This window comes from Lepidochelys kempii, chromosome 11 (genome assembly GCF_965140285.1).
Source record: "Lepidochelys kempii isolate rLepKem1 chromosome 11, rLepKem1.hap1, whole genome shotgun sequence".
NCBI classification, from domain to species: Eukaryota; Metazoa; Chordata; order Testudines; family Cheloniidae; genus Lepidochelys; species Lepidochelys kempii.
The window spans coordinates 72,447,959-72,519,856 of NC_136390.1; the positions used below are offsets into that span (position 1 = coordinate 72,447,959).

Sequence of the window (71,898 nt, forward strand, 5' to 3'; positions counted from 1 at the left end):
TCAGGAACCACCAGCTCCAGAGGGGTTACTTGTAGGATGAGTTATCTGTTACCCAGGGAGAAACTCCAATCCAAGGTGCAGATTCTTACACGCATTGGAAGGTGTAGGGAGAGAAAGGCAATGTCTCTGAAGCTGCAGCTGCATGCGATGGCTTTGCAGCCTACTCTCCCAGAACCTTCGAGCCGCCCATCTCAGTTCTGCATCATTCAAAGAGCAGAAGAACACCTGTAGGCCACCAAATCCTCCCCTCAGCTCCTGAGGATTTCCTGAGAGGAATTAATGTTGCTCCAAACAGAGCTGCCAAGTGATGTTCAGCTTCTTGCCCCACTACAGAAAATGATCAGCCATTTTGGTCCACCATGTTAGATTTTCTAATTTTAAACTATCATTAATTTTTATTTATTTAAAACCTTAAACTTAGAACTAATTACCGTTTTATGCTAGTCAAAGTGTCCTGATACTATCACCACCTTAATTATGTCAATTGGGAGAAGTAAAATTTTATGGTGTTTTTAAACGCCTCTGAGGTTTTTCTGTAAGCCTCTGTTAAGATGCTGCAAGGTGTCTCAGAACATTCAAAGCAAAATCTCTCATTACAGTATGTGGCTCCTGCCCAGTCCACAGAACCTGCCGTGCTTCCCCATGAGGGGACAGCATTAAAAAGGCAACTCTGCAAGGTGATACTACTGCCTCTAGTTCCTTGGCTACATACATTGTATCCCACTCTGACAAGCAGTACACAGAGAGGGTCAGAGCCTCCTGTGACACGTGCCAATTTCCTGAAATATTGAGGACAAACCTTATTTCATTACCTTTCAGTATTTTAGGAACCCATTGTATTAAAAATGCAGATGTTTAGTATCATTGGGAGATTGTAGCCAACGTCTGTAAGAGAAAGCCAGGATTAGTGCAATATCTGGGCAGTATTGTGAACTTGAAAAGACTCTGTGGAACAATGTGGCAGACAAGGATGATCTTTTGGGACCGTATATGTGAAACAGAATTCCTAGGAAGTATAGGGAGGAGGGGATTCAAACTTCAAGCTTTGCCTTGAGGGGGGAACATTTTGTCTGCTGGCCTGAGTTGACCCATTCCTTGGCAGAAAGGCCTGCTCTTGTTTTCACAGACGTTGTCATTTACGCAGTGTCTGCACCCTGCCGTCCTGGTCAGGCAGTTTAACCCCCACCTAGGGACTAAGCCTTTCAAACTTCGTCCTGAGGAGGAACATTTTGTCTGCTGATCCCCTGTTAGAAGAGGACAGTTTAAAGACCCAAACTGGAGTCACCAGGGACCAATGGACAAAGAAAGGACTTTGGAATCAGTAGGCTGATGTCCAATAAGCAGACAGCCTCGGGTTCACACAGGGCCCCAGTCCTTAGGGAAGGGTTGCAAGGACTGACACCAACCAGACCCCTTGTAGAGATGGGGGGTGGGGTGAGGACTCAGATATGCGGCAAACATATCTGGAAAGCTTATTACCAGGCATGTAAGTTCTTTTATTATTTTTAATATGTTCTCTCTAATGCTTTCCCATTCAAAATGAACTAGGCTTGCTTAGGAAGAGCTGCTCGGTAACTTAGAACTGTGCAGAGTTACACTGTTCCTAGTCTCTGCAGAGAAAGCAAGCAGGCCCGTTTCGGCTGGGAACACCACAGTGAAGGCACGGAACTGTTCAGCCTAGCAGTACCCCAGTCAGGAGGGACCAAGACGAGGGTCTCACCCAAGAAAGGCAATGACTAGGAAGCCAGAAACTGAAAGTAGATGCCCTGGCTGGACCTCTAAGGGGAAATCCAGGGGCAGCTGCTCTGAACTGTGACACCCACTACAGCTGCCACAGAAGGAAACTGGTTGGTTGAGCTCAAATGTAGAACCACTTAGGATTGATTCTGAGACTTAAGTTCCTACAGTGAGCGATTATGTTTCTAGATCCATCCTGAAATTGGAGCAGGATATTTTCAAGTTTAGTTTGACAGTCAAGAGACATTTTATAGACGTCATCACACCAGAGAAAGCCTCCTGATTAATTCATATTTATTTCTAATGATCTAGCTGCCAAACTGCTTTTTCTCAGCACTGCTCCCAGCCACCTGAGAGAGTTTCGCATCTTCTCTCTTCTGGCTGGGATCCCTTGACTGCAGCAGCGCCCCCTAGCTTTCCTCGTTCCTTACATCCTTCACTTCTTTGGGTGGAGCTGTGTTCGCCATTGGTTTGCTGTACCTGAGTCCTCTCTCTATGTGCCCTGGCCCCAGCAGCTACTTACCCAGGCTACACTCCTATTGCTGTCCGTGGAGGGTATCCTGGGCTGTCAGAGCTGCAGGTTTTGGCCCAGGGTCAATGCAGGCACTACAGCTGCCGCACACCTATGCGGTGACTCTTGAATCCCATCAACAAATTGCTGGACCATATTCTGCAGGGTGGCCTCACTAGCTGAGAATCTGGGAGCAGGGAAACACTGTGTTGAGGCCATTTTCCTTCTCTAACGCAAACTCTGTAAATGGCTCCCAGAGACATTCCAATGACACCCCAGTGCAGCCCTGGGGTTCTCTTACAGGCGTTTTCCTACCCTTTCATTGTCACCGCGGGCAACAGTCTGGCAGTGGGATTGGAGAGGGGGTGTCTGCAGGCAGAGCCTTGCATGGTTTCCTGAATGGGAGCCTGACTGGGCTTGTGCTGTTAGTGGTGAAAGGCCAGGATTCAATCGCCACCCGTGCCCATGGTGTCTCTGCGTGGCCACGGGTTCCCTTACCCATCACTGCAGGCTGTTTAGGAGGTGGAGAAAAAATTGACCACAGAGGAGACAGGGGTTCTGGGCCTGAGCAGCACTGGGCTGGAGGAGCCGGATGGGAGACTCCGGTACCAGATGTTGCACATGGTGAGCCTAGAGCAGGAGAGGACAGAGCTGGGTGCAGAGACCAGAGGCAGCTTCTCAATCAGCTCCGGTGAGACCCAAAGGAGGGAAAGGAGCAGATGAGATTCAGGCCCCACTGACACCTCTGGGCACTTCCCATAGAGGCTGCCAGCACCCTAACAAACAGCAGGATCCTCAGGCAGCACAGCTGGACCCCATCCTTCCTCTCAAACTTGTCCCACCCTCCAGCCTCTCCCAGCTGCCCCCTACCTCTCTACCCCCAGCCTCAAATCCTTCACTTTCTCCCTATCGCTTAGGCCCAGAATTTCCCTTTTTCTGCTGCCCAGTCCTAAGCCCCATGAATCCTATCTTCTGCTTCCCCCTAGAGCCCCACCAATCTGACGCCCAGCCCAGGGGAGGGTGCTCCTTGTCCAAGGTCTCCCACCCTCCCCCAGGTGCCCAGAACCATAGCTCACTCACTACAGTCTTCTCTGCCAAAGCCACTATGGAGAGGTTGTCCTGCCTACTCTTCTGTATAGTGAAGTATATGGTTGGGGTAGCACAGAGAAACTGGATCTGCTCAGCCATGTCCTGAACCCAGAGAGCTGACAGGGGCACAGAGAAAGCCTGTCAGCCAGGGATACCCCATGTCATCCAAATCAACTCCAGGGCTCACACCCACCATGTGGTAGAACAGAAAATGTCTGTCCCCCCACCATTTAGTATAAAGAACACCTCCTCCATCACAGGTAGGGTCAGGAACTGGAATGAGCCTGTGGTGAGAGGAGACCCCCAGATTGTGTAGGACAAACACCCCCCTTCTAGAGATCCCACATCCTAGGGAAGAAGTATCCCCATTAGGGACTATGGATCATCTGAGACAAGCTCCCTCCACTCCGCCACAGGGAGCTGGGATAGGATAAGGGGCAGGACAGGCTCAGTTCTCACTCAGCCAACCATGGGAGAGGCTGAGAAAAGCCCCCTCTTTCCTGAAACCAGCAACTCCTCCAGCATAGGCAGGGTCAGGAGCTGGGACAGAGCCTGTGATGGGAGGGGACCCCAGTCTGAGTGAGACAAAATGCCCCTTTCTGTGTGGTCCAAAATCCAAGAGGATAAGTGTCCTCATTAGGGGCTGTGGATCATCCCAGACAAGCTGCCCCACAGGGAGCTGGGGTGAGACAAGGAGGAGGATGGATGCTTTTCTTGCTCTGCTGGGCGATATTTGTACCTTGTCTCCACCCTGGAAATGCTCCATGATGACGTCTTCTCCTTCCATGGCTATGTCCTTCTCCTCCTGCTGCTGCTGCCACTGCTACTCCTCTTTATCTTCCTCCATTGTCAGGTCCTCCTCTGGTTCCAGGTCCTCCTCTGGGGCCAGAGCTTCATCCTCTTCCTCTTCTGTGGCCAGGTCCTCCACATCCTCTCTGTCCAAGTGCTCCACAACCTCCTCCTCAGCCAGGTCCTTCTCCTTCTCCCCCATGATGAAGTCCTCCTACTCCTTTATGGCCAAGTCCTTATGGTCTTCCTCCTCCTCCATGGTGAGGTCTGCCTTCTCCATTTCAAGGTCAACCTCTTACTCCTCCATGGCCAGGTCCTCCACCTCCTCTGTGTTCTTCTCCTTGGCCCTCCTCCTCCTCTGTGGTTAGGTCCCCTCCTCTTCCACAAACAGGTCCTCCTCCATGGCCAGGTCTTCCTTCTTTTCCATTTCCAGGACTTTCTCCTGCTTCTCTGTAACCAGGACATCCTCTTCCTGCTCCTCCTCATTCTCTGTGGCCAGGTATTCCTCCTCCTCTTCCTCAATTGTGGCAAAGTCATCCTTCGACTGGTCAGTGGGGGGCACTGCATCAGGGACACAAGGGTAGAGGGTGACTCCTGCTGTTGATCGGGGGAGGAAAAAGAAGGACAAGTGTGGCATGAACAAAAGATTTAATGGTTCCCCCTCCCCTGGCAAAGTCCACCCCAGACTGCTCCTTCCACAGGGCCCCTCAGCCTCAGGGCCCCATGGCAAAGAGAGCCCCATATTAACCCTTCCCATAGACCCCTCATCTCCAGTGCCCCATGGAACAGAGAGCCCTACACTAACCCTCACCGACATACCTTAGCTGGTCCCAAGGTCCCCATGGCAGAGAGGGCCCTTCACTGTCCTTTCCTCCCAGGGAGGTGCCTATCCATTTGCAAGGAGCTCCCCCCATACCCTGCTGCAGGGGGTGGCTGTGCAACTCCAGCTGATGTCATTGGGCTTGTGTTGTTCAGGCCAGACCCCTTGCCTGTGATCCTCTCAGTAACACTGACAGAGTGATGGAGCAGTTGATGTTAACAGCCCCTTACTCCTCTCCATGCCCAGGGGGGGTCTCCTCACATGCAGCAAAGAAGCACTTAGCCTTCCTGCCCTAGGAAGATTCCAGGGAATAGCAACAGTCCCCTCTGACATTGGCTGAGCAGCAATCTCCCATCTCATGCTCTGGGGAGATGGGGAGGTCTCCAGGGAGTGGGCAGAGTGATGCCTCCTGCTAGACCACAGGGCTGGGCTCCTGGGGGCTGTCCTTCCAGCAGAAGTAGCCCCAGAGACATGTTGCCAGCTCCCATCCTGAGCTGGGTTCCACCTGCCAGCCAGAACTTGGGCCACCTCCATCTCGACCTGGGTATCATCTCTCTCCTTGGCACCTGCTCTGGGAGCTGGTCTCCTCCTGATGAGGAAGGTCGGGCATATCCACCTCCTAGGCTGCCTGAGAGCATGGACAGAGGGACCTCATTGTGCCTGGGGATGTGGCAACTGCCTCCAGGGCTACCTGCAGAGCCTCCCTCCTGAGAATTCTCCTCAGCACATCCATCCTGGAATGCAGCAGGCAGCAGCTGTGAGTCTAGGGCAACGTAGCCTCTCACCAATGAACCTGTCTCCCTCCAGCTATAAAATGGGAATCTGATACTTACCTGCTATTATATAAGGCTGTGAGATTTACAGAGGGAAAACTGCTCTTCATTCCACACCTAAAGATGTGTTCTTATTGGCTTTGGAAGCTGCCCAGCAGGAAATCAGTAGGGATTCTGTATACCATCAGCAGCGTTTTCTTATCTGCCCCCTAATTAGTCCCCTCAAGACTTTTAAGCAGGTTAATCCTTCCTGTATATTTATCTTTAATATAGTTTATATGATCTTTCCAAAGTTGTTTAGTCTCAAATATTACCTCTAAGGATGGAACTTTAGATATATTTCTTCTCCTTCCAGATACAGTTTACATTCCTTTGGAACTTTCCTTATTGTAAAGCAATGAAGAACTTGAAACCCCATGCATTTCCCCACTCAGAGGTCTCTCGTAATGCTTTATTGATTCTCTTAACCTACTGTGAACACCCCTGTATTCACACCCTACACACTATTGTAATGATCTTTATACAAGGCATGCCTTGTAAGGTATTTGAAAACTCATAATTTGCTGGTCAGTATTGTCCTGGTAAAATATGTGTGTGGCAATATTGTATGTAAAGTTATAAGATTTCTCTGTATGATGTTCAAAACACATAAGAACGGCCAGACTGGGTCAGACCAAAAGTCCATCCAGTCCAGTATCCCGTCTTTCAACAGTGCCAGGTGCCCCAGAGGGAATGAACAGAACAGTGATCCACTCCCTGTTGTCCATTCCCAGCTTCTGGCAAACAGAGGCTAGGGACACCATCCCTGCCCATCCTAGCTAATAGCTGTTGATGGACCTATCCTCCATGAATTTATCTAGCTCTTTTTTGAACCCTGCTATAGTCTTGGCCTTCACAATATCCTCTAGCAAAGAGTTCCATAGGCTGACTGTGTGTTGTGTGAAAAAAAATTTTTGTTTGTTTGTTTTAAACCTGAAGCCTATTAATTTCATTTGGTGGTCCCTACTTCTTGTGTTATGAGAAGGAATAAACAACACTTCCTTATTTACTTTCTCCACACAAGTCATGATTTTATAGACCTCTATCATATCCTCCCTTAGTCGTCTCTTTTCCAACCTGAAAAGTCCCAGTCTTATTAATCTCTCCTCATATGGCAGTCGTTCCATACCCTTAATCATTTTTGTTGCCCTTTTCTGAACCTTTTCCAAGTTCAGAATCTCTTTTTTTGAGATGGGTTGACCACATCTGCATGCAGTATTCAAGATGTGGGCATTCAATGGATTTATATAGAGGCAATATGATATTTTCTGGCTTATCTATCCCTTTCTTAATGATTACCAACATTATGTTCGCTTTTTTGACTGCTGCTGCACATTGAGTGAATGTTTTCAGAGAACTATCCACAATGACTCCAAGATCTCTCTCTTGAATGGTAACAGCTAATTTAGACCTCATCATTTTATATAGAGAGTTGGGATTATGTTTTCCAGTGTGCATTACTTTGCATTTATCAACATTGAATTTCATCTGCCCTTTTGTTGCCCAGTCACCCAGTTTTGAGAGAGCCTCTTGTAGGTCTTCACAGTCTGCCTGGGACTTAACTATCTTGAGTAGTTTTGTATCATCTGCAAATTTTGCCCCCTCACTGTTTATCCCTTTTTCCTGTACAGACCCCTGGGGGACACCATTATTTACCTCTCTCCATTCTGAGAACTGACCATTTATTCCTACCCTTTGTTTCCTATCCCTAAGAGAACCTTCCCTCTTATCCCATAACTGCTTACTTTGCTTAAGAGCCTTTGTGAGGGACCTTGTCAAAGGCTTTCTGACTAAGTTCTTCATGTCAGGACCCCCTTCCCAAAGTCCAACAGCTGTTTCTTTGTCTTAGGTGAGATGCTAGAGCCTGACAGAGAGGCAGGGGTGTCTCTTGGGGGTGTTTGCCCCTTCTTTTTATAGTTTTAGTCCCCCTTGTGAAAAATATTTCCAGCTGGGAAGTAGGAGACAAAGTCTGTGTGGAAGGATGTTCCCTACTGTTTCTTTTTAACCTGTTCAAGCTTCCTTCTTCGCCCCCACCCCCCACCCCCTTCCTACTTGATGACTCGGTTTACTGCTTAAATGCAAGTTCAGGCAAACACATTCCTTTGCTCAGAACAGGTCTGTTTGACCAGTTTGGTGATGCATGTCACCAAATGAAATTAATAGGCAGCAGGTTTAAAACAAACAAAAGGAAGTTGGTTTGTTTTTCTCCACAAAATGCACAGTCAACCTGTGGAACTCTTTGCCAGAAGATGCTGTGAAGGCCAAGACTATAACAGGGTTCAAAAGAGAACAGGTGCAGCTGATCAGGTTAATTAGCATAATCTAACTGCCTGGTCCTTGTATGGGGTGGACAAGCCATCATAGACCCCTGCTTCTTAGGAATCATAACTAGTGAGGCCCAGGAACTTAGTCCCCATTTCCAATATTGTATTGCCTTACAAATTTGCTCCTGCATTTTCCCCCCAAGGTCTGCCAGGGGTGGGCTGGGGCCCTATTTTGCCAAAGTTACAGTTTTATGAGTCAAACCTCACTTGCTGAAAAATGCCTGCTGGTGAGACTGCAACACACTTGTAAATCTGCCTTTTTAGCTGGGGTTAACTCTTTACTTGGCTCAGTGCTCTCTAGTGTTACTGGAAGATTTGTGTCCAGTTATACTATACCAATGATGTTGCCTAAGAACACTGCTTTAATTTAAAACCTACTTTATAATAATCTAAACCAGTAACCAAGGTTGTGGCCTGCTCTAAAGGAATTGCCAGGGAAGCAAGCTGGCCTTGAAAAGACACGGATACAGTTATCCGATCAAGAATAGACAAGCAAGCAGTAAATCTTCAAAAACAAAAATAATATTTATTTAGAAGTGAGGAGTTACAATAAAAGAATAAAAATACATAGAAGTAGGAACAAATACAATTAAAGTTACAGGAATGAAGCGGCACAAAAAATAGAAGATGCAGACACCATACCATATAACAATATAATCATTCACTTAATATTCTATAAGATATAACAATTAAACATTCAGTACTAAACACTTAAAGCTAAACATCCAGTAAGCGCTGGCTGGGCGGTTACTAGATGGGTAGAGGGAGATCTCACTCAGACCACAGACACCCAGCTTTATTTCCTATCAACACCCACATGCTTTTGGATGGTAAATCAAAGAAGATTAAACTTACAAAGGCTTTCTAAAACCACTCTCAGACCATCTTTGGTCCGTCCACTGTCAAAATTTGTGACCGTTGTCCAATAAGCGCTGGCCTTACAGTTACTGAACGGGTAGAGAGAGTCTCACTCAAACCACAGGCATCCAGCTTTGTTTACATTTGAAACCCATACGCCTCAGGATGTTGGAGATTTTGAATTACAGAAGCTTCTTTAAATTCCCTCTGAATTGTCACAAATGGTCCTTCTGCTCTGTTAAGTCTTTTTGAGAGTGGTGTCTGGGGAGCATTGTTCAGAGGTTAGCTGTTGGGTTGCCCACTGCCAGCTCCTCAGGTAAGAGACAGAAGCCCATTGGTCACTGCTGTCATGCTGCTGCGAAGGCCTCCTGCTGTCTGGGTGCCAGGAACAGCCATTGCCAAGTCAATCCTGGAGCCTTGGGGTGGGCTGCTGCTGCTCTAGCTTTTAAGCACCTCTTCAGTGCAGCTTCTCAGGTGGCTTCTCTTGCACAGGTGTCTTCTTGTAGGTGTCTGGCAGCTTTCCACTCTCTTGCTGGTCCCTATCCCCACAGAGATTTAGCATGCTGGCTGCTGGTCTTATATACTGTTTGGTCACTCAAGTTTAGCCAATCAGCTTTCTGCCCCTCCCCTAGATGCTATCTTTAGAAAGTATTTTTAGCCTGCTAGCTCCACCCTCCTGATGCTATCTTTAAAAGGTATTTTTAGCACAGAGGGGCTCCTATTTTTAGATGCTATCTTTATCCTATGGTTTTTGCTCAGCTGATGGAATTTACCATTGCATCATAAAAAGTAAACTTATTACATCATATGCAATTGACTCCTATGAGCCCTAGAGATGGAATCTCCCATTCTATTACATCACCCTATAACTGCTATTACTGGATTTTCTAATTTAAACTATTCTTAATTTGTATTTAATTAAAGCCTTGTTTTTAAAATTAATTACTGATGTAAGCATGTTAAAGGGTTCTGACACTATCACCACTCATTTTATGTTCAATTAAGAGAATTACAACTTCGTGATTTTAAACCCCTCCCAAGCTTTTTCAGCAGATTTTCCCATTCAGAGCTTGATAAGGCAACTGAGACAAAATTCTCGTCACAGCTTCTCTGCTGTGATTGGCTTTCAGCATGTTCACATGCAAAGTCTGTGGAGTAACCTTGCCACAGGGCCTCTGCATACTTTAAGTAATATCATAACTCTTTCCACTGCCTCCTCTGGCCCCTCCCATGAGTTCTGCATCTTGCGCCTTTCTCAGGGAGTGACTTCAGCAAATGACTAGACACAAGCATTATGGTTATACTAAGTTTCCTGGGCAGCTTGAGTTTTCAGGAGGTTCAGCTGGCCCATTTCCATCATAGACTAAATCTTTCCAAAAATTTAGTACATCTTCAGCCACTGGTTTCCCTTTAGGGACTTCTGGGAGTGTGACACTTAAGCTGATGAGATCCAGGGGACCTTTCTGCCATACAGGAGATCAATTGTGGCCTCTCAGGATAACTCCCTTTAAGCAAACAGATAGGGTAGCATTACATCCCAGGCACTTTGGTTGCATGCATTCCCAACATAGGTGTAAGGTGAGGCTCTAAAACCTGACAGACATTGGGAACAGAATTCTCTGGAGCCTCATGATGTCTAGGTTTGGAGGCATGTGGCTCCTGCCTAGTTAACAGAACTCCTGAGGTGCTTTCCTATCAGAGGCAGCATTAAAAAACAACTCTGCGAGGTGACTCTCACGTCTGTAAATCCTTGGCCTCACAGATTGTATTCCTCTCTGGAAGCCAGTACACTGAGGGGGAAGAGCCTACTGTGGCAGAGGGCAATTTCCTGCAATATCAGGGAGAAAGTTTATTGCAGTCACTTTAAATATTTGAGGAGCCATCTGCATTAAAAATGCCGATTTTATATCCTATTGTGGGATTGTATGCAGCATTAGGAAGAAGATGAAATGCAGTATATGAGAAGTATTGTGGCCCTCAAGACTTTGTGGAACAACGTGGCCATTTAAGGGTTATGTAAGGAAATGGAGAACTGGGTGGGTGGTTCCCATGGCGGATGAGACTTACAAGTTAACAGGTGTAGAGCAAGTCTATAAACTCTGCTCCCCCCACCTTGGTATCTATACAAAAGCCCATGTGATGTGACCAGTTTGGAAATGGGCCAATCAATATGCAGATAGTCAGCCTGGGACAAGGGAGATGGTACAAAGCTGACCACAAATCAGGACCCCTCTCCCCCTCACTGGGAGAAGAGGGACCTCCTTGAAAGGAACACTGGGCTGAACACAGAGGTGGGTAGGAGGTAACAGCTGGGAGCCGGAAGGCTGAAAGCAGGTGCCCTTGCTGGACCACTGAGAGGAAATCCAGGTGCCGTTGCCCTGACCTGTGACATACAGGTGGGAATGGGAGGACCAGGTCTCAAGTTGCTGGTTTTGGGGTAAGAAAAGGCATGTGAGACCTCAGCTGCAGAGGGTCTAAAGAGAAAAATTATACAGGAAGGTTGATAAACACCTCTGCATGGATTTTTTAAGTACATACACTGGCTGCTAGCAGAAAGTTTGCTATTTGAACAGGTGAAATGTGACAATATAAACGGTAATGTAAGAACCACCATTGACAGAATAAACCTGTCCAGGCAATAAGTCAAAGTGTTTCCCTAAGGTGCCAGTCAGCACCTGAGATATACCCACTTTTTTAGGGGTCTGTGGATGGGAGGTGGCATCGCCCACCTAGTGGTTAGGGCCCAAGGCAGCAATCATCCCCAGTGGTTCATCTCTGGTGACAGCCTCACCTAGTGAGCACAGCTATTGAGCAGCAGCCCCATGTGATGGGTACCACTCCCAGGCAGTGCGCAGCAATCCAGGCCCTCCCACTCCACCAGGTTCTGACTCAGGTTCCTGGGAGCTGGTCTTGCCCACCCAGTGGTGCCTTGCATCAGCCTCAAGTCAGATTCCCTGGGTCACTTCCTACCTCCCTCTGCATCCTAGGCAGCTGCCAGCCATCCCTGGAGAGTGCTGCCTTCTGGGCTGCCAGAAGGCAGCTTCTTGGGCTGATCCCAATTTACAAGTACTGTGGTTCTCCCTGTTCTTGGGCTTGCTATGGATTCTGCACATGTCCTTCACTAACACTCCCAGAACACATCCTTCTCCCTGGCCTACCAGCCCCTGAAACCTCTGTCTGCCTTTTAAATCCCATCTTCAACCTGAGCATGCTCAGCATAGGCAGAGGGGCGAGGCTTCCTTAACCCAGAGTTGCTCCTTAACCCCCTGCTGTCCAGTGAGTGGTTTATACACTCTCTCAGAGGGGGAGATGGGGCAGACGGCAATTTCCTGCAATATTCTGGACAAATCTCATTGAATTAATTTAAACTTAATTGCATTGTTTCAGTATTTTAGGAGCCCAATGTATTAAAAATGTAAATGTTTAGGTACTATTGTGGGATTGTATTCAACCGGTGTAGGAAGAAGCCAGGATTATTCCACTATCTGGGAAACACTGTGAATTTGAAAAGACTCTGTGGAACAATGTGGTAGACACGCCTAATCTTTTGGGACAGTATGTGGGAAGTGGAAGTACTTGGGAGGACAGGATTCCCACTCATGCACCTGCAGACTCAGCCTTTCAAGCTTCGCCTTGGCTGCTGATCCTCTGTTACAAGAGGACAGTTCAAAGATCCAAACTGGAATCACCAGGGACCAACTGACAAAGAAAGGATTTTGGAATCAATAGCCTGAGTTTAAGCTGACTTTGGGCCATCGTTCTGATCCACTAAACAGAGAGCACCTCCAGTCCACACAGGGCCCAAATCTGTAGGGAAGGAATGACACCGCCCAGAGCCCTTTGGGAAACTTATTACCAGGCATGTAGGTTCTTTTATTATTTTTAATATGTTCTCCCTAATGCTTTCCTGTTCAGAATAAACTAGGCTTGCTCAGGAAGAGCTGTGTGGTAACCTAGAACTGTGGGCAGTTACACTGTCTCAGAAGAGAAAGCAAGCAGGCCAGATTAGGTAGGCTGTGTTTTGCTGGGACTAACAGTGAAGGCAGGGACCTTTCAGCCTGAAAAAAACCTGGTTAGGAGGGAAAGAGAGAGAGAGACGCAGGTCTCCGCCCAAGAAAGGCAATGACTAGGGAGCCAGAAACAGAGCAGATGCCACTTCCCTGAACTGTGACGCCTGCTACTGCTGCCATGGAAAGAAACTGTATGGTTGAGTTCAGATGTAGAACCATGTGCTTGGGGATTGATTCTGACACTTAAATTCCTACAGTGAGTGATTACCTTCCCAGACCCATCCTGAAATTAGAGTAGGATATTTTCAAGTTTAGTTTGACAATCAAGCAACATGTTTTATAAACATCACCACACTGGAGAAAGCCTCCTGATTAATTTCATACTTATTTCTAATGATCTAGCTGCCAAATTTATTTTTCTCAGCACTGTTCCCAGCCACCTGAGAGAGTTTCCCATCTTCTCTCTTCTGGCTGCAATCCCTCGACTGCAGCCGCTCCCCACATGTCCAGCTTTCCTCTTTCACTTACATCCATCACTTCTTTGGATGGAGCTGCATTTGCCATTGGGCAAATGCAAGGGAGCAGTCGGGTGGGGGAAAGCCTACAATGGCATGTAGCCAACCTGTGACTGGTAGCAGCAATTATGTCACTGAGACATTAAATGTGGAGGGCTCTGAGTTACTACAGAGAATTCTTTCCCAGGTGTCTGGCTGGGACATGCTCAAGGTCTAACTGATCTTCATATTCAAGGTCAGGAAGGAATTTTCCCCTGGGTCAGACTGTCAGCCCCACATTTCCTCTCTGGTGTATGCCACAATTTAGGGGGGCCCCAGCCCATCTACAGTGGTGTGACCTCCCTTCCATGCCCCTTCTTGTGTGAGCCAGGTTCTGGAAGGGACCTTGACTTGCTGAGAGCATCTGAGCCCCACTCCCTAGCCTGTGTGTTTACCAGGGTCTGGGAAAGCCCTGACCCTCTGGGTGGGGAGCTTAGAACAGGCATGCTTAAAGCACGTACTAAGAATACACTCTGTGATGAGCTGAAAACCAGTATGTTGACAAATCAGAAACTCTTCAGAGGAGAACATCCATTGATATGAATGGAACTGTTCACTTATCTCAAAGCTATTGGTTTGGGCTGTATACAGCTCCCTTGGGTATGCTCTTTCAGCTGAGAACACCTCACGGAGATGAATGGGCCACTTTACACCTCTCTGCTGATGATGGAGGTGTAAACCTTTCCTCTGCTCCACTCTCCCTCTAATTTCATACAATATTATAAGTGCCAGTTCTGCTCTAAGGTTCAGAAGCCTTTCCTGTTGAAAGGACGAGCACTCTTAGTGATCTAAAATTTAAGTGCTTATATGGATTGTCTTAACATTTGCTATGCTCTAGGGAACGTAGGATAGGGTAAAACCTGGTCTAGAAAATTAGGTTGGCATAACTATCCACACCTCCTGAGCAGCATAGTTAAGCCAACCTAAATCCCCATGTAGACATTGACTTAGCTACTACCTCTCGGTAAAATGGATTAACTATGCCCTATCTTCGTCGGCATAGGTGGTGTCTACACTGAAGCGCTACAGTGGCACTGCTGTAGTGTTTTACATGTAGACATACCCTTAGTAATCCAACTGTGCGGTCATTTGAGCAAATGGTTCCCGAGATACAACTCTCAGAAAAAAAGGCATTTCATTAAATTCAGATTCTAGCAACCCTGAAGTTTGAAACCCACCCTGGGCAGAAATCTGAGAATTAAGTGTAAACATTTGGTGAAAATCTTAATTTGGGCAAATTTTCTTTTAAAGAAATGTAATCTGAGAAGGCACTGAAACTATTTTTAAAAAAGTAAACAAATTACACATGCAAATGCTCACTGGGAGGAGAAGTGATTGGCATGCAAGAGTAGGAAGAGGGGCTTGGATCTGCAGCCTGGGCTGGGAGTATTACGGGGATGGGGAATGGGTAGCGGGGGCCGGAGGATGGGGGAGCTCAGTTAAATGGTAGGGGTAGGGTTTAGGGGAAGTGGGAGGGAAGAAGACAGGAGGGATTATAGAATGTGAGGGGCAGTACTCGAAGCTGGGGGTTTGGGTTGGAGCAGTCAGCGCGGGTTGTGTGTGTGTGTGCACGCACATGTGCACTCTAGGATCTGGGGGAGCCCTACCCCTCTGCATGAATGAATAAGCATTATTAATAGAAGTGACTCAAGGCAAAAACTTGGGTTGTTAGCTAAACATTTTTGTTTTAACTGGTTTTAGCAAGAGTGGTAGGGGAATTTTTGGATGTTTTGTAATACTGGCAACTGCAGAATTTGCATTAACACAAATGGCAATTAGAATAATATTTGTTATTAATAGCCAATTAAAAAGTAAATGTTTGGGGGTACAGAAGACTAAGTATGGTAGCAGAATAGATATGGTAAAAAAATGGATTTAATGTTAATCATAACTTACTATAAATTGGATAACTCCCAACTGAGGATCAGAGGTAGCTGTATTAGTCTGTATCCACAAAAATAACGAGGAATCCAGTGGCACCTTAAAGACTAACAGATTTATTTGGGCATAAGCTTTCGTTGGTAAAAATCCCATTTCTTCAGATGCATGGAGTGAAATTACAGATGCAGGCATTAATATACTGACACATGAAGAGAAGGGATTTACCTTACAAGTGGAGAACCAGTGCTAATAGGGCCAATTCAATCAGGGTGGATGTGGTCTACTCCCAGTAATTGATGAGGTGGTGTCAATACCAATAGAGGGAAAATTGCTTTTGTAGTGAGCCAGCCACCCAGTCCCTATTCAAGCCCAAATTAATGGTGTTACATTTGCAAATGAATTGTAGCTCTGCAGTTTCTCTTTGATGTCTGTTTTTGAAGTTTTTTTCTTGAAGTATGGCTACTTTTAAATCTGTTATAGAACATTCAGGGAGACTGAAGTGTTCTCCTACTGGCTTTTGTATGTTACCATTCCTGACGTCTGATTGGTCATTTATTCTTTTATGTACAGACTGTCCGATTTGGCCAATGTACATACTCTCTTCGTATTGACACCTCCTTCTCAATTACTGGGAGTGGACCACATCCAGCCTGATTGAACTGGCCCTGTCAACACTGGTTCTCCACTTGTAAGGTAACTCCCTTCTCTTCATGTATCAGTATATTTATGCTTGTATCTGTAATTTTCACTCCATGCATCTGAAGAAGTGGGGTTTTTACCCATGAAAGCTTATGCCCAAATAAATCTGTTAGTCTTTAAGGTGCCACCAGACTCCTTGTTTTTCCCAAATGAGGGAAAGTTCTATGCACCACCATACACAACTTCAAAGAAGGACCCATCATCATTCTGGCATCAAGGGACTAATCACCCTTTGATATTATTTCATCTTAGGAACAAGAGTATAAATGTAGAGTTAAGTGGCTATACTCTGATTGTTTTATGCATGCTTGCTTTAGTGCTATTATATTAAAATTTTGAATTTCACCACTGATTGTATCACTTCAGGTTCTTAGACTGAATTAAATAAAGTATCTGGAACCAAATTATGGACCGAACCTCAGGCTTATCTTATCTTTTTAAATTTTGCATTTAAACATATTAATAGGAATAGTTAAATCAAAGATTACAAGGGGTCTGAGCCCCTCTCCCTGTGTGTTCTGGGATCTGGGGGACACTGCTACTCTCAGATTAACTGAGCCACTAGCCCTGCCCCTCCATGTTAGCTGGAATCTGGGTTGGAGGAAATGAAGATAACACAAATGTAAACATCAGAAATCCAGAAAATGAAGTTACGATACACATCGCCTGTGGGGGGGGTTGGAACGTGTGGAGGGGGAAGTGCCTTGTTCGGAGGGGGAGGTTGACTGGACTGGGGCATGGAGTCCCAGCTGGGAGAGGGAGGGGGCATAGCTTAGCATACAACTTGGGCTACATGAACAAAGCCATGTGTGGTCTTCCAGTTAACTCCTGCCTGTTATCTGTGTACACAGCATCATAATGAAGGAGACATCAAGGAGTTCTTACATATTAATGGGTTTTACAGTACAGAATAATAGCTTAATCAGCCAGGAATGGGAGAGGAGCTGGAATTGTTGATGTGGGGAGGGGGATTAGAAAGGGGCTACAAGTCCTGGGAAATGGTGTGGCAGAGGCTGGAGAAGAAGAGAAACACCAGTCTTCTCTCACACGCTTAAAGTTACTGTAACCACCATGTAATTCTGTCATGGTTTTGGGACAAAGACCATGGATGAGATGTCTCTCACTGGCTGTTAGCAACTAAACATTGCAAACACTTCAAAGCACAACCATTATCCCCATCCACTAGACCAAAATATTTAGGAGGGGAGAGGAGCTCTGAGGAATTACATAGCAAGCAGGTGACCTAGTGGAAAGGCCACTGGACAGGGACTATTTCTAGCTCTGCCACGGGTCTGCTGGGTGATGTTGGACAAGTCACTTCACTTATCTTTGTGCCTCTGTTTCCCATATATAAAATGGGGATAATGATGTTATGTTCTTTGAACGCTACTAATGAAAAGCACTATATAAAAGCTAGCTATTTGGATTATTACCTAATCACAGTAGCACATCAATTGCAAACCTAGGTAAAATCTACAACTGCTTAAATGACTTAATTAACTACCAACAAATGTTTCTATTTTGTTTTAAAAAACTAGGAAATTAAAAGGCAAAATGCTTCATAATGCAGAGTTAGGGTTGTCTGGTGATAGTTGTGCCCTTCCAGAACACTGAGTTCAGCAAAACTCAAACTTCAGAAAACCAGGAACGGCCAAGTTCAGATACACCCATGCAAATGTAATTCTGCGCTCTTTGAGTAATGTTCAAAATGCCCATAACGTGCACACACTCCCACTAAGGTGCAACTGACCCGAGGTAAGTGACTGATCCTTTGGTAGTGGGAGTAACCCAAATACTGCCATGATCCTTAGTGTAAGGCACCATCTATCACAAAGGAAAGCCCACCTGGGTGGCAAGACAGATCACGGTACCAAACGGGAGGGCCTAATGACTCCAAGTTAAGGCTGTTATAGCGCTGAGGAGCTTACACATGATAATTTCAACAATCAATGTACATATAAAACTCCAATTTATGGTTGGTGCCCTGGCTCATCACAATCTGCCCTGAGGTTGGTACTCATGTTCTTGAGCCATTGCAGGAGAGCTCGATATTTCTAGGGGTATCTCTAGATGGTGAGCTAAGAGAGATTGCACCCTTGCACGAGCTAGACTACTCATAAGGCGTAGAGCTGGCCAGACACTATGAATAAGAATGAAGAATAACATCTCACTAATTTAGTGCAATGCTTTAAACAGAATTCTAATTAAAAGCTATTCCCGAAGAATTCATGTTCTTTATTAACAGATGTATCCAAAAGAAATGTAGGAAAGGAAAACAGTAACTGACCCTTTGCATACTTCACCTGTGATATTCTATAGCATTCATAAATACAAAACACTGGAGCAGGTTCACAATCTTGGATCATTTGCATTTTTACATGTTGTGCTGCATTGCACTTATTTTAATGGAGAATGTACAAAGGTCCTCAGTGCTCTATTTTGACTCTCTATGTACTGCTTCCTCCACTGCTCTTTCCAGAAGTTCCAGTCTTCTGAAGCCTGCTAGTGCTTGGCTGCCGGGGCATTCTTTGGACCGATCCTTCCCGGCTGCAACGTTCTGCCAGGCCTTGGGTCCCGCTGACGGCAGAATTGGTTTTATTTCTCCCTGGATGGACAGATAAATATGTTAACTTTAAAGTTCTAATCTGACATCATAACTGCACCCAAGCTGCTAGCGTTCCTCGAGAATTCATGTTATAGGTAGGGTTTTATTAGATGAAATTTTACCAGCATCCAATATAGACACAAAACTCATGAACTGTAATTTAACAGATGTCAAGTAGCATAAAACAAACTGCAGTAGTAGAACTAATCATATTCATCACAATTTGTTCCTTAGCTAAATCAAATAGCATAAATCACTTTGTTTTTTAACAGGTTTCAGAGTAGCAGCCGTGTTAGTCTGTATTTGCAAAAAGAAAAGGAGTACTTGTGGCACCTTAGAGACTAACAAATTTATTTGAGCATAAGAAGTGAGCTGTAGCTCACGAAAGCTTATACTCAAATAAATTGGTTAGTCTCTAAGGTGCCACAAGTACTTCTTTTTTCTTTTTGTTTTTTAAATGTGTGAACACATTATGTGATTACTTTCATTTAGCATAAGAACACCAGAATCAGAAATTGCAACTAAGGAAAAATTTAAAGAGCATCTAACATGTCATGGCTAGGACAAGTGAACCAATGTTCCAGAGTCTATGCTCCTCACAAGCCACAGTGACAGGGTCCAACCCTGCAGAGCCACTCCTGTTTGTCACTTTGTCAGACTAACAGACCTCTCAACTCTCCTGGGTATTCTTGTCATGCTCTGGAGTTTTCTGGAAAGCATTTGAATTCTACACAGAAGCTGCCACTCACAGATTGCCTTGCTGGGTTCACAAGGGAGATAGAATACTCCTCCTGAGCCATCTTGCTCTTATCCTACCACTGCTAGCTGCGTCTATGATTCAACACAGCCGCAGGACAAAGCACTGGGTAGCACTATGCAAGCTGGAGGGGGAGAGGGCAGGAAGTGTGGTGCACACAGCTAGCAAGAGACCTGGAGGGGACCCCTTCCACGTTCAGCAGGAGAAAGGGGACAAACTGAGACTTGCTTCAGGCAGGGCAGGTGAGGGGAGAAAGAGACCAAGTGAGGTGTGTGAAGAGCAGGGCCTGACACACCTCCCTGAATTGGGAGAGAGCTGTCTTAGAGGAGGCACATCATGTAGGGTGAAGAAAAAGGGTAAGGAAAAAATTACACAAGTGAAAGGTCAAAAAAAAAAAAAGGGAGAACAATCTACCTTAGAAAAGGATGAGAAGGACGGGGCTAACAAACAAACAAACAGGCTCCAATGCTTTAAAGAGTTTTAGAAATACACACACCATAAAGAGATCAAAGCAAAAGGAAGGCATTTGATCACTAATTTAAATAATTTTTCTGCACAAATTAGTTACATTAATTACCTGATTAGGATGTTGAGATATTTTGTAAGACAACTGACTGATGGCTATACAATAATTAGTAGCATCCCACTTATGTTGTTTAGAATCCATCATCTCTGCAATTTCCTTGGCCAATAGAAGAGTGAGCTGTAGAAACTTTATTCCATTATTAGAACATAAGAATGACCCTACTGGGTCAGATCAAAGGTCCATCTCACCCAGTATCCTGTCTTCCGACAGTGGCCAGTGCCAGGTGCCCCAGAGGGAATGAACAGAACAGGTCATCATCAAGCGATCCATCCCCTGTCGCTCATTCCTACCTTCTGCATTACTTACCCAAGAGTCATTCCTATGTAGTGCCATTCCTGCCCCCTGAAAGCCACTACTGCCAACAGCACAAATTTACAGCTTAGTGCACTAGAGAAACACTCAAATGGCTTCCAAAGAATAAAAATGTAAGTGGTTCATTTGCATCTGTAAATAGTTTGACAAACTCAAGCAATAAACAGCAAATGAATTCATTTGCCTCAGACATGTCAGTTGCTCTTTAAGAAAAATCTACTACTGTAGATTTCTCATCTGTCAGCCCAAAGCCAGCCAGACAGCTTTCCAATTCTCCTTTGCTGAAGCTCAGAATCACTCAAGCAACTTTACTAATGCAAGTGCTGTCAATGAAAGCGCACAAATTGCAGAAAGGAGAAATTTAACTGTACGTCATCAAAGACGGCAACAAAATCATCCCCAAAGATTATCTGATTTTTTTAGCAAGCAAGCAGGTGCATGTTTGCGCATGTAAATACCTTCCTCTCTTGAATGCACATGTCCAGTTACAGTGCAAATCCTCCATTTGTGTGGGCACAAAGTAACGTATGTCTTTCTCACAAAAAGGGGCTCTGGGCCCACAGGATAGGCACTCAAATGCCCAACTATCTGGCTACTGGACATCTGGCCCTTTATCCTCTAAATGATCCGAGGAATGGAAAACCTGTCTTATGAAAGGAGACTCAAGGAGCTTGGCTTGTTTAGCCTAACTAAAAGAAGGTTGAGGGGAGATATGATAGCTCTCTATAAATATATCAGAGGGATAAATACCGGAGAGGGAGAGGAATTATTTAAGCTCAGTACCAATGTGGACACAAGAACAAATGGATATAATCTGGCCATCATGAAGTTTAGACTTGAAATTAGACGAAGGTTTCTAACCATCAGAGGAGTGAAGTTTTGGAATAGCCTTCCAAGGGAAGCAGTGGGGGCAAAAGACCTATCTGGCTTTAAGATTAAACTCGATAAGTTTATGGAGGAGATGGTACAATGGGATAACATGATTTTGGTAATAAACTGATCTTTAACTATTCATGGTAAATAGGCCCAATGGCCTGTGATGGGATGTTAGATTGGGTGGGATCTGAGTTACTATAGAAAATTCTTTCCTGGGTATCTGGCTGGTGAATCTTGCCCATATGCTCAGGGTTTAGCTGATCGCCATATTTGGGGTCGGGAAGAAATTTTCCTCCAGGGCAGACTGGAAGAGGCCCTGGAGGTTTTTCGCCTTCCTCTGTAGCATGGGGCATGAGTCACTTGCTGGAGGATTCTCTGCTCCTTGAAGTCTTTAAACCACAATTTGAGGACTTCAATAGCTCAGATATAGGTGAGAGGTTTTTCGCAGGAGTGGGTGGGTGAGATTCTGTGGCCTGCGTTGTAGCAGGAGGTCGGACTAGATGGTCATAATGGTCCCTTCTGACCTTAGTATCTATGAATCCTCTAAACTATATTAAACTCCTCAGAAAAAAAGAATGAACACTCTAAAGACCATTTTATGTATATATAAATAAAGGTATGATGTCAGTCCTCCCATTTTGATCAATGGCAAAGCTCCCATTGATTTCAATAGGGTAGGGTCAGACCATGTGTTTGGAAGCAACACCACAAGGCCCAACAATCAGAGTGGGTATGCTGTGTGCACTTCTGCCTCAACACTTTGTATTAAACAATACTGAACATTAGGGAAATCAACACATATTAGTGCAACCCATGAAAGGACTGGATTTCAAGAGACTTTCCCATACAGTAAAGAAAATGATACTGATGCTAACAAAAGGCTCCCCCACTTAATTGAATTGACACATGATGTCCTGTTATTTTGAGGTGCATACTTGGTTGTTTTTCAGAGAGACCCAGTGTTCTGTAAAGATGCAACATGATACAAATACAAGTGATACTCCACGTGATAGATCAGGCTTCATTTGACCTCAAAAGACCAGAGACGATGACAGCAGTAGGAGCAGTCAAGTATGTGTCCTACAAATGGGCTGAGGTACGTTCATAAGACCAGGTGCCTACAACTACATGCAAGGATACATACACCAGCTTGTGATGTTCATTCTTCCCTTCAAACAACACTGAGATGGGTTTAAAACCTAGGTGGTTCAATAGATAGATGTATTCAGGAGGCAGGAAAGGCTGCATGGTGGCACTACGGAGTGCACAGTCTGCTGCAGTGGCATAGAAGCAGGGTCACAAAGGTGAATCAGACCTCAGGGAATGCTTCCTGTAGTCCTCAGGTGTTTTTAGAAGTAGCCACCTACAGCACTGTTCTCTTTGCCTGCTCTCTGCCCAGACTGATGTTGCTGCCCCCTTCGTTCCTCAGAAGCAGAAAGGACCGTGGAGGTTCCCCATCCCCAATGGAGCAGTGTTTTCTTCCCACAGGGAGAGACCCAAGGCTCAGACCCTGCCTTTAAGCCCCCAACTGCTCTTACTATTTCTGTTTGTAACACAGTGAGGGCAGTGCTTCAAACCAGGCTCCAGTCAGGAAGTGGACATGAGAACTGGGAGAAACTAGTCAATTTGAAAACCAGACTTAAAAGCTCACAGCTGCTGCCCAGTCCTGAGCCCCTGCAAGGATCAAGGGGGTGTACACACACACACCCCTATTTTTAATTTTTTTTTCCTCTCTTTTGTTTTGTGAGACCCAGACAAATAACCGGGGAAAGCAACAGACTGGCCTTAGTGGGAGAACAGTAACACTGACTCTACGCACAGGCCCGGCAGAGATGCAGAAGCCATTTTTTTATTCCCTTCTTTCAGTTATAATATTTGTTCTTCCTGGTAACAATAAGATGTAGTGGGTGATTTCACAGGGATGGTGTACCCTTTATGCAATCTACATGTTAACGTAAAAAGGTTGCTCCAGTTAGCAGCTCCTTATAATTCATGCACAGAAAGGAAATTAGTACAAACCTTGCTTGAATCATTGGCAGGTTTTGAAAAATCAAATGTGTCTTAAGCAGAGAGTTTAATTCCTGTGGCCTGGCTGAAAAGCACCGAGGGCTGAGTTCCCCTCCTGTCCCTGGCCCCACAAGCAGACTACTAAGGCTCTGCTGTTCTGCTCCCCTGACTTTCTCTTCCAGTAGATGCTTTACAGCCCACTCCACGCACAGCTGTGGCAAAACTCATCCTAGGCTCCTTAACTGGGAACACATGCCTCTAGCCCTGACCCTTGTGCAGTGCAACCCCTGGTGGAGTACTTGTGCCTATGTAGAGAAGCCCTGAAAGGGAAGTGGCTGGGTAACAGAGAGGGAGGGAGTGGGAAGGATCCAGCTCTCCTTTACCTCCTTTCCTTAACTCAATGACTCATAAGAGGTCAGAGAGCACTCCAACAAACCACCCTGTCAGCTGACACAGGGTGTTCTGACATGAGTGTTTTTAACAGTAGCATGAAAAGAACCATAGAATCATAGGACTGTAAGGGACCTCAACGGATCCCCTAGTCCAGTCCCCTACACTCAAGGTAGAACTAAGTATTACCTTGATCATCACTGACAGGTGTTTGTCTAACCTGCTCTTAAAAACCTCCAGCGACAGAGATTACACAACCTCCCCAGGTAATTTGGTCCAGTGCTTAACAGCCCTTACCATTAGGAACTTTTTCCTAATGTCCAACCTAAATCTCCTGTGGTGTATTTTAAGCCCATTTCTTCTTGTCTTGCCCTCAGTGGATAAGCAGAACAATTTATTACCCTTCTCTTCATGTACCTTTTATGTACTTGAAGGCTGTTATGTGACCCCAGTCTTCTCTTCTCCAGACTAAACAAACCCAATTTTTTCAATCTTTCATCATAGGTCATGTTTTTTAGACCTTTAATCATTTTTAATGCTCTCCTCTGGACTTTCTCCAATTTGTCCAAATCTGTAACAAAGTGGGGTGCCCAGAATTGGACATAGAACTCTGGCAGAGACACCTTAACAGTGCAGAGTAGAGCAGAATTATTTCTGGTCTTGCTTTCAACACTTCTACTAATACATCCCAGAATTATGTTTCCTTTTTTTGCAACAGCACTATATTGACGACTCATATTTAGTTTGTGATCCATTATAACCCCCAGATCCTTTTTGCCATACTCCTTCCAGTCATTTCCCATTTTGTATTTGTGCAACTGATTATTCCTTCTGAAACGCAGTACTTTGCATTTGTTCTTATTGAAGTTCATCCTGTTTAATTCAGACCATTTCTCGACTTTGTAAAAAATCATTCTGAATTTTAATCCTGTCCTCCGAAGTGCTTGCAACCCCTCCCGGGCTGGTACCATCAACAAACTTCATAAGTGTACTCTCCAAGCAATTATCCAAATCATTTATGAAGATACTGAATAGAAACAGACCTAGGTCAGACTTCCTGTGTTGCTGAGGAAATATACTGCAGCAATCTGTAATAGCTAGAGTTTCCTATGAAGTTTTCATGCCCAGGTGTATTGCATTGCTGCAATTTGACTGAGAGGTGACAAAGGCATCAGTGGTATCTGAGGCCAGATCATTGGCTGCCAGGATGAGACAGTGTCTCCCAGACAACTGGAGATGTTAGCAATAGTTACGAGTAATGCTTTCTATGTGAGAGATCATGATCAGCTCTACCATTTGATAGGCTTCTGAAGTCGACCACTAAATGATGATTCATATCAGCACTACTGACACTGCATCACTGAATAACTAACAAATAACAGATGACTTCAGGAAATTCAGATGTGCTAAGGAAGAATGTCCAAACAATCTTCTCTGAGATCATTCCTGGTTTACAAGTAAAGGGTTTCTTCAGGTATGTTGGCAACAAGAAGAAAGCCAAGGAATGTGTGGGCCCCTTACTGAATGAGGGAGGCAACCTAGTGAAAGAGGATGTGGAAAAAGCTAATGTACTCAATGCTTTTTTTGCCTCTGTTTTCACTAACAAGGTCAGCTCCCAGACTGCTGCGCTGGGCATCACAAAATGGGGAAGAGATGGCCAGCCCTCTGTGGAGATAGAGGTGGTTAGGGACTATTTAGAAAAGCTGGACGTGCACAAGTCCATGGGGCCGGACAAGTTGCATCCGAGAGTGCTGAAGGAATTGGCGGCTGTGATTGCAGAGCCATTGGCCATTATCTTTGAAAACTCGTGGCGAACCGGGGAAGTCCCGGATGACTGGAAAAAGGCTAATGTAGTGCCAATCTTTAAAAAAGGGAAGAAGGAGGATCCTGGGAACTACAGGCCAGTCAGCCTCACCTCAGTCCCTGGAAAAATCATGGAGCAGGTCCTCAAAGAATCAATCCTGAAGCACTTGCATGAGAGGAAAGTGATCAGGAACAGCCAGCGTGGATTCACCAAGGGAAGGTCATGCCTGACTAATCTAATCGCCTTTTATGATGAGATTACTGGTTCTGTGGATGAAGGGAAAGCAGTGGATGTATTGTTTCTTGACTTTAGCAAAGCTTTTGACACGGTCTCCCACAGTATTCTTGTCAGCAAGTTAAGGAAGTATGGGCTGGATGAATGCACTATAAGGTGGGTAGAAAGCTGGCTAGATTGTTGGGCTCAACGGGTAGTGATCCACGGCTCCATGTCTAGTTGGCAGCCGGTATCAAGTGGAGTACCCCTAGGGTCAGTCCTGGGGCCGGTTTTGTTCAATATCTTCATAAATGATCTGGAGGATGGTGTGGATTGCACTCTCAGGAAATTTGCGGATGATACTAAACTGGGAGGAGTGGTAGATACGCTGGAGGGGAGGGATAGGATACAGAAGGACCTAGACAAATTGGAGGATTGGGCCAAAAGAAATCTGATGAGGTTCAATAAGGATAAGTGCAGGGTCCTGCACTTAGGACGGAAGAACCCAATGCACCGCTACAGACTAGGGACCGAATGGCTAGGCAGCAGTTCTGCGGAAAAGGACCTAGGGGTGACAGTGGACGAGAAGCTGGATATGAGTCAGCAGTGTGCCCTTGTTGCCAAGAAGGCCAATGGCATTTTGGGATGTGTAAGTAGGCGCATAGCGAGCAGATCGAGGGACGTGATCGTTCCCCTCTATTTGACATTGGTGAGGCCTCATCTGGAGTACTGTGTCCAGTTTTGGGCCCCACACTTCAAGAAGGATGTGGATAAATTGGAGAGAGTCCAGCGAAGGGCAACAAAAATGATTAGGGGTCTGGAACACATGAGTTATGAGGAGAGGCTGAGGGAGCTGGGATTGTTTAGCCTGCAGAAGAGAAGAATGAGGGGGGATTTGATAGCTGCTTTCAACTACCTGAAAGGGGGTTCCAAAGAGGATGGCTCTAGACTGTTCTCAATGGTAGCAGATGACAGAACAAGGAGTAATGGTCTCAAGTTGCAGTGGGGGAGGTTTAGATTGGATATTAGGAAAAACTTTTTCACTAAGAGGGTGGTGAAACACTGGAATGCATTACCTAGGGAGGTGGTAGAATCTCCTTCCTTAGAGGTTTTTAAGGTCAGGCTTGACAAAGCCCTGGCTGGGATGATTTAACTGGGAATTGGTCCTGCTTCGAGCAGGGGGTTGGACTAGATGACCTTCTGGGGTCCCTTCCAACCCTGATATTCTATGATTCTATGAAGGCAGAAGATTGTGGAAGTGAGTGACTGACTAGGTAAGTGGAGGAGGGGTTTGAGTCTGTGGAACACTGGTCCAAATTCTGGGAGAAAAGGAGGCTGTATAGTTTGGATGGCCTCCAGTACAGTAGAAGGGGAACCAATCTCCTTGGGGACAGGCTGGCTACAATTCTCGGGGGGGGGGGGGGGGGGGATAAACTATTTTTAAAAGGGGAGGGTAAAGGGAGGGAAGAAATGAGCACTAAGCACAAAAAATGAGAGGCTGAGAACACAATTAAATCAAGGAATCAAAGGATACGAAGAGAAGAAATTCCTGAATTGCCTATACACCAATGCTAAGAGCATGGTTAACACCAAGAGGAATTGGAATTGCTCATTTATGAGTGTAAATTCAATATAGTTGGTATTATTGAAATCTGGGAGGAAGATTTGCACTACTTGAATGCTAAAATCAATGGTTATAACTCGGGCTGTTAAGTGATTAAAAAAATTAATCGCGATTCATTGCACGATTAAAAAAATTAAACATGCTTAATCGCACTGTTAAATAATAATAGAATACCATTTTTTAAAATATTCTTGGATGTTTTCTACATTTTCAAATATATTGATTTCAATTACAACAAAATACAAATTGTACAGTGCTCACTTCATATTTATATTTGATTACAAATATGTACACTGTAAAAAAACAAAAGAAATAGTATATTTCAATTCACCTAATACAAGTACTGTAGTGCAATCTCTTTATCATGAAAGTTAAACTTACAAATGTGGAATTATGTACAAAAAATAACAGCATTCAAAAATAAAACAAAGTAAAACTTTAGAGCCTACAAGTCCACTCAGTCCTACCTCAGCCAATCGCTCAGACAAACAAGTTTGGTTACAATTTGCAGGAGATGATACTGCCCACTCCTTGTTTACAGTGTCACCTGAAAGTGAGAACAGGTGTTCGCCTGGCACTGTTGTAGCCGGCGTCGTAAGATATTTACATGCCAGATGCACTGAAGATTCATATGTCCATTCATGCTTCATCCACCATTCCAGAGGACATCCGTCCATGCTGATGACATGTTCTGCTCGATAACGACCCAAAGCAGAGCAGACCGACGCATGTTCATTTTCATCATCTGAGTCAGATGCCACCAGCAGAAGGTTGATTTTTGTTTTTGGAGGTTCGGGTTCTGTAGTTCCTGCATCGGAGTATTGCTCTTTTAAGACTTCTAAAAGCATGCCCCACACCTCGTCCCTCTCAGATTTTGGACGGCACTTCAAATTCTTAAACCTTGGGTCGATTGCTGTAAATTGCTGTAGCTATTTTTAGAAATCTCACATTGGTACCTTCTTTCTGTTTTGTCAAATCTGCAGTGAAAGTGTTCTTAAAACCAACATGTGTTTGGTCATCATCTGAGACTGCTATAACATAAAATATATGGCAGAATGGGGGTAAAACAGAACAGGAGACATACAATTTTCCCTAAGGAGTTCAGTCACAAATTTAATTAACGCATTTTTTTTTTAACAAGCATCAGCAGCATGGAAGCATATCCTCTGGAACGGTGGATGAAGCATGAAGGGGCATATGAACGTTCCGCATATCTGGCACGTAAATACCTTGCAACACCGGCTACAAAAGTGCCATGCGAATGCCTGTTCTCACTTTCAGGTGACATTGTAAACAAGAAGCAGGCAGCAGTATCTCACGTAAATATAAACAAATTTGTTTGTCTTAGCGATTGGCTGAACACGAAGTAGGACTGAGTGGACTTGTAGGCTCTAAAGTTTTACATTGTTTGTTACATAACTGCACTCAAAAACAAAAAAAATCTACATTTGTAAGTTATATTGTCACGATAAAGAGATTGCACTACAGTACTTGCATGAGGTGAACTGAAAAATACTATTTCTTTTATCATTTTACAATGCAAACATTTGTAATAAAAATAATATAAAGTGAGCACTATACACTTCGTATTCTGTGTTGTAATAGAAATCAATATATTTGAAAATGTAGAAAAACATCAAAAAATCTGTAATAAATTTCAATTGGTATTCTATTGTTTAACTGCGATTAATCATGATTTTTTTTTTAATCACATCTTGTAGTGATATGCTCAAAGAGCTCAATGTATCTAGCTTCAAAAAGTGAAGGCTAAGGGGTGACTTTACAGTCTACAAGTATCCGGATGGGGAACAAATTATTTAATAATGGGCTACTCAACGTAGCAGAGAAAGATATAACACGATCCGATAGCTGGAAGATGAAGCTAGACAAATTCAGACTGGAAATAAGACATAAAATTTATAACTATGAGAGTAATTAACCATTAGAACAATTTACCAAGGGTCACGATGGGTTCTCCATCACTGACAATTTTTAAATCAAAACTGGATGTATTTCTAAAAAGATCTGCTCTAGGAATTATTTTGGGGCAGTTCTACGGCCTGCGTCAGACAGGAGTTCAGACTAGATGATCACAATGGTCCCTTTTGGCCTTGGAATCTATGAACCTTTCCTAAATTGACATTTACTTAAGCTAGACACACTTACCTCCTTTTATCTTTTGTAAAAAGTCAGTCTCTCCAGTCCCCTAATAATTTCTGCTAATAATTTCAAACTCTCTCTCTCTGATATGTTAATATATTTCTGGTAACGTAGTGCCAGAGCTGTACAGAGAAGCACCTTTCTTAGCGCCGTACTCTGTGAAACAACTGTTTTGCATATGAAAAGAAATTATTTATCTTTAATAATTGGGAGTTCAAGATATGTTGTTTTTGTGTGTTCTACTTCTGGTGTGAACGTGCCCTATGTGCTGGAGATCAGAACGCTTTAGCCAACAGTGTATGTTGTAGCACCAAGTTCACTGGGGAGCAGAGATCCTCCTCCCTTAGAGGCCATAAAAGAGGCAGACTGACCAACTGAACCCCAGTTCCTGCACCACTATCAAGTCCAGGTCATTAGACTTGGCAATAGTGAGGAAGAGAGGGTGGGGCACGGAACACATAAAAACACACCTCAAAGAACTCCATTTACTACAGGTAAGTAACTTTCCTTTCTTCTGTATATCAGCAGAACCATTCTTCCCCAAATCTGTTAGCCAGACAGTTTCCATGCTGTGAGGTGTAGTGACAACAAATCCAGATGATACGTTGTCCCGTTGTTCTGAGGAATTAAGTCTGGTAGAAGATGTAGAGATATCAGAAAGGTCAGTGAGAGTTCTGATTTTTGTGAACCAGTTTATTCTGAGAAAAACATCTGCTTAGATGGTCTGCCAGAGTGTTGTATAGGCAGGTGAATTGCAGTTAGTTACATTGGGCTGGATACGCCAATTCCATGCAAAGACTGCTTCCCTGCACAATTGCATTGATCTGGTTCCTCCCTGTTTATTTACATAAAACACTGTGTGGCACTGTTGGTTCTTATCTGTATACTGTGATCTTTGAAATGAGGTAGGACAGAAAATTTCCTACCGATAATTTCCTTTCACCTCACGTCTCCCACAATTCTGAATGTGTGGGCTGCTCTCCTCTCTGCTGCTTGTGAGGGCAGATCAGTGTTTTGACTCTACATGGTCTGGCCATGTCCCCTCTGCTCCTACTTGCTGCCCGATAAACTATTCCCAAGCTGTAAAATTTGCATAACATTACTAACAAATATTCCAGAGATAACATAACTATGTACATTAGACCAGAGAAGATGGACATATGGTATGATTCCATTTAATATCTGACCTTGAGTCATAAGCCATGCAGGGTGGGTAGAACTGAAGAAGACGCTGCTAGCAGAAAGGAAGTTATTGTTAAGAAATGTTCTGTTCTGCAGCCCAGTGTCTCCCACAATTCTGGACATCTGGGAAGTAGTAAACAGCGAACAGACGTAGGGAGGGTTATGGAACAAAAGTTCTGTAGGAAAGAATTATCCGCCTTTGTATTATTACTGGGCCATTGCCTGCAGCAACTTCCTTCCAAAGGAGGCCTCTGCAGAAGATAAAAGTTCCATCTTGTAGTGCTTAATGAAGGGGTTAGCTGTAGACCAATAGGCCACTTTGCAAATTTCCAAAGTGGACACACTTGTTCAGCCCAAGACGTTGCTCAGGATCTCACACGATGCGCCTTAATCCCTTCTGGGACAGAAGGCTCTGACGATTTATAGTCTTCCACAATACATAATCTAATCCATCTAAAGATGGAGGATTTAGAAAATCTGAGCCCCTTGCATTTCAGGTGGATGAACACAAATAGGGAGCCCAATCTTCTCATGGATTCTGTCTGCTTGAGATAGGTGTCAGGCGAGCAATGACAATCTAAGATGCGGTGAGCTGGATATTGTTGTTTTGGACAGAACAAAGGAAGTACAGCTTCTTGGGAAGTGTGGAAGGACAAATCTACCTTAGGAAGTAAGGATTCTAGTGTCCCGAGCATGACTTTGCCCTTGTGGAACAGGCAGTAAGGCTCCAATATAGATAAGGCTGCCAGTTCTAAAACTCACCTGGTGGCCCCAACAGCTACTAAGAAACAAGTCTTAACAGATGAATAAAAGGCCAACGCTGGAATCAGAATCTCAAAGGGATAGCTTTTCAGAGCCATGAAAACTAGCAGAAAGTCCCATTTTTGGAAGAGAGGCCTGATCATTGGTCTGGCTAAATCGGACTGCCTGAAGGAAACTGGCTACCTATGGGTTGTCTGCCAGGGAACCTGAGGATCCTGAGAATAGCATGCTACTAAGACCTGACATATGATGATAATGGATTAAAGGCCTCTGTCTATGCCTTCTTGGAGAAAGTCCAAAATGATTAGCATTTCAGGATTTCTCGGATCTGCGTTGTGCTCTTGGCACTAGTTGTTGAATCTGGACCAGATAGAGGAGTATGCTTTTAGTGTTGATACTCTCCTAGATAAAAGCAATCACTCTGAAGTACAAACTAAAACCTTCTAGTGCCTCCCTCTCAATAAGCAGGCTGTCAGTTGGAGTCACTTCGTGTCCAGACAAAAGATGACCTTGTAAAAGGATGTCCCGTCTCCACAGAAACTGGAGCAGTGACTCCAGTGTCAGCTCTATCAGGTCTGAAAACCAAGGTCTTCTCAGACATTTGGCATCATCATTGTCTGTTCTCATTTTATTTTCTAGACCACCTTCCCCAGTAGTGGAAATGTAAAAAGTAGGCCCTGTGGCCAACAGTGTGATAAGGCATCTGTCCTCATGGATCTGGGTTCTGCCTCCCTTGTGACATATTTTTGCCTCTTTGCATTAAACAGGTCAGTTGAAGGAAGACCGAACCTCTGAATAATGAGGTTGAAAACCTCCTGATTATGTGCCACTTGGAGCTGTTGACCACCCCTGTGCCTGCAGAGGAAGTCTGCCGTTTGGCTCAGGTACCCATTGATAGGGATTGCTCTGAGGGAAAAGAGCAACTGTTCCCCCCAACTCTTATTTCCATTGCTTCTGTGTGGAGAATTGAAGACTCCTTGTTCCCCCTTGGTTGTTTAAATATGTGACCGTAATCATACTGTCTGATTGGTTCTCCCCTTAAGGTGGGCTGGAACCTTCACAGAGCAAGCTTGACCACACTCAGCTCTAGGAGGTTTATGCTGTAAGCCTTTTCCCTCCTGGCTCCAGAGGCACTGGGTTGTTTGGGTCTCCAAGTGAGCGCCCCAGCTCTCCAGGATGCCATCAGTCGCAAGGACTAAAGGATCTGGAAGATCGATGGATATGCCTTTGTTGTCATTGTTGTGGATTGACCACCACTGTAAGGAGCTGAACACCTGTGTTAGAACTAGGGTTGCCAATTGTGGTTGGATGTATTCCTGGAGATTTTCATCACAACGTAACCTTTAATTAAATATTAATCTTTAATTCCTGGGGACTCCAGGCCAATCCTGGAGGGTTGGCAGCCCTAGTTAGAAACTATACTTGATCTTTCATATGTTCCAGGAGTGTCCCACACCTTTAGTGTGAAGACTTGAAAACAGGTGATTGTGCCCATAGACTGGTTTCAGAGTAACAGCCATGTTAGTCTGTATTCGCAAAAAGAAAAGGAGTACTTGTGGCACCTTAGAGACTAACCAATTTATTTGAGCATAAGCTTTCGTGAGCTACAGCTCACTTCATTGGATGTCCATGGACTGATCCCTATGCATGACAACAGGAATCCTGGAAGTTGGAGGCACAGTGCTATGGTAGACCTCCTGTGGCTCTGCAGCAAGAAAATAAATTCCTGGATGGAATCAGAAAAAACTCTTCTTGGCACTGATGCCATATGCCCGGAGGAGATTCAATGTCTGAGACATGGTCATGTGTGCTGCTGACTGTGATAGTACTCTGATCAGAATGTTGTCCAGGAAGGGATACAGGTGAGCTCCCTGCAACCCGAGTCTGGCTATTATCTGGCCATTACCACCACCATCTTTTAAAAACACTGGGGGCTTAGGACAGGCTGTACGGGAGTGTTCGGTAGTGATGTTTCCTGCCATAAGCAAACCTCAGAAGTCTGCAGTGGCCTGGTCTGATAAGGATATAGAGATATAGATCTGCTAGATCTACTGAAGTCAAGAAGTTCCCCTGGGACAGGGATAACACCATAGAGACCGGGGTCTCCCTCAAACTTTGTTTTCTTCAAAGTTTATTGAGCCTTTGAAGGCTGTGAATGGCTTTGATAGCCCCGGTGTACTTCCGTACAATCAAGAACATGGAGTCGAACCCGAAGAACCTTTTTTTCTGAAGGAACATTATCACTCCCATATCTGGAAGACAAGATTTCTGGATCAGATTGCATTTTATAGGGTCACTGGAGCTGGATGACTGGATGAAGAATGGTTTCAGAGTAACAGCCATGTTAGTCTGTCTTTGCAAAAAGAAAAGGAGTACTTCGAAAGCTCATGCTCAAATAAATTGGTTAGTCTCTAACGTGCCACAAGTACTCCTTTTCTTTTTGGATGAAGAATGGACAGGGTGGAGCCTGCAGGTCAAGCAAATATCCCTAGCTCACTATTTCCCTGACCCACTTGTCTGTGGTTGATGAAAACCATTCTTCTAGGAAATGGGAAATTCTGCTCCATATCTTCAGCTCTGGACAGAGGCCTATGCAATCTTTGTCATAAAGTGGATTGGGTGGGGGGGGGAGAGGTCACTCTGGATTTTCTTCCTGGACCTCAATTCCACTGTGTTCTCTTGAGCAACCTGTTGCCCCTTCGCTGGTATCTCTGTGGCAACAGGGAGTGAAAGAAGCACCTCTGTCTGACGTCCAGTCTATATTCTCTTCCAAGGGCACTCAGTGGAGAAGGGATAGACTGTTTGCATTTGCCACCTTACCATTCACTGCCTTATCCAAGTGTTCTCTACAGAGGAGAGCACCTGTAAACTTGACCAAGCACAAGGCCTGCTTAGAATGAAGATCCGCCTTCCAGAGTTGGAACCACATGTGGTGCCTGGCTACTGAGCTGGAAGCTATGGCTCAGGCTGAGAATCTCATCACATCCATTGACGCATCAGCTACAAACACTAATGTTAGGGAGACTCTCTTTAAAGTAAAAAGAAAAGGAGTACTTGTAGCACCTTAGAGACTAACCAATTTATTTGAGCATAAGCTTTTGTGAGCTACAGCTCATCCGATGAAGTGAGCTGTAGCTCACGAAAGCTTATGCTCAAATAAATTGGTTAGTCTCTAAGGTGCCACAAGTACTCCTTTTCTTTTTGCGAATACAGACTAATACGGCTGCTACTCTGAAACCTCTCTTTAAAGTGGAGCCAAAGTCAGCATGATCTCTGTGCTTAAACGCTTTGAGATTTTCCAGCCAGGAAAGAGATGCTCCTGCAAAGAAGGCAGCTACCAGGGATGCTCAGAAGGTGCTGGAGGAGTCTTCAAAGATCTTTTTGAGAGTGGCCTCCATCTTTCCATAGAGTCCTTAGGGTAGAACTCTACCATATCCCTGGCGAGGGATGCTAGAGTGGCACCAACCTTCGGTATATCAGCAACAGAGCTTTTTGGTCCTTGACTATTTACAGAGCCTGAGGTCACTCTTGTTGCAATGCTTGCGTTTAAAGGACTTGTTCCATTGAGTAATAAATCACTTTCTCGAAAGAGGCATGAAGAGGTATCAGAGCTTCAAGGGAGGATTTTAAAGGGAGAAATTTACTCCAAGGCTTATTCAAAGAAGCCTGCTCAGGTTTCAGAGCCAAACAGCTTGCCTCCCTCAGTGGAGGAGAGAGAGGAGGATGAGGAGTTAAAGGACTTGTATCTCCTGGATTTTTTGTGCTTTTTCTTTCCTTTTTTAGATTTTTTAACCTTTTTTGTGCACTTTGAGAGCACAGCAATTCTGCTGAGGCTCTGGTGAGGCCTTTTGCACCTTGCCTTCCTTAAGGCTCTCGAGAGATCTGTCTCAGATCTCTAGGTCCTATTTCCTCTGGGAAGTGGAGGCTCATTGTCAGAGCCCTCCTGGTTGACTTGGGAGGAAAGGGGTGTTGATCAGAAGCTCTGTTTCCTTCCCCAGGGCACTTGAGATCCACTTTAAGATTTGGAGGGGAGGAAGAGTACCAGTTGTCCCACAAGCCTTCTTTGTTCTGCAGGGGCCCCTGGAAACTTACCACTGGAGTTGAGTGGTCAGGGTCCACTTTGTTTCTGGAGCCTCTTCCTGCTCTGCACTGTGGCTCCTGGTCCATTTTTTCCGTTGGAGTCACCGCTGCCTCCATGGGTAGGGGACTCTACCTGCCTGACTTCTAATTCCATTAGGTACTGAGGCTAGGATTGGTTAGCTGGATACAACTCACCCTCTGCCAAGCCTGGGAAGGCTACCTCATACACATATATAAAGCATCGCTTGGATTGAACCCAGTGCTTTTTTTTGGCTGCTCTGCTCTGTAAGACAAAGGAGCTGGCAGGGAGATGCTACAGCAAAGGTTCAGGGAGGGTTAAACCTCTGAAGAATTAATCAATCCAGGAAAGAGGAGAAGAAATGCCGAGGAGGGAGAATACTGCTCCTTAGTGCCCAGCCGGTCCATCCTGTGAACAGCAGGGCAATAGACCATCTGTAGCCTCCCCTGGAGAAGACGGCAGTCTGGCAAATGGGGTCACCAGAGTATATGAAGCCCATGACCTAAAAGCCAGAGACATGGTTCTTGCTGTAGTACATGGATTGTTTTGCAATTGATTTACAAACGCTAGCATACTGTCAAATCTGATTTGCTGCAAATATGCTCAAGCCGTGGAATCAATAGAGCCCCCCAAAATTCTCTCTTTTGTGTCAGGCTTAAAATTAGACTTTTTCATGTTCACTCAGTTCCAAGCTGGAGAATACGTATGACGTACTTGTGACAGCCTGACAATTTCCTGCAATACCCTGAAAGAAGTTTACTGAATTAAGTTAAACCTTACTGAACTGGAATGAATCCTTTGGGGAATGTGTGTGTCACTTGTATTAAAAATGCAATTGTGTATGTGGTATTGTGGAATTGTATGAACCTTCTCTAGTAGGACGGGGATGTTAATGTACTTTCTCTGTTACCACCCTTTGAAGCCATCCCCTGGAGAGGTGCCCATATACTAGTTCAAACTGGATTCTCCAGGCACCACAAGATAAACAAGATTTCTTGAATATATAGCCTGGTTTTAAACTGGCTCGGGGCCTTCTTCCTGAACCAGCAAACAGACAGGAGCCGTGGTCCATAGAAGGCCCCAATCTTTAAAATAGTGTTGGAAGGACTGGACCTGCTGAAGCCCCACAAGACTACATTTTTCTTCTGAACTGAATCTGTGATTAACTTGTAACCCCAAGGAACCCTCATGGGTGAGAATCTGAAGGACTGTTCCTGCAGAATCCATGTTGAAGTTGAGATGAACCCTGGTAAACTTATTAGCATGCATATAGGTTATTTTATTGCTTTAAATGTGTTTTTTTTTCTGTAGTGTTTTAACCTAAAGAATAAAATTGGCTTGCATAGAAAGAACTGTTTGGTAGTTTACTTCTGTTGACAATCACTCATCAGCTGCTGAAGAGAAAGCAAGCAGATCCACTTGGGCAGCCTGTCTCTTCTGGGAATAACACAAGGAAGGCAGGGAACTGTGCAGCCTGGAAATACCCCAGTCTGAAAGGAGAGAAACGCAGGTCTGCACCCAAAAAGGCAATGGCTGGGTAGCTGGAAGCCTGAGAATTGGTGTTTTTGCTAGAGTACTGAGAGGAAATACAGGGACAGTTGCCCTGACCCGTGACATTTATGGTGGCATCGGTGGGATCTGCAGCAGTGTGAACTGCATAAGTATCAACAGCAGTGAAAGCAAGTTACCTAGAAGGGAAAACCACAGAGCAAAAAGTCTCAATAGTCTTTTTGGGAAAGGAATAGTGATGAGAGAGACAGAGAAAAATGAATTATGAACAGCTGAAGAAAAATCAGCTGGTTGAGGTATGCAGAGAAAGGCAGCTTAACACTGAACAGACAAAATGACAGCTACTAGACCTGCATTATTCTAAATGACCGCAAGGAATGATGGTCCAGGTTTGCAGAAAACCTCCAGCTTGCTGGCAAAAGGTCCACCACCCTGGAGAGAAATAGAGAACAAACAGACTGACAGAGGAAACAACCATGTTCTGTCCTGACCAGCATAACACTGTAACAGGAGCGGCAGACAGCCCAACAGGAAAGGCAGGAAAGGCAGAGAGTGTATCTGGAAATTCAGCACCTTGGGGACCAGGAGCAAAAGAGAGCAGACCAAGAGCAGCAGCATCAGTGCAAGAGAGAAGGTCAGGGAGTGTCAGGAGCAGCTTCAGATGGAGAAACTGCACAAATAGAACGGTAGTCTGGCTGCCATTGCCTCCAGCAAGAGGTCACTTGATCCTTGCAGGCTCTGGGAGCGAAAGCCCAACAGACATCGCATGTGTCCAACAGACATGCTTCTCTCAAGCAGAGATGGTGGGCATATGACTTGAGACTACCCTGGGACTGGAGACACACTGTTTCAGGGATGCAGCAACACTGACCTGGATGGATCCAGAAGGCAATTTAACTAGGGCAAAAGAAAGGACAAAGGGCAAGAGAAAGATTCTGGAAGCTCGTGGCGCAGATGTGTGGGAATATGCAAAGGCCATCTCAAAGAGTAACCTCATGCTTCGGGGCTTAAACCAATCTTGGGGACAGCTTATCCTTACCATGGGGTTTCTTACACCTTCCTTGTAGCATCTAGTGCTGGCCACTTACACCCTTGAGTCTGATCCAATCCAGAAAATCCTGTGACTTGAAGTGAAATCAACAGACCAAAAGGGAAGTCCTTGTGTACTGGAAATAGTTGATGCTATGCAGAATCTCAAATAGTTTTGATAAGGAGCTCAGGTACTGAAACGAAGACATGAACAACTCCAAAGCAGTCTAGAAGTGATAAGTAAAGGATACTGGAGACCAAAAACAGGGGGAATGGGAAACAAACTGTCTAAAACTGGGTTGTGGCTCTAAAGCATACCATCACATTTGAGGCCCCAAAGATGAGGAGGTAGGATTACAGCAACAGGTAGAAGAGTTTTCAGTGTCTCTCTCTTCTGCTATTGGTGTTGCGGCTAAGTTTCTATTTAAAGCTGAATTTTGCTTCCTCTCCAAAACCTACCAAAAAAAGTCAGATCAGCATGCAAACAGGTAAGTCTGGGGCCACAGTGGAGTTTGTGGAGAAAATCTGAAGTTATTTTGACCAAGGTGAGTGTAGCTTTACTGAGGGCTCTACTTCCTAGAAAGCTTCAGGGTGATCAACCTTTGGATTGCAAGCATGGTAAATATTGGTCTGACAGCCAAGAGGACTCATCAGCTTGGCAGTGCTAGTACCTAGGAGAAGCTTATGAGGAGAGGCTGAAGGAACTGGGATTGTTTAGCCTGCAGAAGAGAAGAATGAGGGGGGATTTGATAGCTGCTTTCAACTACCTGAAAGGGGGTTCCAAAGAGGATGGATCTAGACTGTTCTCAGTGGTAGCAGATGACAGAACAAGGAGTAATGGTCTCAAGTTGCAGTGGGGGAGATTTAGGTTGGATATTAGGAAAAACTTTTTCACTAGGAGGGTGGTGAAACACTGGAATGCATTACCTAGGGAGGTGGTGGAATCTCCTTAGAGGTTTTTAAGGTCAGGCTTGACAAAGCCCTGGCTGGGATGGTTTACTTGGGAATTGGTCCTGCTTTGAGCAGGGGGCTGGACTAGATGACCTCCTGAGGTCTCTTCCCACCCTGATATTCTATGATAAGCTTCTTCACCAGGTACAGAGGAAATTATAGAACTGGAGGGTGGGCAGGTATGGCTCTCCTCTCTCCTCCATGCCATTGGAGGCAGTGAGGAAGCATGGGTATTGAATGGGGAGGTAGCTGACAGGCAGACATCCTTTATGGCATTCCCCCCTCCATTCCTAGCACAAGCCTCCTTTTTCCCCTGCCTCCAACCCCGCATCTCCTCTTGCTCAAGGGCTGCCCCACTGTCTTCCATAGAATCATAGAAATCAGGGCTGAAAGGGACCTCAGAAGGTCATCTAGTCCAACCCCCTGCTCAAAGCAGGACCAATCTCCAACTAAATCATCCCAGCCAGGGCTTTGTCAAGCCTGACCTTAAAAACCTCTAAGGAAGGAGATTCCACTATTTCCCTAGGTAACCCATTCCAGTGCTTCATTGTTGCAGGGTCCTGAGCCACCAAGGAAGCAGCACCCAACAATTATTGGAGTGTTAGGCACTGCAAGAAATACTGTTGTTAGTCTCTAAGGTACCACAAGTACTCCTTTTCTTTTTGCCGAAGAGGGTTAGGAACTGCAGGAAATACTGCCTGAAGAGGCCAGAGACACAGAATCCTGCAGCCCCCTTGTTAGTCCACGCCAACTATTTAAATTAGGACATTGTCCCCAAGAGCTGTCCCAAGCAGGAAAGAAGACTCTTTCTTGCTACATACCTCATCTTTGCCCTATCTCACTCCTGACTTCTGATCCCAGCTTAGCTTGACGTTGGTATTCATCTTCTGCCTCACCTTGATCACTAGTCTTGACTCCTGCCTTTGACCCCAGCCCGGTGAAAAGTACCGGCCCAGCTGCTTCTGCCCCAGCCATTGTGCAAAGGGGAGACAAACAGCATCAAAATCTACATGTCACAAGTTGGAGTAACGGGGTGACTTCTGCACCCAGAAATATCTCACTCACAATAAGTAATTCGATGGGCTGGTGATCAACTCCTTTGCAACTAGAAACAGAAAATAAAGTGCCCTGGGGCCTTTCTATGCGTCATGGCTCAGGATCTTAGGCAGTGAATGGCATCTTGCAAAGCTGTGTAAGGTCCCTGCTACATCTTCTCACCTTTTCCACTGCTCCACAGGACAATACAAAACATCAGAATGAGATACAGCTTATGCCTTTTTGGATGTTGAGACTATGATACTCCGGCTTGATTAGCTCAGCCCTGGATCTTCAGATGCCTGTCTTACAGAGCTCTGCTATTTCAGGACCAGCGAGGTTTAAAATGGATACTTGGATGAAGTGGTGATTACCCTCATGGAGCCCAACACAGAAATCAACATATAGAACTTATTCTATTGGCTGGTGCAAAGTCCATGGTTTAACTACCATGTTAAGACAGTGAAACATATCCTTGAGTGACCCCAGCCCAGGAAGGCTTGGTTATGGGTATATAACAGTGTCCAAGCAAAAAGATCAAGTCTCTATAGTATAAAGTTCTTAGCATGTTCAAGAAAAGGAAGTTTTTTGTACAAACGCCAACATCAAATGCTTTCTTGATCATCAACCTTATTCCAGCCCCAGGGAATAGACATGTCCTTGGAACCTCATTCTGCTCTTTACAGCATTACCTAGGTTGAACCCCTGCAGGAGCCGTTAGGTTCTCTATCCAATGGAGTAGGCCTTTCAAGGGCTACAATTTTCATTCTGATTTTTTTTTAATTTGAAATTGGGAGCTCTCTCTAATGAGGCCCCGTATTGTACTTTTAATTCAGATAGGTGGTCCTCATAACTATCATAACATTTATTCCTTAAATAAATCCAAGAAATATTTCTTCTGTTCAGCATTGAAGTCCAGTCTTTAGGAGCACACTGACAATCTCAGGGCAGAGTAGTAGTTTCTCTTGTATTGAGATCTGCTAGATGGCCATTTGTTCACCAAATTCTGAAAACTGGTCATCCAGTCTTAGCCAGCGTCATTTTTTTTTCCCTACCTTTTGGCAGAGTTTTTCTCCATGCGGGATATCCATATTTAAAGAATAATTTTGCTTCCCACTCTTGAAGCACATTGGCACAAAAAATCATTTTAATGGCTCCAAGAATAGGAAAACTTATCCATACTTATCTGAAAATTGCCTTTTTTTCAGGTAATAAGGTCCACAGATCCAGCCCATCCTGTAGTCTAGTGGATTATGCAGAATAGAGATGAAAACTGCCATCTTCCATGCCCTAGGGAAGATAATTCCTCTTCCCAGAAAGCCAGCTAGTGTCATCAGATCTCCATCAGCACAGTGACCCCTCCATCCAAGACCAGAATCTTCATACCTTATACCCTTTCCTTCAGTGCACACTGCAACTCCAAATCAGGACTCCTCTTGATATATGTCAGTAGGATCCTCACTGACCTTAGGAGCCTTTGCTGCTCAATGACAGATCACAGGAGGGGTTAAGTGCTATAATGTTTCCAGTTCCTCTTGTCATCTCTACAGGGAATGTGTTACAGCCAGATTGGAATCAACATAGTTCTGCTTTCCCCATTCCTATAGTCTTTTTATTTTAATGCTAGCACTCCTGTAGGGGGCAGATGTTCTTAACTAAGTTTTCAGATTTTCCACTGTTTTGAAAATTCTTGTACTGATGAGGACAAGACAGTGTTGAGTGCATCCAACCATAACTCCACACTACCAGACTTTTGAAAGTAGGGTAATGAGGTATTTTGATAGATTTTGAAAAATGCTTGTAAACTAGGATGGGTACAATGTTATCATGGAAGCTATTTATTAACTGACTCCTGCAGCATCATTTTGTTTTTAAAAAACTCAAAGAGAAACAGAGACTTCACAAAAGTTTCAAGTAAGAGTAATTTTTTTGATCTTCCAACAAGAGAAGCGCTGCTCAATTCCATGCAATTCTCACAAGGGCAGGGGGGCGCGAATCTATTTCAGTCTGAGTTACTTTTTTTTGGTAAGTTACAAATTTCAATTTGTCTTTATAATGCAATCCTGGCTGCAATCTTAGCTAGGGTGTGACTACCCCCTTTCCATAATTACACAGCTTTCTGAAGTACAATAGTCATACACTGATCAAAACTTGCAGTTTAATCCTCCACAATTTCTTGAAAATCCAACCCAGTCTGTCCCAACAGTTAACAAAAACATCCATGCCCTAAGAATCACCTCTGACCTTCCAGACCCCCACATTGTTCATCTTCCAGTTTGTCTAAAACTACCTTTGATAACCAATCTGACCATATCATTCTTTGCCTTGAATCCTTCAACTGGTTCCCCCCCACTTATCCTGTCCATCCCATCAAGTTTCAGCTTCAAAATCCTGCAACACTGCCCCAGGTCTCCACCTCAGATGCATATCATCATGTGTCCCCTGCTTTCCAACAGGGATGCCCAACTTTGCTACCCCATTTGGCTGCTTTTTCAACACTCCCATCTCTACCACTTTTTCTATACTACTGTAATGCCAAAAAACCACATGACTTTTCAGTGCTCTAGGTCTTGCATTTGTTTCCTAGATCTTCGGGGTTTTTTAAAAAAGAAAAAAGCACCTTTCAGGTGTATGTGTGTTCAGGTTACTGCTTTAGTTCACAAACTTTCCCCAAGAAATACTTATACAACAGGGTGTATTCAGATGTTTCAGATTTTGTTTGTACTGTTCATCTGAGACTCAGCTATTCTCAAGCTATTTTGAGTTCAAATATTTTCATGAAGTACTTGATGCAATTGGTTTATTATGCCTTATGTTTTTAACTGCACAAGTTTAACTCCAAGTGACTTGCCGCCATCCCCATTTGGCAAATGGCTGTAGTATATACGTGACATACCAGTAGGGGGAACAGTAAGATGTACTCAGACAAATCTGATAGTCATGCAGTTTTGTTCTGTGTAACTAAACATTGCATATGAAACCTGGAGTTGCCTTCTGCTATTACTCAATTTTACTATACTGCCTCTGTGCTCTATTGTTTAAATTGTATTGAATACTGCTGGTATCACTCAAGTTGTGTACTATTTATAACTTTGCCACAGTACAACAACACATTACCTGTGTATCTAAGATTGTACACAGTTATATGGTGTATTATAGCTGGAAGTGTCCATTGCATTAAAGTTGCCAAGCACTTTCCATTATAACATTGTTTTCAGTTGCTTGCACTGGGCCTCAGTGAGCCTCCTGCAGTATTCTGCAGGGTCTACACAGAGCTACAAAATGCATCTGAGATATGGGCAACATGAGACTCCATCAGCCATCTCCCCCACCACCCCAAATATTTTGGGGCCAGACACAGAACGATGACGATAAAAGGAGTATTGAACTGCCCCATTCCCTAGAATGCCATCCATCTTGTGCACTGATGGAGGCAGGTGACACATGGGGAAAAAGGTATGACAGCATGAAATTGGAGACTACTGTAACACATACACAGAGGAGCAGAATTAAGGTTGAATGGGATACCTTCACTCTGGCAGTTCCTGACTTGAGTGCATTTTTAAAAAGTTAACATTCTTGTAATGTACTTTTAAAAAGTGGAACTGGACATTATCTCTGGGACCTGTAGCACCAGGGCTTCATTCAGGAAGTTTCTGCTTACATAATTTTAAGAACTATGGAAGACAGAAATCTCAACCCTATGCTGTTCTGTAGCAATTTTCAAGATGTGCATGTTTAAAATGAAATTGGTCTGTGAGAGTTTTAAGCTCTAAAGGTTTATTGTGATCATGTTTTTCGTCCAAGATATCCCAGCTCAAAAGCAAGCAGGCATTTCTCACCCATGTATGCACAGCAGCATATACTGAAATGGCTACAATACAACTTGTTTGGAAATGGATTTTAAATGTACAAAAATCACACAATGGCCATAGAGGCTTGTGCACATGCCATATTTATGCTTCCCTACCTCAGCCACAATCTTTAAAGTTTAGTTTTTAAGACAGAGTGACAGCACTCACCCCATCCCCACTCAAAAACAGCTAAAGGGATTTTACTCAAGCTTCCAAAGACAATTTACTAGAAACAGAAGAATGGAAAACTTCAACCCAAAAAGATAACTTTCTGAAACACACATAGAAATCAGAAAACACAGGCCCTAAATGGAAACAGGGGTTTGCAAGCCTTAAGCCTAATGGCCAATGCATATGAGCGATATAAATTTGAGCATTATTTGTCTTTGTAGTGAGTCATCTCCACACAAGCTCTCCTGTAGAGTGCACGCACCAACCAGTTTGAGCTTATAAAAAGTCACTGATAAAAAACCTTGGAAAAATATCCACCATGCACAGGAAGTTCTTAGGTTCCAATCCTGCAATTCATTAAGAATGGACAGCCTTCAGGGAAGCTCTGAGTGGGCAAAGCAGCCCACCCTCACGCAATGGTCTGCAGGTTCTGGGCCACAATATATAATTCCTAAACTTACTTCTCTTGGTTGTTTATGCGTATGGTATCTAGTCTAAGACAGAGAAAGAATTTTTCACAATAGATTTCAGTCTCTTAATTCAACAGCAAAGTGAATCAGTTTTCGTTTTTAAATTAAGATTTACATTTTATTTTTAACCTGTAAGTTTTAATTATTTTTAAAATTACCCATTCCTGACCGTTTGTTAACATTAGTACGTATTGTTTAGAGGGTACACCAGTTCGTTTAGTCTAAACTTAAAGGACTCACAATGCAAGTGTGATTCTTAATGTCCTAACAGACTGCACCAACCCCAGTAGGTAAACTAATAAACACAACCTGCAAAAGGAGAGAACAGGCAGCAAGAAAACTGGAAGGAACGAGGGGGACCTTGAGAGAAAGGCGAGCAAGCATCAGCAGGACTGTAGACCACAATCTTAGGGGCTGTTTGTCTTGGAGATCGAAGGGCAGAGGAAAAGGAGAGTGGTGCAGGGATTTTACTGTTCTTGGCAGAGAGAAATGAGACCTCTAATTCAAAGAGAGACATAGAAACACATTAAAAACACCATATGTCTATTGAAAAAAAGAACAGAGTAGTGAGTATGAATGTTCAATACCCTTAGAGAAAGAAGAAAAGCTGTCTCTTGAACAATGGTAACATATCTCACATGCTTTGTTAAATACATCAATTTCATAATCTTGTCATCTTAACAGTCTACTTTTATGTTTCCCCTCTAAAATTTTGAAGTCTCTAGATGAACAGCTTAGACTTGAATAGTTATTACATTAAACTGCTGTTAAACAAAAATCATTTCATAGTAATAAATGTACCAATATTTTTCTCAAATGTTTTCAAATATAATTTCATAATTGCACTTTCCACATTGCTTGCTAGCCATTAATCCAGTAAAACAAGTCTTTTAAGCATACAGTGCATTTTCCTGAAGTACTTAATTGGTATTTTGAATTAATAAACCCCAACATTAAACAAATGTTGTAAATAAATGTACAAGTGTACATCATTTCCTAGATAGTATCTAAAAGTAACTGTGATGCTTTTCTTTGAAGGAAGTACGCATCAAAGATGAAAAAAAGTTATTTTAAATACCTAAAAGTCTGTTTTACTGTCGTTTTAAACAGCTAAAATGTGATCCTTTATTCTGGTACTGAATATTCATTTTCATATTCATATTCATTCTCTTCATATTCATTTCCATTTTGGCCAAAGCCAAGCAAAGTGGAGTCCTGCGGAGCCACACCACAATTGTGTCTCCTTTATACAATCACCCACAGCCGCTCACTGCAGCCAGGTGGGGTGAACTTGAATTGTACTTTGGCATCCTTTAGTTTTGATCAGGTGTCACATCCCATCCCAAACTAAGCAAGCCACTTACACAGAACTTTTAACTGCTAACAATTCAGAGTAAAAATAAAGGCATTGCCAGAAACATACAAGTCTGTATCATTTGCTTGATAAACAGCTCTCATTTTCACTTTCAGCATCCACTGCAATTTTGTTTTCCTATGATTTAATATACTTTGTTTCCAATATTAAAGACTTCCAGACAGCTACTTCTGAACCAGTTTAAATTTGGCATGCTCAGTTTTTGTAATCCTTCAGAAGCAATGCAAGGGAGGCTCAGCCGCTCTTCCCTAGCAAGGCCAAGAGAAGCAACAGACTGCTTTGCTAGTGATACTGCGGGTATGATCAAGAGGGATACGACAGAAGGAAAACCAAGGAAAGAAGGGGAGAAACACTAAAAAGCAGAGGATGAAAATGGCACACCATAAGGCCCTGCACCTAGAGTACAGTTTTTGGTCCCAGATAACCATAAACAGGTACGAACATTTGCTTGCATTTACAGTGGAGTAACTACTATTAACTGGTTTCAGAGTAGCAGCCGTGTTAGTCTGTATCTGCAAAAAGAAAAGGAGTACTTGTGGCACCTTAGAGACTAACAAATTTATTTGTGCATACGAAAGCTTATGCTCAAATAAATTGGTTAGTCTCTACGATGCCACAAGTACTCCTGTGGATACAGACTAACACGGCTGCTACTCTGAATCCTCTCTAACATGCTCCTTCTGCTTGTCACAGTATCTATACCACACTTATCACTATAACCTGAGTGCCTGCTGAAAGCATGGTAGGACTAATGGAAAGAACATTCACTAGATACAGAGGAAGATGCATCCAGCCCTCCTGAGCAGGAAAGAATGTCACCTCCACCTGAGACAGGGGAAACTGAGATACAATAATATACTTCCAAAAAAGAATGGAAAGGAAGATATATGTACATTCTGTTGCTGCTTTTTTTAAAAGAAAAATAGGTCTGGTGCCTTTTGCTTCTTTGTGAAAAACTAGAGCCTGATGTTTTTATCAAAAAAAGGTGTCTTCCTACTTCTAACAGTATTAGAAATTAGACTGTCTAGTATGATGGTGATGAGAACTAGAGAGTAGGAGTAAGACCTGATCTACACTTAAAAGTTTTACTGGCACTGCGTTCTCAGGTTTGTGATTTTTTGTTGGGGTTTTTTTGGCCAACAAAACTATACTAGTTAGAGCTATAGCGTAGGTACAGGTATATGAGACCACACTCAGTTTAGGTTGTTTGGTTTTGACATTTTCAATATGCTAGTATGGCTAAAGTGGCTTAAATTCAGGCTTAAGTGATGTCATGATAGGCAACAAGAGAGTGTCAAATGAGCTAGGAAGAGGGCAAGATTTTTATTCTGCCTGTTTACAAATCCTTTTCTTTTGCTAACATACAACGTGAATGTCTAACTGGCATCTTGTATAAATGAAGGCTCCCAGCAACAGACACCTCCTCCGTCCCTCTAGTCCTGCAGCAAAACTAGCCGTGGCAGGCCCGAGATTCCTAAACGGCAGGGACTTGCCTGCTTGTCTCATACCGCCCTCCCTCGCCGCCTTGCCCCAGCAGAAAGCGGCAGCCACGGGCCTAAGCCCGGGCACCTCCCTGCAGGGAGAGGGGCGTAGGACGAGCCCAGCGGGAGGGGACCCTAATAACCCGCGGCTCCTGACCTCTCGTCTCGGGGCCGGTCTCGGCGGGGCCGCTGGGGGCCAGTCTCTGCCCGGCGCACATGGACTTCAGCATCTGGAACACGGCCAGCGGCGCCACGTTCATCCGCAGCAGGTCCAGCAGGAGCCTGCGGGGAGGGCGCAGCGTCAGCAGCTCGCTCAGCCTGCGCGCGCGCCCGCCGCCCCCCCTCCCCCCCGCGCGCGCGCGCGCGCGCGCCCGCCGCACACCTGAACACTTCCGGGTCGAGGCCGATCCCCGCCGCCTGCGCCAGCTCCAACAGCTCCGCCTCCTCCGCCGTGGGCAGCTTCCGCCGGGACCGCACCGAGGCCCCCACTTTGCTCAGGGCCGCATCGAGCCCCGAGTCCACCCCGCCACCGGCCAGGCCCTGGTCAGACATTCCCGGCACAGCCAGGCACGGGCCGGAAACGCGCTCACCCAGCGCCGGCGTCCGGAGCCGGACAACGCACACCCCGCTTCCTGTTCAACTGGGCATGCGCGCTGTCGGAGCCCTCCCTGCGGCGTGGCCTGGCAGCAAGGCGCGCGTGCGCCCTAGGGGAGGCGGCCGGGGCGGGGTGGAGCCGTCCTGCGGCGGCGGGGTCTCCGCGGGGCCGGCTCCCTGCCAAGGCGGCTGCTCGGTGCCGCGTAGGCTACGGAGAGCGGCCCCCATGGGCCCCCCCAGGCTGCGTGCCTAGTGTGTAGGGAAGGCGGTGCCCGCTGCAGGTGAAGTCCTGGCTGGGGGGCCCGCTCTGAGGGCAGCACTGTCCCCGGGGGGGCAGCACACCGGGTAGCACCGCTGCTCTCCCGCCGCCCCGCCCCGCCCCGCCCCGCCCCGCCGGCGGAAAACAGGGACCCACTAAGTTACAAAGAGGCCAGGAGGCCTCGTGGCACCTTAGAGACTAACCAATTTATTAGAGCCTGAGCTTTCTGTGGGCTACAGCCCACTTCATCGGCTGCATAGAAGGGAACATCTAGAGGAAGATATATATACATACAGAGAACATGGAAAGGTGAAGTTGCGCACCAACTCTCAGAGGCTAATTAGTTAAGATGAGCTATTATCAGCAGGAGGAAAAAAAACCTTTTGTAGTGATAATCAAGATGGCACTTTTTGGACAGTTGGCAAGAAGGTGTCAGGATACTTAACATGGGGAAATAGATTCAATGTATGTAATGACCCAGCCACTCCCAGTCTCTATTCAAGCCCAAGTTATGGGTTATCTAGGTTGCAAATTAATTCCAGTTCAGCAGTTTCTCATTGGAGTCTGTTTTTGAAGCTTTTCAGTTGCAAAATTGCCACCTTTAAGTCTGTTACTGAGTGACCAGAGAGGTTGAAGTGTTCTCATACTGGTTTTTGGAATGTTATGATTCCTGATGTCAGATTTGTGTTCATTTATTCTTTTGCATAGAGACTGTCCGGTTTGGCCAATGTACATGGCAGAGGGGCATTGCTGGCACATGATGGCATGTATCACATTGGTAGATGTGCCGGTGAACGACCCCCTGATGGTGTGGCTGATGTGATTAGGTCCTTTGATGGTGTCACTTGAATAGATATGTGGACAGAGTGGGCATCGGGCTTTGTTGCAAGCATAGGTTCCTGTGTTAGTGTTTTTGGTGTGTGGTTGCTGGTGAGTATTTGCTTCAGTTTGGGGGGCTGGCTGTAAGCGAGGACTGGTTTGTCTCCAAAGATCTGTGAGAGTGAGGGATCGTCTGTCAGGATAGGTTGTAGATCTTTGATGATGCACTGGAGAGGGAATTTGTCACAATATGTGAGTTGGGCCCAGAAAAAGAAAAAAAAAACCACACTCCCAAATGCTGTCTGTACGTCATAAAAGACGCCATTTCCTAGACCTTGTCTCTTAACATCTGCTCAGTCTGGCTGGTTTAATACAATACCATGAGAAAAGATCATTTATAGATCAGCTTTCCTTCATGCTGGTCTGTTAGTGCAGCATTAATATTTTCAAACAAACAGGATACAGACTTAGTTTACCGATTTTGTGTTTGTATTTGTAATTTTTTTAAAAAAGTAAGGGATAAGTAGTCTCTTTCACACATTCCAGTAAAATAAGAGGGATACTGCATCATCTACTATAGGAATGCCATAATGCATAGCTGTGGAAATAGAGTTTCAAGAAATTAAGGCTTAAAAAACATTTACAGTAACCTGTCAAATAGAATACAGAACACATAGTGCTTGCTTCGCCAGGATTCTGTAGTTATAATTGCATAACTTAACAACCAGGGTTGGGGGCAGGCAAGCACCTGGGACGCCAGGCTCAGCGTCCTTTTTTTGTTGCCACAAACGGGAAAATAGAATGTTTGAAGTAAAATGTTTCAGGTATTCTATCTGTGGATTCATTTTTCACTAATCTCATGGAACCTTGCAAACTTTCTGAGAAATATATTTTCCTTGAACCTCCTAGAATGTTGTCAGCCATGCCATTGCAGTTATATAAGGGGCGGGATGTCACAGGTCAGTCGGTGAGATATAAGAACGAAGTGAAGTGAGCCCAGCTGTGATATTGTGAACCTTGTTTTATTGTGAAATTGTGAAAGTGTACTTGTGTTTTAAGACTTGAAGACTGTAAGTATTGACTAATAAAGGACATATCTAATGAGACGCCAGAGATATCTATCAAACCTCTATCTATGCAACAATATAAAAGAAATACTGTTTTTGTATTACCTTAGTAAACTTCTGGCAGACAGGAAAACGCTCTTGAAAAATAGTATGTACTTTCACGGGACGCTGACACATGGGGAATGTTCGGCCGTCAATGATAAAGACCTCAATGTCAAATTGGACAAAATCCATCACATTTTGCAACACAGGAAACACTCTCCACTCCAAGATCTCCAATTCATTCATGATGCAGAGCTGAAGGATGCTTTTCCAGTGTATGGATAGCTTTGAAGGTTCTGCTCACGCTGCCAATCACAGCAATTATGCATGCAAATTGTTCATCAAAGTTGTGAAATGGGCTACAAATGTAATAAAAAAATAAGGTATTAAAAAGTTTTAAGAAATGGAGGGGGTGGTGCCAAAAATACTCCTCAGGTGGGGTGCCATTTGGTCCAGGGCTGGCCCTGTTAGCAACTTCTATGTTCACTAAAAATATAAAGCAATAATATATAAACAAGTGCAAAAACTATGGCATAAAGGGTATACATTTTGGACTTGGACATACATTATCTGCTATTAAACAGTCTACACAAAATAATAATTTGATTAGGCTAATCAATATTGCAAAAGTTGATTCCAGTGCTTATGCTGAAGAAAATATCTCTTAGGAATTAATTTATAGGGAAATTCCTCCTGTGCAAACCCATACATTTTAGCTTTAACAACATTACACATCTGCAATGTCTGTCTCAGAATCAGCAAGAAAATAGGCTCTGTCTCTCTCACAACATGTGCTATATATAGCCAACAGGAGTCTGTCATATGTGATTTTACTTCAGGATACAAAGACTATGGTTTCAGAGTGCTAGCCATGTTAGTGTTGCTCCAGGTTGGCTACAGAAGGGGAGAGCAGGAGAGCAGCACAGCCCAGGTGGGGAAAGTGACCGGGGGATGCGCAGAGCACTTGGTTCTCTGCGTCTTTAACCCTCACCTCTCCCGTCACTGACTAGATTAGTCTACAAGGTGATTAGTCTACAAGGTGGGTAGAAAGTTGGCTAGATTGTCGGACTCAACGGGTAGTGATCAATGGCTCCATGTCTAGTTGGCAGCCGGTATCTAGGGGAGTGCCCCAAGGGTCGGTCCTGGGGCCGGTTTTGTTCAATATCTTCATAAATGATCTGGAGGATGGTGTGGATTGCACCCTCAGCAAGTTTGCAGATGACACTAAACTGGGAGGAGAGGTAGATACGCTGGGGGGTAGGGATAGGATATAGAGGGACCGAGACAAATTGGAGGATTGGGCCCAAAGAAATCCGATGAGGTTCAACAAGGACAAGCGCAGAGTCCTGCACTTAGGACGGAAGAACCCAATGCACCGCTACAGATTAGGGAACGATTGGCTAGGCAGCAGTTCTGCAGAGAAGGACCTAGGGGTGACAGTGGACGAGAAGCTGGATATGAGTCAGCAGTGTGCCCTTGTTGCCAAGAAGGCCAATGGCACTTTGGGATGTATAAATAGGGGCATTGCCAGCAGATCGAGGGACATGATCGTTCCCTTCTATTCGACACTGGTGAGGCCTCATCTGGAGTACTGTGTCCAGTTTTGGGCCCCACTCTACAAGAAGGATGTGGAGAAATTGGAGAGAGTCCAGCGAAGGGCAACAAAAATGATAAGGGGTCTGGAACACATGACTTATGAGGAGAGGCTGAGGGAACTAGGATTGTTTAGTGTATGGAAGAGAAGAATGACTGGGGATTTGATAGCTGCTTTCAACTACCTGAGAGGTGGATCCAAAGAGGATGGATCTAGACTGTTCTCAGTGGTAGCAGATGACAGAACAAGGAGTAATGGTCTCAAGTTGCAGTGGGGGAGATTTAGGTTGGCTATTAGGAAAAACTTTTTCACTAGGAGGGTGGTGAAACACTGGAATGCGTAACCTAGGGAGGTGGTGGAATCCCCTTCCTTAGAAGTTTTTAAGGTCAAGCTTGACATCCTGGCTGGGATGATTTAGTTGGGATTGGTCCTGCTGTGGGCAGGGGGTTGGACTAGATGGCCTCCAGAGGACCCTTCCAACTCTGTTATTCTGTGATTCAGCTTTACGAAGTCTGATACAAATACCTGTTTCAATTGCAGTCTTCTACTAAAATCATCATGCTTACTTTCTCTGATGGCTTCTTTCCCTTTGCTCTGTCTAGGTCTTTCTGTTCGGCCTCCTGCAGCTGGTATCAGCTTTGCTTCTTCAAGTGTTTTAGCTCGTTTAGATATTCTTCTTCTTCGTCTTCTTAATCTTCTCTTCCAACGTTTCCTCTGCTGTTCTTCTCACTCACTCCAGAGCCCTCCACTTGTGTGACATGGACAGTCTGAAGCCTGTCAGCTCTCTGCCTTATGTATATAGTTAACCCACTAATCAGCTTCAAGCCTTTTAGAATCTGGACCTGGTTGAAAACCTGCGCCTTTAGAGCTGGATCTACTTGAAGACCTGTGTTCCACCTGACTGACCCCTCCCTTCAGGTGTTGGAGTGATCTTTATTTCACCCCAGTCTACCCGATTGCCATTGGTCAAACCATTCTAAGGCCTCCATTTTGGTTTTCACAGCTCTGATTCCTTACAGCCATCATTTTGTTTTCCCTAACTCTAACCGCATAAAATTATATTAACTATTAACATCTTCTAATTACCAAACATATTACACATTTATAAGCACCTTATCATGCTATTTCACTGTCACCACTCCAATTTCACTCATTTACATAGGCCCAACTCTCGATCTCTCCCTGCATCAGCTCATGGTGACAGATCAGCGACACTGATACTGGACAGCACCTAGTGCTGAACAGCGTTTTCAGCTTAGAGAGAGCACCGGAAAAATGCTCTGAATCACTGCGCCCCGTCTCCCAAACCCTTCCTGGGGCCCCTTCTCCACCAATCCCTTCTGCACCCCATTCTGTGCCCACGTGGGGAAAGTGAACTGACACCCCGAGCACCCGGCGTTGCTGCTCAGCTGCCGTCGAACATTCCTCCGTGCCCCTCGAGGGGGCTGGGAGGGGAGGAGCAAGCAGCAATTCCGGGCACTCCTGTACAGCCAGGTCAGTTTCTCCAGGTTAGCTGCATAAGGGGAGAGCAGGAGAGCAGCACAGCCCAGGTGGGGAAAGTGACCTGGGGATGCGCAGAGCACTTGGTTCTCTGCGTCTTTAACCCTCACCTCTCCCGTCACTGACTAGTCCTCCACAGGCAGGAAGCAGGGAGAAATCTGGGTGTCCCCCCATGTATTGCCGCTGTGACTTTAGGGGGGCAATGGTCCCATGTCCCCCAACTCTGCCTCTATGCAGTACTCACTGCTGTCACTCATTGTGCCTCGTCCACCTCATCCCCCTGGTCCGGTGGTCTCCCCTGCCTGCCGGCAGCACACACCTATGGCGTCTCCCCCTGCCCCGCCACAACCAGGTTCCCTGGGCAGTTGCCCACATTGCCCACCCCTAAGGCCAACCCAGCCTATGGAGCAGTAATGGCACCCTTCTCAGACAGTCACATATCAGTCATGGAGACTGCACAAGGACCCAAGACCCTAGAGATACGATCCTGCATTAACTCACCCTCCCAGGGATTCTTTTTACGCCTACCTAGCAGCAGTGAACCCATGCACCACACAAACCTCAGCCGTTAGCGAGACTGCAACCTGGGCCCCTCCGTACCAGCCTCCCTCCAGAGCTGAAGGAGGAACTACACAAGTTGGGAATAAGTAGCAGACTCCGTCCTGGATCTAGGATGCAGCTGCTGCAGGGAGCTCCTGTGCTGAGCTCATACAATTCCCTGGCTAAGTGCCCTCAGCTGCCCCACCTTGGCTGTGTTCACGTCGGTCAGGAGCCAGCACTCCTGGGGCCTGTTCTGGCTCCACAGCTCTCTGGCCTCTTGGATGCTCAGCCCTCGGGGACAGAGAGACATGGGTCCAACTTGTCATTCCAGGTTTGGTGCCTGTTTCCTTCCATTCCCATTGGTGGCAGTGCAGTGATCGAGTCCTTTGCTGCATCTGTGGCCCAATGGAAGAGCAGGGCTCCTTCCAGGGGTGGAGTATCCAGGGGGGTCCATCACAGGAATCATGTGACCCCCTACAGTCTTTAGGCTCTGGGCTTGGTTCCCTATAAAGATGGGGCCAAATGCTGAACCCTGCCACTCCCACCGGGATCAGGCTCTGGCCCTCGGTACCAACTTGCACCACCCCCAGTCTGATGTCCCTACCCTGTGGCCCATACTACTGCCCCCTCCCTTCACTTCGGCTCCTTTCCCTCCATGTCTCCCAGCAGCTCCTCTCCTGCGCCCTGCCCAGCTGGCAGACCCAAGGGGGGTCATTTCCCCGGGGGCGGGGACAGGTAAAAGTCAGGCAATTCCTCTAGGGCAGGCCACCTCCTGTTACATAACGAAACTGTGTACAATTCGGTATTAGGATAGGAAGGCCCTTGTGGGGTGCCGTATGGCTGAATTTTGGGGTAACAGCAGGAGGCGTTGTGGAGAAGAGGTGCAGCAGGGGTTATTCGTTTTTATTGTTGTGTATTTTACAAATAATTGCACATACGTCTCAGATTAGACGCCTGAAATCATGCTCAACAGCGCCTACCACCATCTCTCAGCTTCTCTGCACTAGTTTGATATGGGTCTATCTCCCACTCCATCTGCCTGGGTTCTCGCCTTCCTTTACTTTATTCTTGGGAGCATGCAGAAACCTATCAGCAGGAGCCTAAGGTTTGATCCTGAAACCTTTACACAGCAAGGAGTCCTTACTCAGACACTTAATCCTATTGAACCCATGAGGGTTGCAGGATCTGTCCCCAGGTCCTGCTGTAGCTCAGCAATTCAAAGTTTTGGAGCAGCACTATATTTGTGTCGATTTTGTTTTACTGCTGTCATGAGGAATAAAGAATAATTCCATATTCTACCATACAGGCTAAGATTCGCGATGTGACGGAGAGTCTGCCGAGACTCATCAAGCCCTGACTTTTACCAGGGAGTTTGTCTCTGACCTGCAGAGGACTCCCCATAACAGACTAGCTCTGTTACCCCTTGGGAGAACATGGATACAGCCGTCCATTCAAAGGATTAACACACAGGCAGTAATTTCTTTGAAAACAAAATAGGGAATATTTTGTATTAAATAAATTAACGTAATAAGTCTAATGCATATACTAAAAGAATAAACCAAAAACCTTTTTAACGTAACAAGTATATATTCGTATACAAACAAATTCTAACAGCCTATATGCATATCCAAATGCCTACTATTACGCTACTATACAATTAAACACTGTTTTAATTTATTACACTCTGCATGCAATGGCCAGTCAGATGCAGAATGCTGACAGCAGTGCTTTAAAACATAATACATAATAAAACATAATAAACAATGAACACATACGGACTTCTACAGGCACAAGGTTCTGAAGATTCAGAGCAGGCTGCGCAGTGGGGACAGGAGGACGGTGAAGAAATTTGGCAACAGGTGACCTCCAGAAGAAGAAGAAGGGGAAACGTCCATGTACCAGCAACGCAGATTTTGGTAAGTAACCGTTTTCATGTTCTCGCCACAGGTACCATTGCGGGGAGTGGCCCTGATGCTATGTCTGGGGGAAGGGAGCAGAAGGAGACTCCACCAGTTGAAAGGCATGAGATGCACTGTCCTAAGGTTGGGGGTTCCACAACCACCACTCCCAGGAGAAGGAGGCGGGTGGTGGTGGTCGGGGGATCTCTCCTCAGGGGGACTGAGTCATCTATCTGTCGCCCTGGCTGGGAAAACCGAGAAGTCTGCTGCTTGCCAGGGGCTAGGATTCGCGATGTGACGGAGAGACTGCCGAGACTCATCAAGCCCTCGGATCGCTACCCCTTCCTGCTTCTTCACCTGGGCACCAATGATACCGCCAAGAATGACCTTGAGCGGATCACTGCGGACTACGTGGCTCTGGGATGGAGGATAAAGGAGTATGAGGCGCAAGTGGTGTTCTCGTCCATCCCCCCGTGGAAGGAAAAAGCCGGGGTAGGGATTGTCGACTCGTGGAAGTCAATGAATGGCAACGCAGGTGATGCCGGAGAGAAGGCTTTGGAGTCTTCAACCATGGGATGGTGTTCCAAGAAGGAGTGCTAGGCAGAGACCTGCTCCATCTTACGAAGAGGGGGAAGAGCATCTTTGCGAGCAGGCTGGCTAACCTAGTGAGGAGGGCTTTAAACTAGGTTTACCGGGGGAAGGAGACCAAAGCCCTGAGGTAAGTGGGGAAGCGGGATACCGGGAGGAAGCACGAGCAGGAGCGTGTGAGAGGGGAGGGCTCCTGCCTCATACTGAGAACGAGGGGCGATCAGCGGGTTATCTCAAGTGCCTATACACAAATGCACAAAGCCTGGGAAACAAGCAGGGAGAACTGGAGGTCCTGGCAAAGTCAGGGAATTATGATGTGATTGGAATAACAGAGACTTGGTGGGATAACGCACATGATAGGAGTACTGTCATGGATTGGTATAAACTGTTCAGGAAGGACAGGGGGGCCAGAAAAGGTGGGGGAGTTGCACTGTACGTAAGGGAGCAGTATGACTGCTCAGAGCTCAAGTATGAAACGGCAGAAAAACCTGAGAGTCTCTGGATTAAGTTTAGAAGCCTGAGCAACAAGGGTGATGTCGTGGTGGGAGTCTGCTATAGACCACCGGACCAGGGGGATGAGGTGGACGAGGCTTTCTTCCGGCAACTCGCAGAAGCTACTAGATCACACGCCCTGGTTCTCATGGGCGACTTCAATCATCCTGATATCTGCTGGGAGAGCAATATAGCGGTGCACAGACAATCCAGGAAGTTTTTGGAAACTGTAGGGGACAATTTCCTGGTGCAAGTGCTGGAGGAACCAACTAGGAGCGGAGCTCTTCTAACCTGCTGCACACAAACCGGGAAGAATTAGTAGGGGAAGCAAAAGTGGATGGGAACCTGGGAGGCAGTGACCATGAGATGGTCGAGTTCAGGATCCTGACACAAGGAAGAAAGGAAAGCAGCAGAATACGGACCCTGGACTTCAGAAAAGCAGACTTTGACTCCCTCAGGGAACTGATGGGCAAGATCCCCTGGGAGAATAACATGAGGGGGAAAGGAGTCCAGGAGAGCTGGCTGTATTTTAAAGAATCCTTATGGAGGTTACAGGGACAAACCATCCCGATGTGTAGAAAGAATAGTAACTATGGCAGGCGACCAGCTTTGGCTTAACAGTGAAAGCCTTGCTGATCTTAAACACAAAAAAGAAGCTTACAAGAAGTGGAAGATTGGACATATGAGCAGGGATGAGTATATAAATATTGCTTGGGCATGTAGGAATGAAATCAGGAAGGCTAAATCACACCTGGAGTTGCAGCTAGCGAGGGATGTTAAGCGTAACAAGAAGGGTTTCTTCAGGTATGTTGGCAATAAGAAGAAAGCCAAGGAAAGTGTAGGCAGCTTACTGAATGAGGGAGGCAACCTATTGACAGGGGATGTGGAAAAAGCTAATGTACTCAATGCTTTTTTGCCTCTGTCTTCACGAACAAGGTCAGCTCCCAGACTACTGCACTGGGCAGCAGAGCATGGGGAGGAGGCGACCAGCCCGCTGGAGAAAGACCTGGTTCGAGACTATTTAGAGAAGCTGGACGTGACTAAGCTTATTGCCTCGTATGATGCGATAACTGGTTCTGTGGATGAAGGGAAAGCAGTGGCCATGTTGTTCCTCGACTTTAGCAAAGCTTTTGACACGGTCTCCCACAGTATCCTTGTCAGCAAGTTAAAGAAGTATGGGCTGGATGGATGCACTACAAGGTGGGTAGAAAGTTGGCTAGATTGTCGGACTCAACGGGTAGTGATCAATGGCTCCATGTCTAGTTGGCAGCCGGTATCTAGGGGAGTGCCCCAAGGGTCGGTCCTGGGGCCGGTTTTGTTCAATATCTTCATAAATGATCTGGAGGATGGTGTGGATTGCACCCTCAGCAAGTTTGCAGATGACACTAAACTGGGAGGAGAGGTAGATACGCTGGGGGGTAGGGATAGGATATAGAGGGACCGAGACAAATTGGAGGATTGGGCCCAAAGAAATCCGATGAGGTTCAACAAGGACAAGCGCAGAGTCCTGCACTTAGGACGGAAGAACCCAATGCACCGCTACAGATTAGGGAACGATTGGCTAGGCAGCAGTTCTGCAGAGAAGGACCTAGGGGTGACAGTGGACGAGAAGCTGGATATGAGTCAGCAGTGTGCCCTTGTTGCCAAGAAGGCCAATGGCACTTTGGGATGTATAAATAGGGGCATTGCCAGCAGATCGAGGGACATGATCGTTCCCTTCTATTCGACACTGGTGAGGCCTCATCTGGAGTACTGTGTCCAGTTTTGGGCCCCACTCTACAAGAAGGATGTGGAGAAATTGGAGAGAGTCCAGCGAAGGGCAACAAAAATGATAAGGGGTCTGGAACACATGACTTATGAGGAGAGGCTGAGGGAACTAGGATTGTTTAGTGTATGGAAGAGAAGAATGACTGGGGATTTGATAGCTGCTTTCAACTACCTGAGAGGTGGATCCAAAGAGGATGGATCTAGACTGTTCTCAGTGGTAGCAGATGACAGAACAAGGAGTAATGGTCTCAAGTTGCAGTGGGGGAGATTTAGGTTGGCTATTAGGAAAAACTTTTTCACTAGGAGGGTGGTGAAACACTGGAATGCGTAACCTAGGGAGGTGGTGGAATCCCCTTCCTTAGAAGTTTTTAAGGTCAAGCTTGACATCCTGGCTGGGATGATTTAGTTGGGATTGGTCCTGCTGTGGGCAGGGGGTTGGACTAGATGGCCTCCAGAGGACCCTTCCAACTCTGTTATTCTGTGATTCAGCTTTACGAAGTCTGATACAAATACCTGTTTCAATTGCAGTCTTCTACTAAAATCATCATGCTTACTTTCTCTGATGGCTTCTTTCCCTTTGCTCTGTCTAGGTCTTTCTGTTCGGCCTCCTGCAGCTGGTATCAGCTTTGCTTCTTCAAGTGTTTTAGCTCGTTTAGATATTATTCTTCTTCGTCTTCTTAATCTTCTCTTCCAACGTTTCCTCTGCTGTTCTTCTCACTCACTCCAGAGCCCTCCACTTGTGTGACATGGACAGTCTGAAGCCTGTCAGCTCTCTGCCTTATGTATATAGTTAACCCACTAATCAGCTTCAAGCCTTTTAGAATCTGGACCTGGTTGAAAACCTGCGCCTTTAGAGCTGGATCTACTTGAAGACCTGTGTTCCACCTGACTGACCCCTCCCTTCAGGTGTTGGAGTGATCTTTATTTCACCCCAGTCTACCCGATTGCCATTGGTCAAACCATTCTAAGGCCTCCATTTTGGTTTTCACAGCTCTGATTCCTTACAGCCATCATTTTGTTTTCCCTAACTCTAACCGCATAAAATTATATTAACTATTAACATCTTCTAATTACCAAACATATTACACATTTATAAGCACCTTATCATGCTATTTCACTGTCACCACTCCAATTTCACTCATTTACATAGGCCCAACTCTCGATCTCTCCCTGCATCAGCTCATGGTGACAGATCAGCGACACTGATACTGGACAGCACCTAGTGCTGAACAGCGTTTTCAGCTTAGAGAGAGCACCGGAAAAATGCTCTGAATCACTGCGCCCCGTCTCCCAAACCCTTCCTGGGGCCCCTTCTCCACCAATCCCTTCTGCACCCCATTCTGTGCCCACGTGGGGAAAGTGAACTGACACCCCGAGCACCCGGCGTTGCTGCTCAGCTGCCGTCGAACATTCCTCCGTGCCCCTCGAGGGGGCTGGGAGGGGAGGAGCAAGCAGCAATTCCGGGCACTCCTGTACAGCCAGGTCAGTTTCTCCAGGTTAGCTGCATAAGGGGAGAGCAGGAGAGCAGCACAGCCCAGGTGGGGAAAGTGACCTGGGGATGCGCAGAGCACTTGGTTCTCTGCGTCTTTAACCCTCACCTCTCCCGTCACTGACTAGTCCTCCACAGGCAGGAAGCAGGGAGAAATCTGGGTGTCCCCCCATGTATTGCCGCTGTGACTTTAGGGGGGCAATGGTCCCATGTCCCCCAACTCTGCCTCTATGCAGTACTCACTGCTGTCACTCATTGTGCCTCGTCCACCTCATCCCCCTGGTCCGGTGGTCTCCCCTGCCTGCCGGCAGCACACACCTATGGCGTCTCCCCCTGCCCCGCCACAACCAGGTTCCCTGGGCAGTTGCCCACATTGCCCACCCCTAAGGCCAACCCAGCCTATGGAGCAGTAATGGCACCCTTCTCAGACAGTCACATATCAGTCATGGAGACTGCACAAGGACCCAAGACCCTAGAGATACGATCCTGCATTAACTCACCCTCCCAGGGATTCTTTTTACGCCTACCTAGCAGCAGTGAACCCATGCACCACACAAACCTCAGCCGTTAGCGAGACTGCAACCTGGGCCCCTCCGTACCAGCCTCCCTCCAGAGCTGAAGGAGGAACTACACAAGTTGGGAATAAGTAGCAGACTCCGTCCTGGATCTAGGATGCAGCTGCTGCAGGGAGCTCCTGTGCTGAGCTCATACAATTCCCTGGCTAAGTGCCCTCAGCTGCCCCACCTTGGCTGTGTTCACGTCGGTCAGGAGCCAGCACTCCTGGGGCCTGTTCTGGCTCCACAGCTCTCTGGCCTCTTGGATGCTCAGCCCTCGGGGACAGAGAGACATGGGTCCAACTTGTCATTCCAGGTTTGGTGCCTGTTTCCTTCCATTCCCATTGGTGGCAGTGCAGTGATCGAGTCCTTTGCTGCATCTGTGGCCCAATGGAAGAGCAGGGCTCCTTCCAGGGGTGGAGTATCCAGGGGGGTCCATCACAGGAATCATGTGACCCCCTACAGTCTTTAGGCTCTGGGCTTGGTTCCCTATAAAGATGGGGCCAAATGCTGAACCCTGCCACTCCCACCGGGATCAGGCTCTGGCCCTCGGTACCAACTTGCACCACCCCCAGTCTGATGTCCCTACCCTGTGGCCCATACTACTGCCCCCTCCCTTCACTTCGGCTCCTTTCCCTCCATGTCTCCCAGCAGCTCCTCTCCTGCGCCCTGCCCAGCTGGCAGACCCAAGGGGGGTCATTTCCCCGGGGGCGGGGACAGGTAAAAGTCAGGCAATTCCTCTAGGGCAGGCCACCTCCTGTTACATAACGAAACTGTGTACAATTCGGTATTAGGATAGGAAGGCCCTTGTGGGGTGCCGTATGGCTGAATTTTGGGGTAACAGCAGGAGGCGTTGTGGAGAAGAGGTGCAGCAGGGGTTATTCGTTTTTATTGTTGTGTATTTTACAAATAATTGCACATACGTCTCAGATTAGACGCCTGAAATCATGCTCAACAGCGCCTACCACCATCTCTCAGCTTCTCTGCACTAGTTTGATATGGGTCTATCTCCCACTCCATCTGCCTGGGTTCTCGCCTTCCTTTACTTTATTCTTGGGAGCATGCAGAAACCTATCAGCAGGAGCCTAAGGTTTGATCCTGAAACCTTTACACAGCAAGGAGTCCTTACTCAGACACTTAATCCTATTGAACCCATGAGGGTTGCAGGATCTGTCCCCAGGTCCTGCTGTAGCTCAGCAATTCAAAGTTTTGGAGCAGCACTATATTTGTGTCGATTTTGTTTTACTGCTGTCATGAGGAATAAAGAATAATTCTATATTCTACCATACAGGCTAAGATTCGCGATGTGACGGAGAGTCTGCCGAGACTCATCAAGCCCTGACTTTTACCAGGGAGTTTGTCTCTGACCTGCAGAGGACTCCCCATAACAGACTAGCTCTGTTACCCCTTGGGAGAACATGGATACAGCCGTCCATTCAAAGGATTAACACACAGGCAGTAATTTCTTTGAAAACAAAATAGGGAATATTTTGTATTAAATAAATTAACGTAATAAGTCTAATGCATATACTAAAAGAATAAACCAAAAACCTTTTTAACGTAACAAGTATATATTCGTATACAAACAAATTCTAACAGCCTATATGCATATCCAAATGCCTACTATTACGCTACTATACAATTAAACACTGTTTTAATTTATTACACTCTGCATGCAATGGCCAGTCAGATGCAGAATGCTGACAGCAGTGCTTTAAAACATAATACATAATAAAACATAATAAACAATGAACACATACGGACTTCTACAGGCACAAGGTTCTGAAGATTCAGAGCAGGCTGCGCAGTGGGGACAGGAGGACGGTGAAGAAATTTGGCAACAGGTGACCTCCAGAAGAAGAAGAAGGGGAAACGTCCATGTACCAGCAACGCAGATTTTGGTAAGTAACCGTTTTCATGTTCTCGCCACAGGTACCATTGCGGGGAGTGGCCCTGATGCTATGTCTGGGGGAAGGGAGCAGAAGGAGACTCCACCAGTTGAAAGGCATGAGATGCACTGTCCTAAGGTTGGGGGTTCCACAACCACCACTCCCAGGAGAAGGAGGCGGGTGGTGGTGGTCGGGGGATCTCTCCTCAGGGGGACTGAGTCATCTATCTGTCGCCCTGGCTGGGAAAACCGAGAAGTCTGCTGCTTGCCAGGGGCTAGGATTCGCGATGTGACGGAGAGACTGCCGAGACTCATCAAGCCCTCGGATCGCTACCCCTTCCTGCTTCTTCACCTGGGCACCAATGATACCGCCAAGAATGACCTTGAGCGGATCACTGCGGACTACGTGGCTCTGGGATGGAGGATAAAGGAGTATGAGGCGCAAGTGGTGTTCTCGTCCATCCCCCCGTGGAAGGAAAAAGCCGGGGTAGGGATTGTCGACTCGTGGAAGTCAATGAATGGCAACGCAGGTGATGCCGGAGAGAAGGCTTTGGAGTCTTCAACCATGGGATGGTGTTCCAAGAAGGAGTGCTAGGCAGAGACCTGCTCCATCTTACGAAGAGGGGGAAGAGCATCTTTGCGAGCAGGCTGGCTAACCTAGTGAGGAGGGCTTTAAACTAGGTTTACCGGGGGAAGGAGACCAAAGCCCTGAGGTAAGTGGGGAAGCGGGATACCGGGAGGAAGCACGAGCAGGAGCGTGTGAGAGGGGAGGGCTCCTGCCTCATACTGAGAACGAGGGGCGATCAGCGGGTTATCTCAAGTGCCTATACACAAATGCACAAAGCCTGGGAAACAAGCAGGGAGAACTGGAGGTCCTGGCAAAGTCAGGGAATTATGATGTGATTGGAATAACAGAGACTTGGTGGGATAACGCACATGATAGGAGTACTGTCATGGATTGGTATAAACTGTTCAGGAAGGACAGGGGGGCCAGAAAAGGTGGGGGAGTTGCACTGTACGTAAGGGAGCAGTATGACTGCTCAGAGCTCAAGTATGAAACGGCAGAAAAACCTGAGAGTCTCTGGATTAAGTTTAGAAGCCTGAGCAACAAGGGTGATGTCGTGGTGGGAGTCTGCTATAGACCACCGGACCAGGGGGATGAGGTGGACGAGGCTTTCTTCCGGCAACTCGCAGAAGCTACTAGATCACACGCCCTGGTTCTCATGGGCGACTTCAATCATCCTGATATCTGCTGGGAGAGCAATATAGCGGTGCACAGACAATCCAGGAAGTTTTTGGAAACTGTAGGGGACAATTTCCTGGTGCAAGTGCTGGAGGAACCAACTAGGAGCGGAGCTCTTCTAACCTGCTGCACACAAACCGGGAAGAATTAGTAGGGGAAGCAAAAGTGGATGGGAACCTGGGAGGCAGTGACCATGAGATGGTCGAGTTCAGGATCCTGACACAAGGAAGAAAGGAAAGCAGCAGAATACGGACCCTGGACTTCAGAAAAGCAGACTTTGACTCCCTCAGGGAACTGATGGGCAAGATCCCCTGGGAGAATAACATGAGGGGGAAAGGAGTCCAGGAGAGCTGGCTGTATTTTAAAGAATCCTTATGGAGGTTACAGGGACAAACCATCCCGATGTGTAGAAAGAATAGTAACTATGGCAGGCGACCAGCTTTGGCTTAACAGTGAAAGCCTTGCTGATCTTAAACACAAAAAAGAAGCTTACAAGAAGTGGAAGATTGGACATATGAGCAGGGATGAGTATATAAATATTGCTTGGGCATGTAGGAATGAAATCAGGAAGGCTAAATCACACCTGGAGTTGCAGCTAGCGAGGGATCTTAAGCGTAACAAGAAGGGTTTCTTCAGGTATGTTGGCAATAAGAAGAAAGCCAAGGAAAGTGTAGGCAGCTTACTGAATGAGGGAGGCAACCTATTGACAGGGGATGTGGAAAAAGCTAATGTACTCAATGCTTTTTTGCCTCTGTCTTCACGAACAAGGTCAGCTCCCAGACTACTGCACTGGGCAGCAGAGCATGGGGAGGAGGCGACCAGCCCGCTGGAGAAAGACCTGGTTCGAGACTATTTAGAGAAGCTGGACGTGCACAAGTCCATGGGGCCGCATGCGTTCCATCCGAGAGTGCTAAAGGAATTGGCGGATGTGATTGCAGAGCCATTGGCCATTATCTTTGAAAATTCATGGCGATCGGGGGAAATCCCAGAAGACTGGAAAAAGGCTAATGTAGTGCCAATCGTTAAAAAAGGGAAGAAGGAGGATCCTGGGAACTACAGGCCGGTCAGCCTCACCTCAGTCCCCGGAAAAATCATGGAGCACGTCCTCAAGGAATCAATTCTCAAGCACTTAGACGAGAAGAACGTGTTCAGGAACAGTCAGCATGGCTTCACCGAGGAAAAGTCTTGCCTGACTAAGCTTATTGCCTCGTATGATGCGATAACTGGTTCTGTGGATGAAGGGAAAGCAGTGGCCATGTTGTTCCTCGACTTTAGCAAAGCTTTTGACACGGTCTCCCACAGTATCCTTGTCAGCAAGTTAAAGAAGTATGGGCTGGATGGATGCACTACAAGGTGGGTAGAAAGTTGGCTAGATTGTCGGACTCAACGGGTAGTGATCAATGGCTCCATGTCTAGTTGGCAGCCGGTATCTAGGGGAGTGCCCCAAGGGTCGGTCCTGGGGCCGGTTTTGTTCAATATCTTCATAAATGATCTGGAGGATGGTGTGGATTGCACCCTCAGCAAGTTTGCAGATGACACTAAACTGGGAGGAGAGGTAGATACGCTGGGGGGTAGGGATAGGATATAGAGGGACCGAGACAAATTGGAGGATTGGGCCCAAAGAAATCCGATGAGGTTCAACAAGGACAAGCGCAGAGTCCTGCACTTAGGACGGAAGAACCCAATGCACCGCTACAGATTAGGGAACGATTGGCTAGGCAGCAGTTCTGCAGAGAAGGACCTAGGGGTGACAGTGGACGAGAAGCTGGATATGAGTCAGCAGTGTGCCCTTGTTGCCAAGAAGGCCAATGGCACTTTGGGATGTATAAATAGGGGCATTGCCAGCAGATCGAGGGACATGATCGTTCCCTTCTATTCGACACTGGTGAGGCCTCATCTGGAGTACTGTGTCCAGTTTTGGGCCCCACTCTACAAGAAGGATGTGGAGAAATTGGAGAGAGTCCAGCGAAGGGCAACAAAAATGATAAGGGGTCTGGAACACATGACTTATGAGGAGAGGCTGAGGGAACTAGGATTGTTTAGTGTATGGAAGAGAAGAATGACTGGGGATTTGATAGCTGCTTTCAACTACCTGAGAGGTGGATCCAAAGAGGATGGATCTAGACTGTTCTCAGTGGTAGCAGATGACAGAACAAGGAGTAATGGTCTCAAGTTGCAGTGGGGGAGATTTAGGTTGGCTATTAGGAAAAACTTTTTCACTAGGAGGGTGGTGAAACACTGGAATGCGTAACCTAGGGAGGTGGTGGAATCCCCTTCCTTAGAAGTTTTTAAGGTCAAGCTTGACATCCTGGCTGGGATGATTTAGTTGGGATTGGTCCTGCTGTGGGCAGGGGGTTGGACTAGATGGCCTCCAGAGGACCCTTCCAACTCTGTTATTCTGTGATTCAGCTTTACGAAGTCTGATACAAATACCTGTTTCAATTGCAGTCTTCTACTAAAATCATCATGCTTACTTTCTCTGATGGCTTCTTTCCCTTTGCTCTGTCTAGGTCTTTCTGTTCGGCCTCCTGCAGCTGGTATCAGCTTTGCTTCTTCAAGTGTTTTAGCTCGTTTAGATATTCTTCTTCTTCGTCTTCTTAATCTTCTCTTCCAACGTTTCCTCTGCTGTTCTTCTCACTCACTCCAGAGCCCTCCACTTGTGTGACATGGACAGTCTGAAGCCTGTCAGCTCTCTGCCTTATGTATATAGTTAACCCACTAATCAGCTTCAAGCCTTTTAGAATCTGGACCTGGTTGAAAACCTGCGCCTTTAGAGCTGGATCTACTTGAAGACCTGTGTTCCACCTGACTGACCCCTCCCTTCAGGTGTTGGAGTGATCTTTATTTCACCCCAGTCTACCCGATTGCCATTGGTCAAACCATTCTAAGGCCTCCATTTTGGTTTTCACAGCTCTGATTCCTTACAGCCATCATTTTGTTTTCCCTAACTCTAACCGCATAAAATTATATTAACTATTAACATCTTCTAATTACCAAACATATTACACATTTATAAGCACCTTATCATGCTATTTCACTGTCACCACTCCAATTTCACTCATTTACATAGGCCCAACTCTCGATCTCTCCCTGCATCAGCTCATGGTGACAGATCAGCGACACTGATACTGGACAGCACCTAGTGCTGAACAGCGTTTTCAGCTTAGAGAGAGCACCGGAAAAATGCTCTGAATCACTGCGCCCCGTCTCCCAAACCCTTCCTGGGGCCCCTTCTCCACCAATCCCTTCTGCACCCCATTCTGTGCCCACGTGGGGAAAGTGAACTGACACCCCGAGCACCCGGCGTTGCTGCTCAGCTGCCGTCGAACATTCCTCCGTGCCCCTCGAGGGGGCTGGGAGGGGAGGAGCAAGCAGCAATTCCGGGCACTCCTGTACAGCCAGGTCAGTTTCTCCAGGTTAGCTGCATAAGGGGAGAGCAGGAGAGCAGCACAGCCCAGGTGGGGAAAGTGACCTGGGGATGCGCAGAGCACTTGGTTCTCTGCGTCTTTAACCCTCACCTCTCCCGTCACTGACTAGTCCTCCACAGGCAGGAAGCAGGGAGAAATCTGGGTGTCCCCCCATGTATTGCCGCTGTGACTTTAGGGGGGCAATGGTCCCATGTCCCCCAACTCTGCCTCTATGCAGTACTCACTGCTGTCACTCATTGTGCCTCGTCCACCTCATCCCCCTGGTCCGGTGGTCTCCCCTGCCTGCCGGCAGCACACACCTATGGCGTCTCCCCCTGCCCCGCCACAACCAGGTTCCCTGGGCAGTTGCCCACATTGCCCACCCCTAAGGCCAACCCAGCCTATGGAGCAGTAATGGCACCCTTCTCAGACAGTCACATATCAGTCATGGAGACTGCACAAGGACCCAAGACCCTAGAGATACGATCCTGCATTAACTCACCCTCCCAGGGATTCTTTTTACGCCTACCTAGCAGCAGTGAACCCATGCACCACACAAACCTCAGCCGTTAGCGAGACTGCAACCTGGGCCCCTCCGTACCAGCCTCCCTCCAGAGCTGAAGGAGGAACTACACAAGTTGGGAATAAGTAGCAGACTCCGTCCTGGATCTAGGATGCAGCTGCTGCAGGGAGCTCCTGTGCTGAGCTCATACAATTCCCTGGCTAAGTGCCCTCAGCTGCCCCACCTTGGCTGTGTTCACGTCGGTCAGGAGCCAGCACTCCTGGGGCCTGTTCTGGCTCCACAGCTCTCTGGCCTCTTGGATGCTCAGCCCTCGGGGACAGAGAGACATGGGTCCAACTTGTCATTCCAGGTTTGGTGCCTGTTTCCTTCCATTCCCATTGGTGGCAGTGCAGTGATCGAGTCCTTTGCTGCATCTGTGGCCCAATGGAAGAGCAGGGCTCCTTCCAGGGGTGGAGTATCCAGGGGGGTCCATCACAGGAATCATGTGACCCCCTACAGTCTTTAGGCTCTGGGCTTGGTTCCCTATAAAGATGGGGCCAAATGCTGAACCCTGCCACTCCCACCGGGATCAGGCTCTGGCCCTCGGTACCAACTTGCACCACCCCCAGTCTGATGTCCCTACCCTGTGGCCCATACTACTGCCCCCTCCCTTCACTTCGGCTCCTTTCCCTCCATGTCTCCCAGCAGCTCCTCTCCTGCGCCCTGCCCAGCTGGCAGACCCAAGGGGGGTCATTTCCCCGGGGGCGGGGACAGGTAAAAGTCAGGCAATTCCTCTAGGGCAGGCCACCTCCTGTTACATAACGAAACTGTGTACAATTCGGTATTAGGATAGGAAGGCCCTTGTGGGGTGCCGTATGGCTGAATTTTGGGGTAACAGCAGGAGGCGTTGTGGAGAAGAGGTGCAGCAGGGGTTATTCGTTTTTATTGTTGTGTATTTTACAAATAATTGCACATACGTCTCAGATTAGACGCCTGAAATCATGCTCAACAGCGCCTACCACCATCTCTCAGCTTCTCTGCACTAGTTTGATATGGGTCTATCTCCCACTCCATCTGCCTGGGTTCTCGCCTTCCTTTACTTTATTCTTGGGAGCATGCAGAAACCTATCAGCAGGAGCCTAAGGTTTGATCCTGAAACCTTTACACAGCAAGGAGTCCTTACTCAGACACTTAATCCTATTGAACCCATGAGGGTTGCAGGATCTGTCCCCAGGTCCTGCTGTAGCTCAGCAATTCAAAGTTTTGGAGCAGCACTATATTTGTGTCGATTTTGTTTTACTGCTGTCATGAGGAATAAAGAATAATTCCATATTCTACCATACAGGCTAAGATTCGCGATGTGACGGAGAGTCTGCCGAGACTCATCAAGCCCTGACTTTTACCAGGGAGATTGTCTCTGACCTGCAGAGGACTCCCCATAACAGACTAGCTCTGTTACCCCTTGGGAGAACATGGATACAGCCGTCCATTCAAAGGATTAACACACAGGCAGTAATTTCTTTGAAAACAAAATAGGGAATATTTTGTATTAAATAAATTAACGTAATAAGTCTAATGCATATACTAAAAGAATAAACCAAAAACCTTTTTAACGTAACAAGTATATATTCGTATACAAACAAATTCTAACAGCCTATATGCATATCCAAATGCCTACTATTACGCTACTATACAATTAAACACTGTTTTAATTTATTACACTCTGCATGCAATGGCCAGTCAGATGCAGAATGCTGACAGCAGTGCTTTAAAACATAATACATAATAAAACATAATAAACAATGAACACATACGGACTTCTACAGGCACAAGGTTCTGAAGATTCAGAGCAGGCTGCGCAGTGGGGACAGGAGGACGGTGAAGAAATTTGGCAACAGGTGACCTCCAGAAGAAGAAGAAGGGGAAACGTCCATGTACCAGCAACGCAGATTTTGGTAAGTAACCGTTTTCATGTTCTCGCCACAGGTACCATTGCGGGGAGTGGCCCTGATGCTATGTCTGGGGGAAGGGAGCAGAAGGAGACTCCACCAGTTGAAAGGCATGAGATGCACTGTCCTAAGGTTGGGGGTTCCACAACCACCACTCCCAGGAGAAGGAGGCGGGTGGTGGTGGTCGGGGGATCTCTCCTCAGGGGGACTGAGTCATCTATCTGTCGCCCTGGCTGGGAAAACCGAGAAGTCTGCTGCTTGCCAGGGGCTAGGATTCGCGATGTGACGGAGAGACTGCCGAGACTCATCAAGCCCTCGGATCGCTACCCCTTCCTGCTTCTTCACCTGGGCACCAATGATACCGCCAAGAATGACCTTGAGCGGATCACTGCGGACTACGTGGCTCTGGGATGGAGGATAAAGGAGTATGAGGCGCAAGTGGTGTTCTCGTCCATCCCCCCGTGGAAGGAAAAAGCCGGGGTAGGGATTGTCGACTCGTGGAAGTCAATGAATGGCAACGCAGGTGATGCCGGAGAGAAGGCTTTGGAGTCTTCAACCATGGGATGGTGTTCCAAGAAGGAGTGCTAGGCAGAGACCTGCTCCATCTTACGAAGAGGGGGAAGAGCATCTTTGCGAGCAGGCTGGCTAACCTAGTGAGGAGGGCTTTAAACTAGGTTTACCGGGGGAAGGAGACCAAAGCCCTGAGGTAAGTGGGGAAGCGGGATACCGGGAGGAAGCACGAGCAGGAGCGTGTGAGAGGGGAGGGCTCCTGCCTCATACTGAGAACGAGGGGCGATCAGCGGGTTATCTCAAGTGCCTATACACAAATGCACAAAGCCTGGGAAACAAGCAGGGAGAACTGGAGGTCCTGGCAAAGTCAGGGAATTATGATGTGATTGGAATAACAGAGACTTGGTGGGATAACGCACATGATAGGAGTACTGTCATGGATTGGTATAAACTGTTCAGGAAGGACAGGGGGGCCAGAAAAGGTGGGGGAGTTGCACTGTACGTAAGGGAGCAGTATGACTGCTCAGAGCTCAAGTATGAAACGGCAGAAAAACCTGAGAGTCTCTGGATTAAGTTTAGAAGCCTGAGCAACAAGGGTGATGTCGTGGTGGGAGTCTGCTATAGACCACCGGACCAGGGGGATGAGGTGGACGAGGCTTTCTTCCGGCAACTCGCAGAAGCTACTAGATCACACGCCCTGGTTCTCATGGGCGACTTCAATCATCCTGATATCTGCTGGGAGAGCAATATAGCGGTGCACAGACAATCCAGGAAGTTTTTGGAAACTGTAGGGGACAATTTCCTGGTGCAAGTGCTGGAGGAACCAACTAGGAGCGGAGCTCTTCTAACCTGCTGCACACAAACCGGGAAGAATTAGTAGGGGAAGCAAAAGTGGATGGGAACCTGGGAGGCAGTGACCATGAGATGGTCGAGTTCAGGATCCTGACACAAGGAAGAAAGGAAAGCAGCAGAATACGGACCCTGGACTTCAGAAAAGCAGACTTTGACTCCCTCAGGGAACTGATGGGCAAGATCCCCTGGGAGAATAACATGAGGGGGAAAGGAGTCCAGGAGAGCTGGCTGTATTTTAAAGAATCCTTATGGAGGTTACAGGGACAAACCATCCCGATGTGTAGAAAGAATAGTAACTATGGCAGGCGACCAGCTTTGGCTTAACAGTGAAAGCCTTGCTGATCTTAAACACAAAAAAGAAGCTTACAAGAAGTGGAAGATTGGACATATGAGCAGGGATGAGTATATAAATATTGCTTGGGCATGTAGGAATGAAATCAGGAAGGCTAAATCACACCTGGAGTTGCAGCTAGCGAGGGATCTTAAGCGTAACAAGAAGGGTTTCTTCAGGTATGTTGGCAATAAGAAGAAAGCCAAGGAAAGTGTAGGCAGCTTACTGAATGAGGGAGGCAACCTATTGACAGGGGATGTGGAAAAAGCTAATGTACTCAATGCTTTTTTGCCTCTGTCTTCACGAACAAGGTCAGCTCCCAGACTACTGCACTGGGCAGCAGAGCATGGGGAGGAGGCGACCAGCCCGCTGGAGAAAGACCTGGTTCGAGACTATTTAGAGAAGCTGGACGTGCACAAGTCCATGGGGCCGCATGCGTTCCATCCGAGAGTGCTAAAGGAATTGGCGGATGTGATTGCAGAGCCATTGGCCATTATCTTTGAAAATTCATGGCGATCGGGGGAAATCCCAGAAGACTGGAAAAAGGCTAATGTAGTGCCAATCGTTAAAAAAGGGAAGAAGGAGGATCCTGGGAACTACAGGCCGGTCAGCCTCACCTCAGTCCCCGGAAAAATCATGGAGCACGTCCTCAAGGAATCAATTCTCAAGCACTTAGA

The 71,898-nt window shown here is 46.2% G+C and overlaps 1 protein-coding gene across 4 annotated transcripts; it reads right to left on the reverse strand.

The window, feature by feature from the left end:
* Nucleotides 1-18,282: 18,282 nt before the first annotated feature.
* Nucleotides 18,283-48,001, reverse strand: LOC140895912 (mitotic-spindle organizing protein 2B). 4 transcript variants are annotated; one of them, XM_073306813.1, is made up of 4 exons: nt 47,719-47,999; nt 47,494-47,618; nt 44,841-44,978; nt 18,283-18,689 (listed from the first exon to the last, which is right to left on the reverse strand). In XM_073306813.1, exons 1-4 carry the CDS (start codon nt 47,886-47,888, stop codon nt 18,532-18,534), a joined length of 591 nt encoding a protein of 196 aa, XP_073162914.1. In that variant the 5' UTR covers nt 47,889-47,999; the 3' UTR covers nt 18,283-18,531. The 4 variants fall into 4 exon arrangements, with proteins under 4 accessions (XP_073162914.1, XP_073162913.1, XP_073162917.1 ...); XM_073306812.1 differs by having other exon boundaries at nt 44,790-44,978; XM_073306816.1 differs by lacking the exon at nt 44,841-44,978 and having other exon boundaries at nt 47,719-47,997.
* Nucleotides 48,002-71,898: the final 23,897 nt, after the last annotated feature.

Excerpts from the sequence above, each read along its gene's own strand:
- LOC140895912 (XM_073306812.1), bottom strand. The coding sequence starts at position 47,888 with ATGTCTGACCAGGGCCTGGCCGGTGGCGGGGTGGACTCGGGGCTCGAT. Across the intron at positions 47,619-47,718 it reads CTCGACCCGGAAGTGTTCAG|GCTCCTGCTGGACCTGCTGC; the intron begins GTGTGCGGCGGG and ends CCCTCCCCGCAG. Across the intron at positions 44,979-47,493 it reads GACCGGCCCCGAGACGAGAG|AGGTCTCATTTCTCTCTGCC; the intron begins GTCAGGAGCCGC and ends TCTTTGAATTAG.